Here is a 72,089-nt window from a genome sequence, read left to right as displayed (position 1 = left end):
TTCAATCAGTGTTTTAGGACAATTTCAACAGTTATAATATGAAACAGTTTTAAAATAACTGACACTCTTCATCCTCTACTACTCTACTCCAGCTCTCACACTCTTTCCCAGATCTTACACTAATTAAGTAGATATCATCATTCTTGTTCACTGCCCAGCAGCCAAAGGGTCCACAACTGTAGTACTTCATACTTCCTGGCACTCTTGTCCATGGAAGGGGTGTCTGGTCCCTTGTGCGTGTCCGACAGTATGGAGTATCGTCCAACAATAAACTGAACACCTCCAGCATCCACCTGCTTCAGAAGGCCTGAAGACAACAAAGACAGACGGACAGACAAGCAAACGGGAGCACGTATCTGTGAATTCTGCCAAATGACTTACATGTTAAAATTGTAAAACATTAATCATTTTTTCAACACCCTGATGGTATCAGGAAAGCTAAGAAGCAGGTGTCCTCTGGATAAATATTGAGCAGTGCTCTCCACTTACCTGCAGCTTGCACCCAGTTACTGGCCACACACTTGTGAATTGAGTCTGCCTTGTTGATACCCCAGATCCCTGCTGGTCCTACAGTGATATGATTCAGGGAACCAGACAGGCAGACCCAATTATCACCTACCGGGTAGTAGGAAATTTTACTTGTGTCCGTTGCAACCACTTGCCCAGTCCTACATCAATCTGCATCAGATTCTTGATGTCCACTAGCTCCTGATTGTCCCATGCTATAGAGTCAAAGACATATGAGTAGATTGCACCAATAAAATCTTGATCAATTCCAAGTTCATCAAGCATGTTTCAGATGATGGTAACTTACCGTGACTGATGGTCAGGAGACAGAGGACCAATAGGACGGCTGCAGCGGCTCTCATGGTCTCTGTAGATCTACAGTATAAATTGAGATTTTACACCAGACTTCAATCGTCCCATTGCAGGGCTTTGCGCTTTAATAGCCCGGCACATAGCTTTAAAAGCAATGATGGCTTCCTGTTCCACCTGTTTATCAAAGAGTTGATGGGAGGCTGGACCGAGACAGGCTTTTCTGGTTCTTCTTTAATGGTTAGGGTAAATACAGACAATTAATGGATAGGTGAAAGACCTCGTTACCTAACTTCTACTGCAGCCCCGCTACTTAACTGCAGCAGCCCGGCTACCAAACTGCTGCAGCACCGCTCCCTAACTAATACTGCCCCGCTACCTAACTGCTGCAGCCCCGCTACCTAACTGCTGCAGCCCTGCTACCTAACTGCTGCAGCCCCGCTACCTAACTGCTACTGCCCTGCTACCTAACTTCTACTGCAGCCCCGCTACCTAACTAATACGGCCCCGCTACCTAACTGCTGCAGCCCCGCTACCTAACTGCTGCAGCCCTGCTACCTAACTGCTGCAGCCCCGCTACCTAACTGTTGGAGCGCCGCTACCTAACTGCTGCAGCTTCGCTACCTAACTAATACGGCCCCGCTACCTAACTGCTACTGCCCTGCTACCTAACTGATACTGCTGCAACTTAAAGGGAAACGCAACGCTGTTTTGTCAATCTCTCATATCAGTATCATGTTGAAATGGAATGTTATAACTATTTCTCCAGGCACGACAAGACTCTGGCTTCTATGAAACCTGGCCTGAGTAACCACAGACCAGATAAACAGATACAACAATCTCACTAGTGTAGACAGGGCAAACCCGTTTTCACAATTTCTGTTAGTTCCATTGATAGTACAATTATTTATTTTTTTATCAATATGCAGAAACAGTTTGTGATCCATTGAAAAGCTAATGTACTCAGATTACTTGTATTCTTTTTTAACTAACACATTATCAACTGCATATGCGCCAAGAACCCTGTTGTTTTGACAAGTGGCATTTGATCAGATCAAACACAACTGACAAATCTGGTGAATTATTTGTTTATCACTGGTAAGAAGAGAATTTGCTAAAGGCAGTCATCTACATTTTAGAGTGTCGGATGGAGATTCAGGGAGGCTGCCGAAACAGGGAAGGAAACCAAATCTGTTGCTTTTTATTTAACCACAAGTCACAATCGCTATCTTCGAACTCAAGATCATAAATAAACCAAGGCACAGCGTGCATGGAATTCCACATCTTTTTAATGAAAATGAAATTCACCAAAACAACAAACAGGAGCAAACCGAAAACGTGACGTTCTGGGGCTGCTCAAAGGCAGCTACACAAAAACAAGATCCCACAACTAAAGGTGGGGGGAAAAAGGGCTGCCTAAGTATGATTCCTAATCAGAGACAACGATAGACAGCTGCCTCTGATTAGGAACCATACTCAGCTCAACACAAAGAAATAGACAAACTAGATTGCCCACCCCACATCACACCCTGACCTAACCAAACTAGAGGAAAATAAACGTCTCTCTAAGGTCAGGGCGTGACATCACAACCATACAGGGTATATCAACATTGACAAGACTTGGCTGTTATTTCAGTGGTAGCAGACTGGGAAATATTTTAATGAGACATGTATTTTCAGCCAACAGAGTATTCTAAAGTTGTCAGTCTCAGCAAATTATACTCTCTTGTTTGATCCACTCAGCTATCTGTGTTGCAAAGGCAAACTTCAATATTTAAGTTCAAAAATGTTTTACACTGAGCAGAAATCATTGGGTTGATGGAGTATTCCATGTCTGCTGAACAATTACCCAATTTTAACTACAGCCATATCGAAGCTCACTGGACTTTTTTCAAGTGAAATGTTTTAAAGTGTACATTTATGTAAGGTGTTTATGTCGTGTCTGCGACCTAACTATTTGAACATTGATTGATGAGTAGTTATGGGATGCCTATTATGCTGCCTAGTTATGGGATGCTGATTGCTCATCTAAGATTGAACTATGAACATTTGAACCTTGACTGAGTGCCTAGTTATTGCACACTGATGGTAGATCGGGCTATGATCATGATGTAATATGAGAGATGATGAGCTATGACAAGGATTGCATTCTCAAGTGCCTTGCTCATACAGAATGATGGATGTTTTTGCCCACTACTAATTATTCTCAATGTGTGCACTGCATTGTGAAGCCAGACGTGGAGACGACCCAAAGACGACACAGGTCGTAGGTCACGTGCTTCATGCACATCAAGGATTTACATTAAAGTCTGAAAGGCACCTGCCCATAGAGCAAGTCAGGAGTATTTTTTTGGTTACCTGAAGATTGGATCACTTGCCTGAAAATGTAAATGAGCTGTTTATACTCAGAAGTGCCTTTTAACTACACATAGGGGTGGACTCATGTATTTTGGTTGTTATGTAAAAGAAATCTCAGAACAGGCTCAACTAGCCTGACTGCCATACATTGTCTGTCTTTCACTACACTTAAATGTAGAGGAACCAGAAAGATTTGTTTTAGGTTAGGACTACTGGAGTTAGTTTCAGTTGGCTTGAATTCACTTTTTTATATCACCGGCCCAATGATGCTACCTCAGAGCAGTGGGGCTAACTCAGAGCAGTGGGGCTACCTCAGAGCAGTGGGGCTACCTCAGAGCAGTGGGGCTACCTCAGAGCAGGCTTAACTTGCTTGACTGGTCAGTTCACTTTCCCCAGGAGGCAATAGGACAATCCTTACCGTCAATCCCTGCACATTTAGACATTGCTCCATCCAGTGCCCTCTGGTTTACTGGCTGTGATGCTGACTCTGTGTTGAAGAAAGAGGTGGGGTTCATGTGTTCAAAATGCCTTGAATCCCACAATATAATTTCCGTGATTTAGTGCTTCCAACCCCTTTGAAAAATTGAGTGTTTGAGCTGCATTGCATGAGTCTATTTATTCTGCATCTATTGAGACCAACCATATGTCTGTGTGACTAACGGGGGCTGAGCTAGAGCAGTGCTTGTGAGACCAGGGCAGACCCTGAAAACGGTTCTTCTCACAAAAACGTCTATAAAGTCTGAAGGGTTTGAGCTACAAATGATTACTGCTTTATTTTTATGAAATAGACTCCATTCTGAGTTGTGTGCTTGTCTTAATTATGAATATCTTTCTTTTACCGCAGTACCTACCCTCTAAGCAGGGCCGGCCCGCTCATTAGGCAGGAATATTTTTATATCTTTATTTGACCTTTATTTAACCAGGTAGGCAAGTTGAGAACAAGTTCTCATTTGCAACTGCGATCTGGCCAAGATAAAGCATAGCAATTCGACACATACAACAACACAGAGTTACACATGGAATAAACAAAACATACAGTTAATAATACAGTACAAAAAAAGAAAACAAAAAGTCTATATACAGTGAGTGCAAATGAGGTAAGATAAGGGAGATAAGGCAATAAATAGGCCATGGTGGCGAAGTAATTACAATATAGCAATTAAACACTGGAATGGTAGATGTGCAGAAGATGAATGTGCAAGTAGAGATACTGGGGTGCAAAGGAGCAAGATAAATAAAATAAATACAGTAAGGGGATGAGGTAGATAGATGGGCTGTTTACAGATGGGCTATGTACAGGTGCAGTGATCTGTGAGCTGCTCTGACAGCTGGTGCATAAAGCTAGTGAGGGAGATATGAGTCTCCAGCTTCAGTAATTTTTGCAGTTCGTTCCAGTCACTGGCAGCAGAGAACTGGAAGGAAAGGCGACCAAAGGAGGAATTGGCTTTGGGGGTGACCAGTGAAATATACCTGCTGGAGCCCGTGCTACGAGTGGGTTGCTGCTATGGTGACCAGTGAGCTGAGATAAGGCGGGGCTTAACCTAGCAGAGACTAGATAACCTGTAGCCAGTGGGTTTGGCGACATGTATGAAGCGAGGGCCAACCAACGAGAGCGTACAGGTCGCAGTGGTGGGTAGTGTATGGGGCTTTGGTGACAAAACGGATGGCACTGTGATAGACTGCATCCAATTTGTTGAGTAGAGTGTTGGAGGCTATTTTATAGATGACATCGCCGAAGTCGAGGATCGGTAGGATGGTCAGTTTTACGAGGGTATGTTTGGCAGCATGAGTGAAGGATGCTTTGTTGCGATATAGGAAGCCAATTCTAGATTTCATTTTGGATTGGAGATGCTTAATGTGAGTCTGGAAGGAGAGTTTACAGTCTAACCAGACACCCAGGTATTTGTAGTTGTCCACGTATTCTAAGTCAGAGCCGTCCAGAGTAGTGATGCTGGACGGGTGGTTGGTGCGGGCAGTGATCGATTGAATAGCATGCATTTAGTTTTTCTTGCATTTAAGAGCAGTTGGAGGCCACGGAAGGAGAGTTGCATGGCATTGAAGCTCGTCTGGAGGTTAATTAACACAGTGTCCAAAGAGGGGCCAGAAGTATACAGATTAGTGTCTTATTCGTAGAGATGGATCAGAGAATCACCAGCAGCAAGAGCGAAATCATTGATGTATACAGAGAAGAGAGTCAGCCCGAGAATTGAACCCTATGGCACCCCCATAGAGACTGCCAGAGGTCCGGACAACAGGTCCTCCAATTTGACACACTGAACTCTATCAGAGAAGTAGTTGGTAAACCAGACGAGGCAATCATTTGAGAAACCAAGGCTGTCGAGTCTGCCAATAAGAATGTGGTGATTGACAGAGTCGAATGCCTTGGCCAGGTCGATGTATACGGCTGCACAGTAATGTCTCTTATCGATGGCTGAGGTGCACCCATGACCAGCTCTGAAACCAGATTGCATAGCGGAGAAGGTACGGTGGGATTCAAAATGGTCGGTAATCTGTTTGTTAACTTCGCTTTCGAAGACCTTAGAAAGACAGGGTAGGATAGATATAGGTCTGTAGCAGTTTGGGTCTAGAGTGTCACCCCCTTTGAAGAGGGGGATGACCGTGGCAGCTTTCCAATCTTTGGGAATCTCAGACGATACGAAAGAGAGGTTGAACAGGCTAGTAATAGGGGTTGCAACAATTTCAGCAGATAATTTTACAAAGATAGTGTCCAGATTGTCAAGCCCGGCTGATTTGTAGGGGTCCAGATTTTGCAGCTCTTTCAGAGCATCAGCTATCTGGATTTGGGTGAAGGAGAAATGGTGGGGGCTTTGGCGGGTTGCTGTGGAGGGTGCCGGGCAGTTGACCGGGGTAGCGATAGCCAGGTGGAAAGCATGGCCAGCCGTAGAGAAATGCTTGTTGAAATTCTCAATTATAGTGGATTTATCGGTGGTAACAGTGTTTCCTAGCCTCAGAGCAGTGGGCAGCTGGGAGGAGGTGCTCTTATTCTCCATGGACTTTACAGTGTCCCAGAACTTTTTTGAGTTTGTACTACAGGATGCAAATTTCTGTTTGAAAAAGCTAGTCTTAGCATTCCTAACTGCCTGTGTATATTTGTTCCTAACTTCCCTGAAAAGTTACATATCACAGGGGCTGTTCGATGCTAATGCAGAACGCCACAGGATGCTTTTGTGCTGGTCAAGGGCAGACAGGTCTGAAGTGAACCAAGGACTATATCTATTCCTAGTTCTACATTTTTTGAATGGGGCATGCTTATTTAAGATGGTGAGGAAGGCACTTTTAAAGAATAACCAGGCATCCTCTACTGACGGGATGAGGTCAATGTCATTCCAGGATACCCCGGTCAGGCCGATTGGAAAGGCCTGCTCGCAGAAGTGTTTTAGGGAGCGTTTGACAGTGATGAGGGGTGGTCGTTTGGTCGCAGACCCATTACGGATGCAGTCAATGAGGCAGTGATCGCTGAGATAGAAAACAGCAGAGGTGTATTTGGACGACGAGTTAGTTAGGATGATGTCTATGAGGGTGCCCGTGTTTACGGATTTGAGGTTGTACCTGGTAGGTTCATTGATAATTTGTGTGAGATTGAGAGCATCAAGCTTAGGTTGTAGAATGGCCGGGGTGTTAAGCATGTCCCAGTTTAGGTCACCTAGTAGCACGAGCTCAGAAGATAGATGGGGGGCAATGAATTCACATATGGTGTCGAGGGCACAGCTGGGGGCAGAGGGTGGTCTATAGCAAGCGGCAACAGTGAGAGACTTGTTTCTGGAAAGGTGCATTTTTAGAAGTAGAAGCTCGAATTGTTTGGGTACAGACTTGGATAGAAATACAGAACTCTTATGCTGCCGTCTATGGAAGCACATGAAACCGCATTCATAAAATGCGGTTTCAGGCGACACTGTAGGCTACGTTATACCGTAAATTTGATTGGACTGATCATGTCAACATCATACTTTCCAAATCTTAGCTAGCATGCTAGCTAGCAAGACAAGCATTCATCATCATGAATCACATTGACAATCTACTGGGAAATACTTTCCAATCCTTGTCATATGAAGATAAATTATAAATAAAACATCTCTTTGCTCATCGGCCACTGGACATAAACATTACACGACAAGTTGAAAATCACAAATTCAACAATGAGTGGTTTGGAAGGAATCAGTGGCTAATTGCAAGTGCCGCAAAGCAATCACTATTTTGCTTTCCCTGCCTGCTATTCGGTGGAGATGGTGTGTGGTCCAAGTCTAGGTTTAAGGTTTGAAAACATCTTTCTGAAAGGGTCTCATTATCAAGCTTAAAAGGATAAACATTCACACGCAACACTATGGGCCAGAAAAGGTTGAAATCATTGGCCATGCACCAATCCAGCATGACTTCATCCAGAGAATGCCAGACTTTGATGACAAAGTTTCATGATGACAAAGTTTGCCCACAAGAGGGACTGCCATGCCACCTTCCTGTTCAAGTGAGCACAGCACAACAATGGTGAGTCCAAAAATATTTATTGTAAACTGCTGCATAAATTATGTAGTATGCCAGGGAGATATGTAAACTGTAGCTGAGAAAGTAACACTTACTGTATGTTGTGTAGTATGCCGGTAGCCCATGTGTCACCATAAGAACTTGTTCCCTCTCCCCCTCAAAACTTAGCTGAATGTTCTGACGGGTGGTGCACCTGTAGCCAATAGCCAGTTTTAGAGAACTGTCATCATTGAATATTGTAGGAGCTTTTATTGTCTGCTTATATGCCCCTGTTATTTATCCTACGGTTCTGACTTGGTGTATAGGGAGAATACTGTAAGAACGGCCCATTCTGTTGCTGTCCATTTCAAAAGTGCTGAAACAAATAGGCATATCAACTACGTCCATTTAAACTCGCTCATTAATGTCTTAATCAAAATGATGGCTTCCCTCTTATCCGCTCATTGTTCCCTTATGCTGTATTTTGTACATCTCAATTGTTATGTTGCTTATATAGGTCTATCTCATTAGTATATTGTTCATAATTTTAGGTAATTTTTGACTTATGCATTTAATTGTTTTGCTTACTTTGTGTATTATAATTAGCTCAGGTGTTTTTCTCCATGAGGAGGGGACACTATACAATGTTGTTGGGTCTGTAACCATGTTTGCCAGTGACAGTCTCTTTCCATTCAAATATTTATTTTCAACAAAAAGTTTGTTTATAGACCCATGTAATTCCAGTTGATTTTGCAAGTGTTGTTTTGTTTGCTCAATGCGCTGTCTGAGAGTCGGTATATTGCCTATAAAAGTGCATCCTCGTGATTGTATTTTCCTTCCTTTTTAGACCACAAAGGCCTAATAAAATACTTCAAATGGTAGGCTAACCGTCTCTCTCTCTCTCTCTCTCTCTCTCTCTCTCTCTGTGTGTGTGTGTGGTGATTTAAAGAAGAGTAAAGGTATTAACCTCTCTAGGGCCAGTGGGACGATTTCGTCCCACCTACGTAACAGCCAGTGGAATCCCGGGGCGCGTTATTCAAATACCTTAGAAATGCTATTACTTCAATTTCTCAAACAAATGACTATTTTACACCATTTTAAGGCCTCAGCACATTGCTGAATTTATCTGAACTAACATCTGAATTTCAGTCAGTGTCCATTTTGAAAGTACTGAAGGAATAGGCCTACCTCGTCGCAGCTCGTTTGCTAATGATCAGAACAAACATGATTCATTTACTGAACATGAATGTAATAATGTTTGTGTATGGTTCAAAGTCTAAACTCATGTCGGCATTCACTATTATTGAAGCAGATAGTGATTCTTATCAAGTTACACAAATCCACAAGGAATCAATGTAAACCATATTTATTTAAGCAAATCAGCCATATCAGCTATGTTTTTAAAAATGCAGTAAATTAGGCCGAATGAACTGTATTGCTGCCAGACGAGGCTCAGCCTGGTCTCATAAACGTAAGTCTGGGACACTCAAATGAGTATGATATGTTAGGTTTGGTATGACATATGATTACTTAAGTCTGGGTGGATGGGTGGGCGTATAACGCGTTTGAATCTCATCACGGCTAGCTTTAGCAATTTAGCTAATTAGCAACTTCAACTACTTACTATTTATTAGGTACTTTAAAACTACTGAACATGTTAGCTAACCCTTCGCCTAACCTTAAACCTTTTAGCTAACCGTTCCCCTAATCTTAACCCTTTAACCTAACTCCTAAACTTAATCCCTAACCTAGCCTAGCTAACATTAGTCTGCTAGCTAACGTTAGCCACCTAACCAGAATATGTAACACATTGTACGCTTTGCACATTTTTAACATATACTACCAATTGTAATTCGTAACATATCATACTAAATGGTAATGGACATCCACAAATGAATACATCCCATACAAAATGTAACATATCATACTAAATTGAGTGGATCGGATTTACGTACAGAATAATACTAAATACTCTGAGACCAGGTTGCCAGGCTCCGCTGAGAGCTAGGTGTAGTGGTGGTAAGGATTCTCTCCATGGTGCTGAAAGGAAGCTCTGCTGTTGGGATAGCTTTATGTAGGGCCTAACAGTTTGTGGGCAGTTTGTGTTGTGCAGTGGCTTTGCTGGCATGTATCTAAAAAAAAATTGGTTGAGTTTGCCCCACCAAGATTTCGATGCTAAAATCACCACTGGCAGAGCAACCTAAAATCCCTCTGTTCAATATCATAAAAAAAAACAATAACACAGAAATTACAATAGTTTCAAAATGAATGCTTTATTTTTGCAGGAAATGATTATATAATGAGATAATAAACAATGACAAGGATTCCATCCAATCCTATTGATGACCTCTGAAGCACAGCAAAACCCATGTGGATTGTGAGCAACATGACCATGCCCTAGTTTACACTACACTTAAATAGCCTCCATGGCAAAGATCTATTGAAGTGTTAATCAAGGAGTGGTCAAGAAAATATAACATCTTCATTGATATTTTTTTAAATGGCAATAAGATAATTGAAGAACTGAAAATAATAGGTAGAGCAATAGGTTTTAAAATGAAGGATTTTTATGAACTAATGAACTAAAGGCTTTTCCAGAAAGAGAGATCAATGAGTTCGCAAGTGAACTTTAGACAGATCCCGAACGGCCTTCAGCTACAGAGAAGAGGCTAATGTGTGCACACCATGGTGCCGCCAGACTTGGAGACGACCCAAAGACGGCCCAGGTCGTAGGTCACGTGGCCCATGAGCATGCCCATTGGGATATTGCTCCATCCGGTGCCCTCTGGTTTACTGGCTGTGATGCCGTCTCTGTGTTGAAGAAAGGGTTGGGGTTCATGTTTTAAAGCTTATCCATTTTTTTTAAGTACATCCATTTTTGGACTTTAATAATTAAATATAGCCATAGATTTTTGAAGAATATAACTTCTGCATCTTGAGCTTTATTCAACCACATTAGAAGCCAAAATGTAAGCTTTTACTCAATTGTTTGTAAACAATGTTATTGTAAACAAACAATGTTTAGCTTTAAAAGAAAATATAAACATTTTTTTTTTTTAAATAAAAAAATTGTTGTGTCTTTGCATCCGTAGCTCCATGTATGAATGTGAGAGTGGTTACATTTCTCTAACTACATTCCTCAGCTGTTTACCAGAACAAGTGGTGGGGTGTCTGGGAAGTTGTTGTTTTTTATCCCAAACTGTAGCTTTACAGGACATCCAACTTTTACATATTTTATCATACACTGTCTACACATTTCTTAATAAGTCCTATAAGTTTAGATCTGATTATATTTAACTGATTTTATTTATGTACCTACAATATTTTAGTTTTTGTGTAAGGAGATTCACATAGCATGTACTGTAAGGATCAGAGTTATAATTAAAGGTATACCATTATTATTCTAAGTTATTATTACAAGTCATTTTCAAGTTAATACTGTTGGGGGGGGGGGGTGGTGGACCATACACATAGTTCAGTAGCAACCTTACCTGGTATAAACACTACCCGCAGAGTTGACCCCAAAGACACTACCATCAGTTGCCACCTCAATCATGGAAAGCTTGCCATCAATGTGACTCCACCCGTTGTTTTGGCAGTCTTGATTCAGCTGGAAACAAACAGATTCAATCAGGGTTTTAGGACAATTTCAACAGTTATAATATGAAACAGTTTTAAAATAACTGACACTCTCCATCCTCTACTACTCTACTCCAGCTCTCACACTCTTTCCCAGATCTTACACTCATTAAGAAAATATCATCATTCTTGTTGACTGCCCAGCACCCAAAGGGTCCGCAGCTGTAGTACTTCACAGCTCCTGGCAATCCTGTCCATGGAAGGGGTGAGCCTGGACCCTTGTAGCCAACTGTGGCACTACTTGTCAGACAAAATGGAGTATCGTCCATGTTAGCCCCCACAACAAACTGGTTACCTCCAGCATCCAACTGTTTCAGAAGGCCTGAAGACCACAAAGACAGACAGACGGACGGACAAGCAAACAAGGAGCACATATCTGTGAGTACTGCCAAATTACCTACAAGTTACAATTTAAAATATCAATCGTTTTTTCAACAGCCTGATGGTTTCAGGAAAGCTAATAAGCAGGTGTCCTCTGGATAAATATTGAGTAATGCTCTCCACTTACCTGCAGCTTGAACCCAGTTACCGGCCACATACTTGTAGATTGCATAGTCCTTGTTGACACCCCAGATCCCTGCTGGTCCTACAGTGATATGCTTCAGGGAACCAGGCAGACGGATCCATTTATCACCTACCAGGTAGTAGGGGATTTGACTTGTGTCCGTAGCAACCACTTGCCCCAGTCCTGCATCGATCTGCATCAGATTCTTGATGTTTACTACCTCCTGACAGTCCCATGCTATGGAGACAAAGACATATGAGTAGAGTATACCAAGAAAAACTTCAACTCCAAGTTGATCAAGCATGTTTCAGATGATGGTAACTTACCATGACTGATGGTCAGGAGACAGAGGACCAATAGGACGGCTGCAGTGGCTCTCATGATGTCTATGTAGATCTACAGTATACGTTTGGTTGTACACCAGACTTCAATTGTCCCATTGGAAGACTTTGCGCTTTTATAGCCCTGCACACAGCTGTCAGCAATGATGGCTTCCTGTTCCAGCTGTTTACCGAAGACTTGATGGTGTCCGGTGTCTGGGAGAGGGGAGAGGAGAGTTCCTTTGTTCTTCTCACGTTTTCTCTGTTTACATTTTGAAATACAGTGCCTATAGAAAGTCCACACCCACCTTGGATTTCTTCAGATTGTATTCACAAAGTAAGATTAAAACGGATATAATAGCAATATAATGACAATTTTATCGTCAACAACCTACACAAAATACTCTGTAGTGTCAAAGTGAAAGAAATCTAATATACTTTGAAATGAATGCAAAATAAAACACAAATGTACCTCGATTATATAAGTTTTCACCCCCCTGAGAGGGAAGTGTTATTTTTACTGTACTTTTTGGTACCTTTTTGAATAATGTATTGTATGGTTGTATTTTACATGTCTGCTGGACTCGTAAGCTTTTCAAATAAACTTTTGTCCAGGTTCTAAACGTGTCCAGGTTCTAAAACACTGGACCAGTGGGTATCTGGATGTCGTGGCGGTCCACAGTGGTTCTTCCTGTTCACCTTACAGTGAAATGCTTAATTACAAGCCCTTAACCAACAAACTAGTTGAAATAAATAAGTATTAAGTAAAAAATGGATAAGTAAAAAATAAAAATAATAAATAATTAAAGAGCAGCAGTAAAATAACAGTAGTGAGGCTATATAGAGGGGGTACCGGTACATAGTCAATGTGTAGCACAGGTTAGTCGAGGTAATTGAGGTGGCAGTCTGAAGGATGAATCTGGGTTTGGCGGATGCCAGGAGAGAGTTACCTGCCCGAATGCATATTGCCAACTGTAAAGTTTGGTGGAGGAGAAATAATGGTCTGGGGGTGGTTTTCGTGGTTTGGGTTAGGCCCCACTATGTTATATAGTTTATGTAAAGGTGTTGTGGATCATGGCTAGACGGCAATTTGCAAGTGTTGCCACAGATTTCCAAGCAGACTTAACTCAAAACTGTAACTTGGCCACTCAGGAACATTCACTGTCTTCTTGGTAACCAACCAATGTAGATGTGTCTTAGTGTTGTCTTAGTGCCGCCCCCGGCAAGATGCCTCCCTGGGCGGCTGCCCATGTCGCCTATACCTAAATCCGCCACTGTATGTATGGGGGACAGAGGAAGGGTCAGCCCCCTATTATTTCACACAGAGTGAGTCCATATAACTTATGTGATTTGTTAAGCCACATTTTACTTTTGAACTACTTACGCAACAACTATATTTTAGTTCATTAATGGTTATTAATTTGTAAAACATTTCAGATTAGTTTTTTTTACTTTGACATTATGGAGTATTCATGGAGTATTTTGTGTAGATAAATGACAAAAACTATACAATTACATATTTTTCAATCCCACTTTGTAACACAACAAAATGGAGGTGTAGACTTTCTTTAGGCCTGTACGTTTGCTGTGTCAACCTACAGTAAATCACAAGCGCTGTGTGATCAACAATTGAAGTGTAGAGTATTCACATGCATAAAGATGGCAGCCTCCTCTGCTGAGAAAAACAGCCTAGACCAGGACGAGACTGTTGACGATGCTGGTGACCAGCCTTCGCTGTGTTTCCGTGGTCTCTTTGTTGTGTTTTTGTGATGACCAGACTTCACTGTGTTTTTGATGGTGACCAAAATAAGCCAGTCACCAGAATCAAGTCACGTCATGCTAGCTTGAAAAGGGATGTTTAATTCCTATCAGAATCCAGCCAGAGTGGGGATATCAACAATTTTGAACTTTTCTTCTCACACAATATGCATCCAGAATGACTACCCAAACTGTTGGACGTGGTCAGACCAGCTTGACCAGCTTCGTCACCAGTATAACAGCATCACCATTATAAGCTTGTATGTGTCCAAAATTCAGTGAAGGTTTGTCACCTGTGTCAAAAACACAGTGAATGAAGGCTTGTCACTATTGTCCAAAATACACTGAAGGCTTGTCACTAGCAAAACCAGCTAGACCATGCTAGTCAGACCAGCTAGAACATGATGTCTACCACCTGCTGTCTACCACCTGGCTGTGGATGATAGTGTTCTGAGGGGTATGGGGTTAATGCCTGAAATCAATACACATATCTTTAGTGTTTGTCACATTCAGTTGTAAGAATAAACTGTCGCATCAATGTACAAAATCATCAGCAGTTTTAACTGCATGAAGGACTATTACTGAGTCGTCCACAAACAACAGGTTGAGTTGGTTCTCGTACACTCTTAGAAAAAAAGGTGAGATCTAGAACCGAAAAGGGTTCTTCAGCTGTCCCCATGGGAAAATCCTTTGAAGAACCCTTTTTGGTTCCAGGTAGAACCCTTTTGGGAGGTCCTACATGGAGCCCAAAAGAGTTCTATCTGGAACCAAAAAGGGTTCTACTTTGAATCAAAAATAGTTATTCTATGGGGACAGCCAAACAACCCTTTTGGAACCCTTTTTTCTAAGAGTGTAGTGGCTACGACAGAATATACAGTATATATCAGAGTGGTGAGAGGAAGTCCCAGAGGTGAGCCTGTTGATGATGCCAGCTCCCCTGACAGGCACCCATTTACCCTCAACCTCTGGCTTCTGATGGTAAAAACGTCAAGTGTCCAGCCCACTAGATGAGTCCACACCTACAAGTGAAAGTCACCCAGTAAAATAGTCCTTGAGTAATAGTCTAAATATACTATCAAAATTAAAAGTACAAATAATTTTGCATTCCTTATATTATGCAAAGCAGACGGCACAAAACGACATCTGCACACACAATACCCCATAACGACAAAGCAAGATTTTTTTCTTCACATTTGTTGAATATAAAAAATATTAATACCTTATTTACACAAGTATTCAGACCCTTTGATACGAGACTCATTTTGAGCTCAGGTGCATCCTGTTTTCATTGATCATCCACCTGTTGTAAATTCAATTGATTGGACATGATTTGGAAAGGTACAAACCTGTCTATATCAGGTCCCACAGTTGACAGTGCATGTCAGAGCAAAAACCAATTCATGATATCAAAGGAATTGTCTGTAGAGCTCTGAGACAGGATTGTGTCGAGGCACAGATATAGGGAAGGATACCAACACATTTCTGCACCATTGAAGGTCCCAAAGAACACAGTGAGATTACATTTATTGGACATTGATTGGACTAAATCGTTTTTGGTATATTTTAGTATATTAGTTGTCACTGTATTAGACTAAGCATAGGGGATTTGATGTTAAAATGTTGAAGATTAAATGGTGCTGGAATAGTGAAGGCAGCTCCTGTTTATTTTTTTATACTTGCGGGTAACGTGGTTCTAAATCAATAGTTGTTTAGTGGTCTGAAAATGATGAAACAAAGGTGTGGTTGAATTTATTCTGTCACGGTGTATTCTTATTGCCTCGGCCTTAGGCATACATGTCAAGGCATATGAACTAACATGTTATAGAGCAAACAACTCAACTATCACAAAACATAGGTTGTAATATGGCTAAATAAACTTCAGTTAGTGATAAATACGGCTGGTAGAATCCTGACTAGAACCAAAAAAAATTGATCATATTACTCCAGTGCTAGCCTCCCTACACTGGCTTCCTGTTAAGGCAAGGTCTGATTAAGGTTTTACTGCTAACCTACAAAGCATTACATGGGCTTGCTCCTACCTATTTTTCCGATTTGGTCCTGCAGTACATACCTACACGTACGCTACGGTCACAAGACACAGGCCTCCTAATTGTCCCTAGAATTTCTAAGCAAACAGCTGGAGGCAGAGCTTTCTCCTATAGAGCTCCATTTTTATGGAATGGTCTGCCTACCCATGTGAGAGACGCAGACTCGGTCTCAACCTTTAAGTCTTTACTGAAGACTCATCTCTTCAGTAGGTCCTATGATTGAGTGTAGTATGGCCCAGGAGTGTGAAGGTGAACGGAAAAGCTCTGGAGCAACGAACCGCCCTTGCTGTCTCTGCCTGGCCAGTTCCCCTCTCTCCACTGGGATTCTCTGCCTCTAACCCTAGTACAGGGGCTGAGTCACTGGCTTATTGGTGTTCTTCCATGCCGTCCCTAGGAGGGGTGCGTCACTTAAGTGGGTTGAGTCACTGACGTGGTCTTCCTGTCTGGGTTGGCGGCCCCCCTTGGGTTGTGCCGTGCCAGAGATCTTTGTGGGCTATACTCGGCCTTGTCTCAGGATGGTAAGTTGGTGGTTGAAGTTATCCCTCTAGTGGTGTGGGGGCTGTGCTTTGGCAAAGTGGGTGGGGTTATATCCTGCCTGTTTGGCCCTGTCCGGGGGTATCATTGGATGGGGCCACAGTGTCTCCTGACCCCTCCTGTCTCAGCCTCCAGTATTTATGCTGCAGTAGTTTGTGTGTCGGGGGGCTAGGGCCAGTCTGTTATATCTGCAGTATTTCTCTTATCCGGTGTCCTGTGTGAATTTAAGTATGCTCTCTCTAATTCTCTCTCTCGGAGGACCTGAGCCCTAGGACCATGCCTCAGGACTACCTGGCATGATGACTCCTTGCTGTCCCCAGTCCACCTGGCCGTGCTGCTGCTCCAGTTTCAACTGTTCTGCCTGGGGCTATGGAACCCTGACCTGTTCACTGGACGTGCTACCTGTCCCAGACCTGCTGTTCTCAACTCGCTACAGACAGCAGGAGCGGTAGAGATACTCTCAATGATCGGCTATGAAAAGCCAACTGACATTTAGTCTTGAGGTGCTGACTTGTTGCACCCTCGACAACTACTGTGATTATTATTATTTGACCGTGCTGGTCATTTATGAACATTTGAACATCTTGGCCTTGTTCTGTTATAATCTCCACCCGGCACAGCCAGAAGAGGACTGGCCACCCCTCATAGCCTGGTTCCTCTAGGTTTCTTCCTAGGTTTTGGCCTTTCTAGGGAGTTTTTCCTAGCCACCGTGCTTCTACACCTGCTTTGCTTGCTATTTGGGGTTTTAGGCTGGGTTTCTGTTCAGCACTTTGAGATATCAGCTGATGTAAGAAGGGCTATATAAAAACATTTGATATGATTTACAGCTAAAGGCTATCAAATCTGGTCGTCTAGTGCATTGGGGACAGAGAATAAAAGGAGCAGATTTCTGGGTGTGGTAGAAAAGATTCAGGGCATAATGTACAGACAGGGGTTTGGTAGGGTGCGGGTACAGTGGAGGTAAACCTAGGCATTGAGTGACAATAAGAGGTTGCATCTCTGGAGGCGCTAGTTATGCTAGTTGAGGTCACCCTATTTGTGGGAGGTGGGGCAAAAGCGGTATCTGAGTCATGTTGAGTGGGGATAGGGGCTCCGCAGTAAAATAAAACAATGATAACTACCCTAAACAACAGTATACAAGGCATATTGACATTAGAGAGAGACATAAAGCGAGGCATAAAGCAATCACAGGTGTTGATTGGGTGAGCTAGCTAAGACAACAATGAGTAAGACAGCAACAGCTAATCAGCTAAGACAACAACAACAGGTAAAATGGCGATGAATGGGCAGAGAGGGTCAGTTAACTACACACAGGGCCTGAGTTCGAAGTCTGGGGCCGACAGATAAACAAAATGGAGTACCGTAATTAATGAACAGTCCAGCAGGCATCAGCTATGAAGCCAGATATCATAGGGTCCAGTGAACAGAAATAAATGAAACAGGGAAGTCGTTACTACGCTAACAAGCAGGAGACACAGCGTTCATAAAGGTTAGCAGGCCGGTGCTAGCAGAACCGACATCCGACAAAGGGCGGTTGAGGGAACATCGGACTGAATTACGTCGGCAGACCAGACGTGATGGATCGGCGGGGCTCCGTGTCGACAAAGGGTCCAGGTGAATTGGTTAAAGAGGTATTGTAGCTGGAGTAATTTTGTTTGCTAGCCGGGAGATGCGCCTGGCTCGGGGCTAACTTGTACTAGCTTCGGGACAAAGGCGTTAGCCACTCGGTAGCAGCTAGCTAGTTGCGATGATCCGATGCAAAGGTCCAGAGCTTACGGCAGGAATCCGGCGATGTAGTGGCTTCTAGTCGTGTTAGTGAAGAGTCCGGGGGGCATCAGCTGTGTAGCCGAGTGATCATAGGGTCCACTGAGCAGGCCGGGAGATGGGCCTGGCTCAAAGGCTAGCTTCGGGGCTGGGCCACTCGGTAGCAGCTAGCTAGCTGTGGTGATCTGGAGTAATGGTCCAGTAATGGAGTAATGGTGGAGAAAAGCAGTCCAATAATTCTCAGGGTTGATATTGCACTGAGCAGACTGGCGGGTTTTATCCAGGGTAAAAGCGGCTGGTGTCTGAGCTAGAGGTAAAGGCCGCTAGCAGTGGCTAACAATGACTAAATAGCTGGTAGCTAATTAGCTGGCTAGCATCTGATGGCTATCTTCTGATGGAGGTTCTAGCTGTAAGGTCTAAAAAAAATAGCGGATCGGTATCACATTGGGTGAGGCGGGTTGCCGGAAGGTATATTTAATTTAAAAATGGAAAAAGAGATTGAAATATATACAAAAGACGAAAAAAGACAATTTACACAGGACAACGACAAACACGTCTGCACTGCTACGCCATCTTGGATCACTATGTGATACTACGTTGAAGAATCTAAAATATATTTTGATTTGTTTAACATTTTTTGGTAACTACACGATTCCATATGTGTTATTTCACAGTTTTGATGTCTTCACTATTATTCTACAATGTAGAAAATAGTAAAACTAAAGAAAAAACCCTTGAATGAGTAGTTGTGTCCTAACTTTTGACTGGTACTGTAGGTGTATGGAAAATTGTTGACTGAGACATGGAAATGAAGAAAGTTTACATTCTGTCAAACATGTTATTGTTGAATCTCATGTATCCTAAGGGGGGAAGCACAGGGCAAATGTCTGGTTTCAGTCACAGATAAGGGAGGACAGGTGTGGATTAAGGAGGAGAGAGGAATTCGGCCCAGGTCACAGGTCAGATGGAGTGAGAAGGAACAGACCACAAAGGTTTTAGCGTCAGGCGGGGCCATGACTACACCAGTGAGAGGAACCAAACAAGTTCTTGACTAGCAACAGAGATGTATTGGCTGTCTAGATGTGCAAGGAGTTGATTCCGGCTAGTAGGAGGACAAAAATATATGTGTATGTGCAATCATGTTTTTGTATTTTGCAGTTGTTTAACCCAGTGGGTGAATGAACTTAGTTTGAGCTTTTCGTGAGTTTTTACTCTGTTTGTTCAGAACCTAACACAACCTTACCTAGTATAAATATCACCCAAAAAATTGACCCCACTACCATCAGTTGCCACCTCAATCATAAAAAGCTTGCCGTCAATGGGACTCCACCCGTTGTTTAGGCAGTCTTGATTCAGCTGGAAACAAACAGATTCAATCAGTGTTTTAGGACAATTTCAACAGTTATAATATGAAACAGTTTTAAAATAACTGACACTCTTCATCCTCTACTACTCTACTCCAGCTCTCACACTCTTTCCCAGATCTTACACTAATTAAGTAGATATCATCATTCTTGTTCACTGCCCAGCAGCCAAAGGGTCCACAACTGTAGTACTTCATACTTCCTGGCACTCTTGTCCATGGAAGGGGTGTCTGGTCCCTTGTGCGTGTCCGACAGTATGGAGTATCGTCCAACAATAAACTGAACACCTCCAGCATCCACCTGCTTCAGAAGGCCTGAAGACAACAAAGACAGACGGACAGACAAGCAAACGGGAGCACGTATCTGTGAATTCTGCCAAATGACTTACATGTTAAAATTGTAAAACATTAATCATTTTTTCAACACCCTGATGGTATCAGGAAAGCTAAGAAGCAGGTGTCCTCTGGATAAATATTGAGCAGTGCTCTCCACTTACCTGCAGCTTGCACCCAGTTACTGGCCACACACTTGTGAATTGAGTCTGCCTTGTTGATACCCCAGATCCCTGCTGGTCCTACAGTGATATGATTCAGGGAACCAGACAGGCAGACCCAATTATCACCTACCGGGTAGTAGGAAATTTTACTTGTGTCCGTTGCAACCACTTGCCCAGTCCTACATCAATCTGCATCAGATTCTTGATGTCCACTAGCTCCTGATTGTCCCATGCTATAGAGTCAAAGACATATGAGTAGATTGCACCAATAAAATCTTGATCAATTCCAAGTTCATCAAGCATGTTTCAGATGATGGTAACTTACCGTGACTGATGGTCAGGAGACAGAGGACCAATAGGACGGCTGCAGCGGCTCTCATGGTCTCTGTAGATCTACAGTATAAATTGAGATTTTACACCAGACTTCAATCGTCCCATTGCAGGGCTTTGCGCTTTAATAGCCCGGCACATAGCTTTAAAAGCAATGATGGCTTCCTGTTCCACCTGTTTATCAAAGAGTTGATGGGAGGCTGGACCGAGACAGGCTTTTCTGGTTCTTCTTTAATGGTTAGGGTAAATACAGACAATTAATGGATAGGTGAAAGACCTCGTTACCTAACTTCTACTGCAGCCCCGCTACTTAACTGCAGCAGCCCGGCTACCAAACTGCTGCAGCACCGCTCCCTAACTAATACTGCCCCGCTACCTAACTGCTGCAGCCCCGCTACCTAACTGCTGCAGCCCTGCTACCTAACTGCTGCAGCCCCGCTACCTAACTGCTACTGCCCTGCTACCTAACTTCTACTGCAGCCCCGCTACCTAACTAATACGGCCCCGCTACCTAACTGCTGCAGCCCCGCTACCTAACTGCTGCAGCCCTGCTACCTAACTGCTGCAGCCCCGCTACCTAACTGTTGGAGCGCCGCTACCTAACTGCTGCAGCTTCGCTACCTAACTAATACGGCCCCGCTACCTAACTGCTACTGCCCTGCTACCTAACTGATACTGCTGCAACTTAAAGGGAAACGCAACGCTGTTTTGTCAATCTCTCATATCAGTATCATGTTGAAATGGAATGTTATAACTATTTCTCCAGGCACGACAAGACTCTGGCTTCTATGAAACCTGGCCTGAGTAACCACAGACCAGATAAACAGATACAACAATCTCACTAGTGTAGACAGGGCAAACCCGTTTTCACAATTTCTGTTAGTTCCATTGATAGTACAATTATTTATTTTTTTATCAATATGCAGAAACAGTTTGTGATCCATTGAAAAGCTAATGTACTCAGATTACTTGTATTCTTTTTTAACTAACACATTATCAACTGCATATGCGCCAAGAACCCTGTTGTTTTGACAAGTGGCATTTGATCAGATCAAACACAACTGACAAATCTGGTGAATTATTTGTTTATCACTGGTAAGAAGAGAATTTGCTAAAGGCAGTCATCTACATTTTAGAGTGTCGGATGGAGATTCAGGGAGGCTGCCGAAACAGGGAAGGAAACCAAATCTGTTGCTTTTTATTTAACCACAAGTCACAATCGCTATCTTCGAACTCAAGATCATAAATAAACCAAGGCACAGCGTGCATGGAATTCCACATCTTTTTAATGAAAATGAAATTCACCAAAACAACAAACAGGAGCAAACCGAAAACGTGACGTTCTGGGGCTGCTCAAAGGCAGCTACACAAAAACAAGATCCCACAACTAAAGGTGGGGGGAAAAAGGGCTGCCTAAGTATGATTCCTAATCAGAGACAACGATAGACAGCTGCCTCTGATTAGGAACCATACTCAGCTCAACACAAAGAAATAGACAAACTAGATTGCCCACCCCACATCACACCCTGACCTAACCAAACTAGAGGAAAATAAACGTCTCTCTAAGGTCAGGGCGTGACATCACAACCATACAGGGTATATCAACATTGACAAGACTTGGCTGTTATTTCAGTGGTAGCAGACTGGGAAATATTTTAATGAGACATGTATTTTCAGCCAACAGAGTATTCTAAAGTTGTCAGTCTCAGCAAATTATACTCTCTTGTTTGATCCACTCAGCTATCTGTGTTGCAAAGGCAAACTTCAATATTTAAGTTCAAAAATGTTTTACACTGAGCAGAAATCATTGGGTTGATGGAGTATTCCATGTCTGCTGAACAATTACCCAATTTTAACTACAGCCATATCGAAGCTCACTGGACTTTTTTCAAGTGAAATGTTTTAAAGTGTACATTTATGTAAGGTGTTTATGTCGTGTCTGCGACCTAACTATTTGAACATTGATTGATGAGTAGTTATGGGATGCCTATTATGCTGCCTAGTTATGGGATGCTGATTGCTCATCTAAGATTGAACTATGAACATTTGAACCTTGACTGAGTGCCTAGTTATTGCACACTGATGGTAGATCGGGCTATGATCATGATGTAATATGAGAGATGATGAGCTATGACAAGGATTGCATTCTCAAGTGCCTTGCTCATACAGAATGATGGATGTTTTTGCCCACTACTAATTATTCTCAATGTGTGCACTGCATTGTGAAGCCAGACGTGGAGACGACCCAAAGACGACACAGGTCGTAGGTCACGTGCTTCATGCACATCAAGGATTTACATTAAAGTCTGAAAGGCACCTGCCCATAGAGCAAGTCAGGAGTATTTTTTTGGTTACCTGAAGATTGGATCACTTGCCTGAAAATGTAAATGAGCTGTTTATACTCAGAAGTGCCTTTTAACTACACATAGGGGTGGACTCATGTATTTTGGTTGTTATGTAAAAGAAATCTCAGAACAGGCTCAACTAGCCTGACTGCCATACATTGTCTGTCTTTCACTACACTTAAATGTAGAGGAACCAGAAAGATTTGTTTTAGGTTAGGACTACTGGAGTTAGTTTCAGTTGGCTTGAATTCACTTTTTTATATCACCGGCCCAATGATGCTACCTCAGAGCAGTGGGGCTAACTCAGAGCAGTGGGGCTACCTCAGAGCAGTGGGGCTACCTCAGAGCAGTGGGGCTACCTCAGAGCAGGCTTAACTTGCTTGACTGGTCAGTTCACTTTCCCCAGGAGGCAATAGGACAATCCTTACCGTCAATCCCTGCACATTTAGACATTGCTCCATCCAGTGCCCTCTGGTTTACTGGCTGTGATGCTGACTCTGTGTTGAAGAAAGAGGTGGGGTTCATGTGTTCAAAATGCCTTGAATCCCACAATATAATTTCCGTGATTTAGTGCTTCCAACCCCTTTGAAAAATTGAGTGTTTGAGCTGCATTGCATGAGTCTATTTATTCTGCATCTATTGAGACCAACCATATGTCTGTGTGACTAACGGGGGCTGAGCTAGAGCAGTGCTTGTGAGACCAGGGCAGACCCTGAAAACGGTTCTTCTCACAAAAACGTCTATAAAGTCTGAAGGGTTTGAGCTACAAATGATTACTGCTTTATTTTTATGAAATAGACTCCATTCTGAGTTGTGTGCTTGTCTTAATTATGAATATCTTTCTTTTACCGCAGTACCTACCCTCTAAGCAGGGCCGGCCCGCTCATTAGGCAGGAATATTTTTATATCTTTATTTGACCTTTATTTAACCAGGTAGGCAAGTTGAGAACAAGTTCTCATTTGCAACTGCGATCTGGCCAAGATAAAGCATAGCAATTCGACACATACAACAACACAGAGTTACACATGGAATAAACAAAACATACAGTTAATAATACAGTACAAAAAAAGAAAACAAAAAGTCTATATACAGTGAGTGCAAATGAGGTAAGATAAGGGAGATAAGGCAATAAATAGGCCATGGTGGCGAAGTAATTACAATATAGCAATTAAACACTGGAATGGTAGATGTGCAGAAGATGAATGTGCAAGTAGAGATACTGGGGTGCAAAGGAGCAAGATAAATAAAATAAATACAGTAAGGGGATGAGGTAGATAGATGGGCTGTTTACAGATGGGCTATGTACAGGTGCAGTGATCTGTGAGCTGCTCTGACAGCTGGTGCATAAAGCTAGTGAGGGAGATATGAGTCTCCAGCTTCAGTAATTTTTGCAGTTCGTTCCAGTCACTGGCAGCAGAGAACTGGAAGGAAAGGCGACCAAAGGAGGAATTGGCTTTGGGGGTGACCAGTGAAATATACCTGCTGGAGCCCGTGCTACGAGTGGGTTGCTGCTATGGTGACCAGTGAGCTGAGATAAGGCGGGGCTTAACCTAGCAGAGACTAGATAACCTGTAGCCAGTGGGTTTGGCGACATGTATGAAGCGAGGGCCAACCAACGAGAGCGTACAGGTCGCAGTGGTGGGTAGTGTATGGGGCTTTGGTGACAAAACGGATGGCACTGTGATAGACTGCATCCAATTTGTTGAGTAGAGTGTTGGAGGCTATTTTATAGATGACATCGCCGAAGTCGAGGATCGGTAGGATGGTCAGTTTTACGAGGGTATGTTTGGCAGCATGAGTGAAGGATGCTTTGTTGCGATATAGGAAGCCAATTCTAGATTTCATTTTGGATTGGAGATGCTTAATGTGAGTCTGGAAGGAGAGTTTACAGTCTAACCAGACACCCAGGTATTTGTAGTTGTCCACGTATTCTAAGTCAGAGCCGTCCAGAGTAGTGATGCTGGACGGGTGGTTGGTGCGGGCAGTGATCGATTGAATAGCATGCATTTAGTTTTTCTTGCATTTAAGAGCAGTTGGAGGCCACGGAAGGAGAGTTGCATGGCATTGAAGCTCGTCTGGAGGTTAATTAACACAGTGTCCAAAGAGGGGCCAGAAGTATACAGATTAGTGTCTTATTCGTAGAGATGGATCAGAGAATCACCAGCAGCAAGAGCGAAATCATTGATGTATACAGAGAAGAGAGTCAGCCCGAGAATTGAACCCTATGGCACCCCCATAGAGACTGCCAGAGGTCCGGACAACAGGTCCTCCAATTTGACACACTGAACTCTATCAGAGAAGTAGTTGGTAAACCAGACGAGGCAATCATTTGAGAAACCAAGGCTGTCGAGTCTGCCAATAAGAATGTGGTGATTGACAGAGTCGAATGCCTTGGCCAGGTCGATGTATACGGCTGCACAGTAATGTCTCTTATCGATGGCTGAGGTGCACCCATGACCAGCTCTGAAACCAGATTGCATAGCGGAGAAGGTACGGTGGGATTCAAAATGGTCGGTAATCTGTTTGTTAACTTCGCTTTCGAAGACCTTAGAAAGACAGGGTAGGATAGATATAGGTCTGTAGCAGTTTGGGTCTAGAGTGTCACCCCCTTTGAAGAGGGGGATGACCGTGGCAGCTTTCCAATCTTTGGGAATCTCAGACGATACGAAAGAGAGGTTGAACAGGCTAGTAATAGGGGTTGCAACAATTTCAGCAGATAATTTTACAAAGATAGTGTCCAGATTGTCAAGCCCGGCTGATTTGTAGGGGTCCAGATTTTGCAGCTCTTTCAGAGCATCAGCTATCTGGATTTGGGTGAAGGAGAAATGGTGGGGGCTTTGGCGGGTTGCTGTGGAGGGTGCCGGGCAGTTGACCGGGGTAGCGATAGCCAGGTGGAAAGCATGGCCAGCCGTAGAGAAATGCTTGTTGAAATTCTCAATTATAGTGGATTTATCGGTGGTAACAGTGTTTCCTAGCCTCAGAGCAGTGGGCAGCTGGGAGGAGGTGCTCTTATTCTCCATGGACTTTACAGTGTCCCAGAACTTTTTTGAGTTTGTACTACAGGATGCAAATTTCTGTTTGAAAAAGCTAGTCTTAGCATTCCTAACTGCCTGTGTATATTTGTTCCTAACTTCCCTGAAAAGTTACATATCACAGGGGCTGTTCGATGCTAATGCAGAACGCCACAGGATGCTTTTGTGCTGGTCAAGGGCAGACAGGTCTGAAGTGAACCAAGGACTATATCTATTCCTAGTTCTACATTTTTTGAATGGGGCATGCTTATTTAAGATGGTGAGGAAGGCACTTTTAAAGAATAACCAGGCATCCTCTACTGACGGGATGAGGTCAATGTCATTCCAGGATACCCCGGTCAGGCCGATTGGAAAGGCCTGCTCGCAGAAGTGTTTTAGGGAGCGTTTGACAGTGATGAGGGGTGGTCGTTTGGTCGCAGACCCATTACGGATGCAGTCAATGAGGCAGTGATCGCTGAGATAGAAAACAGCAGAGGTGTATTTGGACGACGAGTTAGTTAGGATGATGTCTATGAGGGTGCCCGTGTTTACGGATTTGAGGTTGTACCTGGTAGGTTCATTGATAATTTGTGTGAGATTGAGAGCATCAAGCTTAGGTTGTAGAATGGCCGGGGTGTTAAGCATGTCCCAGTTTAGGTCACCTAGTAGCACGAGCTCAGAAGATAGATGGGGGGCAATGAATTCACATATGGTGTCGAGGGCACAGCTGGGGGCAGAGTGTGGTCTATAGCAAGCGGCAACAGTGAGAGACTTGTTTCTGGAAAGGTGCATTTTTAGAAGTAGAAGCTCGAATTGTTTGGGTACAGACTTGGATAGAAATACAGAACTCTTATGCTGCCGTCTATGGAAGCACATGAAACCGCATTCATAAAATGCGGTTTCAGGCGACACTGTAGGCTACGTTATACCGTAAATTTGATTGGACTGATCATGTCAACATCATACTTTCCAAATCTTAGCTAGCATGCTAGCTAGCAAGACAAGCATTCATCATCATGAATCACATTGACAATCTACTGGGAAATACTTTCCAATCCTTGTCATATGAAGATAAATTATAAATAAAACATCTCTTTGCTCATCGGCCACTGGACATAAACATTACACGACAAGTTGAAAATCACAAATTCAACAATGAGTGGTTTGGAAGGAATCAGTGGCTAATTGCAAGTGCCGCAAAGCAATCACTATTTTGCTTTCCCTGCCTGCTATTCGGTGGAGATGGTGTGTGGTCCAAGTCTAGGTTTAAGGTTTGAAAACATCTTTCTGAAAGGGTCTCATTATCAAGCTTAAAAGGATAAACATTCACACGCAACACTATGGGCCAGAAAAGGTTGAAATCATTGGCCATGCACCAATCCAGCATGACTTCATCCAGAGAATGCCAGACTTTGATGACAAAGTTTCATGATGACAAAGTTTGCCCACAAGAGGGACTGCCATGCCACCTTCCTGTTCAAGTGAGCACAGCACAACAATGGTGAGTCCAAAAATATTTATTGTAAACTGCTGCATAAATTATGTAGTATGCCAGGGAGATATGTAAACTGTAGCTGAGAAAGTAACACTTACTGTATGTTGTGTAGTATGCCGGTAGCCCATGTGTCACCATAAGAACTTGTTCCCTCTCCCCCTCAAAACTTAGCTGAATGTTCTGACGGGTGGTGCACCTGTAGCCAATAGCCAGTTTTAGAGAACTGTCATCATTGAATATTGTAGGAGCTTTTATTGTCTGCTTATATGCCCCTGTTATTTATCCTACGGTTCTGACTTGGTGTATAGGGAGAATACTGTAAGAACGGCCCATTCTGTTGCTGTCCATTTCAAAAGTGCTGAAACAAATAGGCATATCAACTACGTCCATTTAAACTCGCTCATTAATGTCTTAATCAAAATGATGGCTTCCCTCTTATCCGCTCATTGTTCCCTTATGCTGTATTTTGTACATCTCAATTGTTATGTTGCTTATATAGGTCTATCTCATTAGTATATTGTTCATAATTTTAGGTAATTTTTGACTTATGCATTTAATTGTTTTGCTTACTTTGTGTATTATAATTAGCTCAGGTGTTTTTCTCCATGAGGAGGGGACACTATACAATGTTGTTGGGTCTGTAACCATGTTTGCCAGTGACAGTCTCTTTCCATTCAAATATTTATTTTCAACAAAAAGTTTGTTTATAGACCCATGTAATTCCAGTTGATTTTGCAAGTGTTGTTTTGTTTGCTCAATGCGCTGTCTGAGAGTCGGTATATTGCCTATAAAAGTGCATCCTCGTGATTGTATTTTCCTTCCTTTTTAGACCACAAAGGCCTAATAAAATACTTCAAATGGTAGGCTAACCGTCTCTCTCTCTCTCTCTCTCTCTCTCTCTCTCTCTGTGTGTGTGTGTGGTGATTTAAAGAAGAGTAAAGGTATTAACCTCTCTAGGGCCAGTGGGACGATTTCGTCCCACCTACGTAACAGCCAGTGGAATCCCGGGGCGCGTTATTCAAATACCTTAGAAATGCTATTACTTCAATTTCTCAAACAAATGACTATTTTACACCATTTTAAGGCCTCAGCACATTGCTGAATTTATCTGAACTAACATCTGAATTTCAGTCAGTGTCCATTTTGAAAGTACTGAAGGAATAGGCCTACCTCGTCGCAGCTCGTTTGCTAATGATCAGAACAAACATGATTCATTTACTGAACATGAATGTAATAATGTTTGTGTATGGTTCAAAGTCTAAACTCATGTCGGCATTCACTATTATTGAAGCAGATAGTGATTCTTATCAAGTTACACAAATCCACAAGGAATCAATGTAAACCATATTTATTTAAGCAAATCAGCCATATCAGCTATGTTTTTAAAAATGCAGTAAATTAGGCCGAATGAACTGTATTGCTGCCAGACGAGGCTCAGCCTGGTCTCATAAACGTAAGTCTGGGACACTCAAATGAGTATGATATGTTAGGTTTGGTATGACATATGATTACTTAAGTCTGGGTGGATGGGTGGGCGTATAACGCGTTTGAATCTCATCACGGCTAGCTTTAGCAATTTAGCTAATTAGCAACTTCAACTACTTACTATTTATTAGGTACTTTAAAACTACTGAACATGTTAGCTAACCCTTCGCCTAACCTTAAACCTTTTAGCTAACCGTTCCCCTAATCTTAACCCTTTAACCTAACTCCTAAACTTAATCCCTAACCTAGCCTAGCTAACATTAGTCTGCTAGCTAACGTTAGCCACCTAACCAGAATATGTAACACATTGTACGCTTTGCACATTTTTAACATATACTACCAATTGTAATTCGTAACATATCATACTAAATGGTAATGGACATCCACAAATGAATACATCCCATACAAAATGTAACATATCATACTAAATTGAGTGGATCGGATTTACGTACAGAATAATACTAAATACTCTGAGACCAGGTTGCCAGGCTCCGCTGAGAGCTAGGTGTAGTGGTGGTAAGGATTCTCTCCATGGTGCTGAAAGGAAGCTCTGCTGTTGGGATAGCTTTATGTAGGGCCTAACAGTTTGTGGGCAGTTTGTGTTGTGCAGTGGCTTTGCTGGCATGTATCTAAAAAAAAATTGGTTGAGTTTGCCCCACCAAGATTTCGATGCTAAAATCACCACTGGCAGAGCAACCTAAAATCCCTCTGTTCAATATCATAAAAAAAAACAATAACACAGAAATTACAATAGTTTCAAAATGAATGCTTTATTTTTGCAGGAAATGATTATATAATGAGATAATAAACAATGACAAGGATTCCATCCAATCCTATTGATGACCTCTGAAGCACAGCAAAACCCATGTGGATTGTGAGCAACATGACCATGCCCTAGTTTACACTACACTTAAATAGCCTCCATGGCAAAGATCTATTGAAGTGTTAATCAAGGAGTGGTCAAGAAAATATAACATCTTCATTGATATTTTTTTAAATGGCAATAAGATAATTGAAGAACTGAAAATAATAGGTAGAGCAATAGGTTTTAAAATGAAGGATTTTTATGAACTAATGAACTAAAGGCTTTTCCAGAAAGAGAGATCAATGAGTTCGCAAGTGAACTTTAGACAGATCCCGAACGGCCTTCAGCTACAGAGAAGAGGCTAATGTGTGCACACCATGGTGCCGCCAGACTTGGAGACGACCCAAAGACGGCCCAGGTCGTAGGTCACGTGGCCCATGAGCATGCCCATTGGGATATTGCTCCATCCGGTGCCCTCTGGTTTACTGGCTGTGATGCCGTCTCTGTGTTGAAGAAAGGGTTGGGGTTCATGTTTTAAAGCTTATCCATTTTTTTTAAGTACATCCATTTTTGGACTTTAATAATTAAATATAGCCATAGATTTTTGAAGAATATAACTTCTGCATCTTGAGCTTTATTCAACCACATTAGAAGCCAAAATGTAAGCTTTTACTCAATTGTTTGTAAACAATGTTATTGTAAACAAACAATGTTTAGCTTTAAAAGAAAATATAAACATTTTTTTTTTTTAAATAAAAAAATTGTTGTGTCTTTGCATCCGTAGCTCCATGTATGAATGTGAGAGTGGTTACATTTCTCTAACTACATTCCTCAGCTGTTTACCAGAACAAGTGGTGGGGTGTCTGGGAAGTTGTTGTTTTTTATCCCAAACTGTAGCTTTACAGGACATCCAACTTTTACATATTTTATCATACACTGTCTACACATTTCTTAATAAGTCCTATAAGTTTAGATCTGATTATATTTAACTGATTTTATTTATGTACCTACAATATTTTAGTTTTTGTGTAAGGAGATTCACATAGCATGTACTGTAAGGATCAGAGTTATAATTAAAGGTATACCATTATTATTCTAAGTTATTATTACAAGTCATTTTCAAGTTAATACTGTTGGGGGGGGGGGGTGGTGGACCATACACATAGTTCAGTAGCAACCTTACCTGGTATAAACACTACCCGCAGAGTTGACCCCAAAGACACTACCATCAGTTGCCACCTCAATCATGGAAAGCTTGCCATCAATGTGACTCCACCCGTTGTTTTGGCAGTCTTGATTCAGCTGGAAACAAACAGATTCAATCAGGGTTTTAGGACAATTTCAACAGTTATAATATGAAACAGTTTTAAAATAACTGACACTCTCCATCCTCTACTACTCTACTCCAGCTCTCACACTCTTTCCCAGATCTTACACTCATTAAGAAAATATCATCATTCTTGTTGACTGCCCAGCACCCAAAGGGTCCGCAGCTGTAGTACTTCACAGCTCCTGGCAATCCTGTCCATGGAAGGGGTGAGCCTGGACCCTTGTAGCCAACTGTGGCACTACTTGTCAGACAAAATGGAGTATCGTCCATGTTAGCCCCCACAACAAACTGGTTACCTCCAGCATCCAACTGTTTCAGAAGGCCTGAAGACCACAAAGACAGACAGACGGACGGACAAGCAAACAAGGAGCACATATCTGTGAGTACTGCCAAATTACCTACAAGTTACAATTTAAAATATCAATCGTTTTTTCAACAGCCTGATGGTTTCAGGAAAGCTAATAAGCAGGTGTCCTCTGGATAAATATTGAGTAATGCTCTCCACTTACCTGCAGCTTGAACCCAGTTACCGGCCACATACTTGTAGATTGCATAGTCCTTGTTGACACCCCAGATCCCTGCTGGTCCTACAGTGATATGCTTCAGGGAACCAGGCAGACGGATCCATTTATCACCTACCAGGTAGTAGGGGATTTGACTTGTGTCCGTAGCAACCACTTGCCCCAGTCCTGCATCGATCTGCATCAGATTCTTGATGTTTACTACCTCCTGACAGTCCCATGCTATGGAGACAAAGACATATGAGTAGAGTATACCAAGAAAAACTTCAACTCCAAGTTGATCAAGCATGTTTCAGATGATGGTAACTTACCATGACTGATGGTCAGGAGACAGAGGACCAATAGGACGGCTGCAGTGGCTCTCATGATGTCTATGTAGATCTACAGTATACGTTTGGTTGTACACCAGACTTCAATTGTCCCATTGGAAGACTTTGCGCTTTTATAGCCCTGCACACAGCTGTCAGCAATGATGGCTTCCTGTTCCAGCTGTTTACCGAAGACTTGATGGTGTCCGGTGTCTGGGAGAGGGGAGAGGAGAGTTCCTTTGTTCTTCTCACGTTTTCTCTGTTTACATTTTGAAATACAGTGCCTATAGAAAGTCCACACCCACCTTGGATTTCTTCAGATTGTATTCACAAAGTAAGATTAAAACGGATATAATAGCAATATAATGACAATTTTATCGTCAACAACCTACACAAAATACTCTGTAGTGTCAAAGTGAAAGAAATCTAATATACTTTGAAATGAATGCAAAATAAAACACAAATGTACCTCGATTATATAAGTTTTCACCCCCCTGAGAGGGAAGTGTTATTTTTACTGTACTTTTTGGTACCTTTTTGAATAATGTATTGTATGGTTGTATTTTACATGTCTGCTGGACTCGTAAGCTTTTCAAATAAACTTTTGTCCAGGTTCTAAACGTGTCCAGGTTCTAAAACACTGGACCAGTGGGTATCTGGATGTCGTGGCGGTCCACAGTGGTTCTTCCTGTTCACCTTACAGTGAAATGCTTAATTACAAGCCCTTAACCAACAAACTAGTTGAAATAAATAAGTATTAAGTAAAAAATGGATAAGTAAAAAATAAAAATAATAAATAATTAAAGAGCAGCAGTAAAATAACAGTAGTGAGGCTATATAGAGGGGGTACCGGTACATAGTCAATGTGTAGCACAGGTTAGTCGAGGTAATTGAGGTGGCAGTCTGAAGGATGAATCTGGGTTTGGCGGATGCCAGGAGAGAGTTACCTGCCCGAATGCATATTGCCAACTGTAAAGTTTGGTGGAGGAGAAATAATGGTCTGGGGGTGGTTTTCGTGGTTTGGGTTAGGCCCCACTATGTTATATAGTTTATGTAAAGGTGTTGTGGATCATGGCTAGACGGCAATTTGCAAGTGTTGCCACAGATTTCCAAGCAGACTTAACTCAAAACTGTAACTTGGCCACTCAGGAACATTCACTGTCTTCTTGGTAACCAACCAATGTAGATGTGTCTTAGTGTTGTCTTAGTGCCGCCCCCGGCAAGATGCCTCCCTGGGCGGCTGCCCATGTCGCCTATACCTAAATCCGCCACTGTATGTATGGGGGACAGAGGAAGGGTCAGCCCCCTATTATTTCACACAGAGTGAGTCCATATAACTTATGTGATTTGTTAAGCCACATTTTACTTTTGAACTACTTACGCAACAACTATATTTTAGTTCATTAATGGTTATTAATTTGTAAAACATTTCAGATTAGTTTTTTTTACTTTGACATTATGGAGTATTCATGGAGTATTTTGTGTAGATAAATGACAAAAACTATACAATTACATATTTTTCAATCCCACTTTGTAACACAACAAAATGGAGGTGTAGACTTTCTTTAGGCCTGTACGTTTGCTGTGTCAACCTACAGTAAATCACAAGCGCTGTGTGATCAACAATTGAAGTGTAGAGTATTCACATGCATAAAGATGGCAGCCTCCTCTGCTGAGAAAAACAGCCTAGACCAGGACGAGACTGTTGACGATGCTGGTGACCAGCCTTCGCTGTGTTTCCGTGGTCTCTTTGTTGTGTTTTTGTGATGACCAGACTTCACTGTGTTTTTGATGGTGACCAAAATAAGCCAGTCACCAGAATCAAGTCACGTCATGCTAGCTTGAAAAGGGATGTTTAATTCCTATCAGAATCCAGCCAGAGTGGGGATATCAACAATTTTGAACTTTTCTTCTCACACAATATGCATCCAGAATGACTGCCGGGGTTAGAAATAATACTAAATACGACTACCCAAACTGTTGGACGTGGTCAGACCAGCTTGACCAGCTTCGTCACCAGTATAACAGCATCACCATTGTAAGCTTGTATGTGTCCAAAATCCAGTGAAGGTTTGTCACCTGTGTCGAAAACACAGTGAATGAAGGCTTGTCACCATTGTCCAAAATACACTGAAGGCCTGTCACTAGCAAAACCAGCTACACCATGCTAGTCAGACCAGCTAGAACAAGAATAAACTGTCGCATGAATGTACAAAATCATCATCAGTTTTAACTGCATGAAGGACTATTACTGAGTCGTCCACAAACAACAGGTTGAGTTGGTTCTCGTACACTCTTAGGGAAAAAAAGGTGAGATCTAGATCCAAAAAGGGTTCTTCAGCTGTCCCCATAGGAACATTTTTTGAAGAACCCTTTTGGTTCCAGGTAGAACCCTTTTGGGAGGTCCTACATGGAGCCCAAAAGAGTTCTATCTGGAACCAAAAAGGGTTCTACTTTGAATCAAAAATAGTTATTCTATGGGGACAGCCAAACAACCCTTTTGGAACCCTTTTTTCTAAGAGTGTAGTGGCTACGACAGAATATACAGTATATATCGGAGTGGCGAGAGGAAGTCCCAGAGGTGAGCCTGTTGATGACGCCAGCTCCCCTGACAGGCACCCATTTACCCTCAACCTCTGGCTTCTGATGGTAAAAACGTCAAGTGTCCAGCCCACTAGATGAGTCCACACCTACAAGTGAAAGTCACCCAGTAAAATAGTCCATGAGTAATGGTCTAAATATACTATCAAAATTAAAAGTACAAATAATTTTGCATTCCTTATATTATGCAAAGCAGACGGCACAAAACGACATCTGCACACACAATACCCCATAACGACAAAGCAAGATTTTTTTCTTCACATTTGTTGAATATAAAAAATATTAATACCTTATTTACACAAGTATTCAGACCCTTTGATACGAGACTCATTTTGAGCTCAGGTGCATCCTGTTTTCATTGATCATCCACCTGTTGTAAATTCAATTGATTGGACATGATTTGGAAAGGTACAAACCTGTCTATATCAGGTCCCACAGTTGACAGTGCATGTCAGAGCAAAAACCAATTCATGATATCAAAGGAATTGTCTGTAGAGCTCTGAGACAGGATTGTGTCGAGGCACAGATATAGGGAAGGATACCAACACATTTCTGCACCATTGAAGGTCCCAAAGAACACAGTGAGATTATATTTATTGGACATTGATTGGACTAAATCGTTTTTGGTATATTTTGGTATATTAGTTGTCACTGTATTAGACTAAGCATAGGGGATTTGATGTTAAAATGTTGAAGATTAAATGGTGCTGGAATAGTGAAGGCAGCTCCTGTTTATTTTTTTATACTTGCGGGTAACGTGGTTCTAAATCAATAGTTGTTTAGTGGTCTGAAAATGATGAAACAAAGGTGTGGTTGAATTTATTCTGTCACGGTGTATTCTTATTGCCTCGGCCTTAGGCATACATGTCAAGGCATATGAACTAACATCTTATAGAGCAAACAACTCAACTATCACAACACATAGGTTGTAATATGGCTAAATAATAAACTTCAGATAGTGCTAAATACGGCTGCTAGAATCCTGACTAGAACAAAAAAATGTGATCATATTACTCCAGTGCTAGCCTCCCTACACTGGCTTCCTGTTAAGGCAAGGTCTGATTAAGGTTTTACTGCTAACCTACAAAGCATTACATGGGCTTGCTCCTACCTATTTTTCCGATTTGGTCCTGCCGTACATACCTACACGTACGCTACGGTCACAAGACACAGGCCTCCTAATTGTCCCTAGAATTTCTAAGCAAACAGCTGGAGGCAGGGCTTTCTCCTATAGAGCTCCATTTTTATGGAATGGTCTGCCTACCCATGTGAGAGACGCAGACTCGGTCTCAACCTTTAAGTCTTTACTGAAGACTCATCTCTTCAGTAGGTCCTATGATTGAGTGTAGTCTGGCCCAGAAGTGTGAAGGTGAACGGAAAAGCTCTGGAGCAACGAACCGCCCTTGCTGTCTCTGCCTGGCCAGTTCCCCTCTCTCCACTGGGATTCTCTGCCTCTAACCCTATTACAGGGGCTGAGTCACTGGCTTATTGGTGTTCTTCCATGCCGTCCCTAGGAGGGCTGCATCACTTAAGTGGGTTGACTCACTGACGTGGTCTTCCTGTCTGGGTTGGCGCCCCCCCTTGGGTTGTGCCGTGCCAGAGATCTTTGTGGGCTATACTCGGCCTTGTCTCAGGATGGTAAGTTGGTGGTTGAAGTTATCCCTCTAGTGGTGTGGGAGGCTGTGCTTTGGCAAAGTGGGTGGGGTTATATCCTGCCTGTTTGGCCCTGTCCGGGGGTATCATTGGATGGGGCCACAGTGTCTCCTGACCCCTCCTGTCTCAGCCTCCAGTATTTATGCTGCAGTAGTTTGTGTGTCGGGGGGCTAGGGCCAGTCTGTTATATCTGGAGTATTTCTCTTATCCGGTGTCCTGTGTGAATTTAAGTATGCTCTCTCTAATTCTCTCTCTCGGAGGACCTGAGCCCTAGGACCATGCCTCATTACTACCTGGCATGATGACTCCTTGCTGTCCCCAGTCCACCTGGCCGTGCTGCTGCTCCAGCTTCAACTGTTCTGCCTGCGTCTATGGAACCCTGACCTGTTCACCGGACGTGCTACCTGTCCCAGACCTGCTGTTTTCAACTCTCTAGAGACAGCAGGAGCGGTAGAGATACTCTCAATGATCGGCTATCAAAAGCCAACTGACATTTACTCTTGAGGTGCTGACTTGTTGCACCCTCGACAACTACTGTGATTATTATTATTTGACCATGCTGGTCAATTATGAACATTTGAACATCTTGGCCTTGTTCTGTTATAATCTCCATCCCGCACAGCCAGAAGAGGACTGGCCACCCCTCATAGCCTGGTTCCTCTCTAGAAATCGTCCTAGGTTTTGGCCTTTCTAGGGAGTTTTTCCTAGCCACCGTCCTTCTACACCTGCATTGCTTGCTGTTTGGGGTTTTAGGCTGGGTTTCTGTACAGCACTTTGAGATATCAGCTAATGTAAGAAGGGCTATATAAATACATTTGATTTTGATTTGATTTACAGCTAAAGGCTATCAAATCTGGTGGCCTTCCCTGTAGCTCAGTTGGTAGAGCATGGTGTTTGCAACACCAGGGTTGTGGGTTCGATTCCCACGGGGGGCCAGCACAGAAAAAAAAAATGTATGAAATGTATGCATTCACTACTGTAAGTCGCTCTGGATAAGAGCGTCTGGTAAATGACTAAAATGTAAAATGTAAAAATGTCTAGTGCATTGGGGACAGAGAATAAAAGGAGCAGATTTCTGGGTGTGGTAGAAAAGATTCAGGGCATAATGTACAGACAGGGGTTTGGTAGGGTGCAGGTAGAGTGGAGGTAAACCTAGGCATTGAGTGACGATAAGAAAGGTTGCATCTCTGGAGGCGCTAGTTATGCTAGTTGTGGGAGGTGGGGCAAAAGCGGTATCTGAGTCATGTTGAGTGGGGCTAGGGGCTCCGCAGTGAAATAAAATAATGATAACTACCCTAAACAGTATACAAGGCATATTGACATTAGAGAGAGACATAAAGCAATCACAGGTGTAGATTGGGAGAGGTAGCTAAGACAATGAGTAAGACAGCAACAGCTAAGACAACAACAATAGGTAAAATGGCGATGAATGGGCAGAGAGGGTCAGTTAACTACACACAGGGCCTGAGTTCGAAGTCTGGGGCCAAAAGATAAACAAAATGGAGTACCGTAATTAATGAACAGTCCAGCAGGCATCAGCTATGAAGCCAGATATCATAGGGTCCAGTGAACAGCAATAAATGAAACAGGGAAGTCGTTACTACGCTAACAAGCGGGAGACACAGCGTTCATAAAGGTTAGCAGGCCGGTGCTAGCAGAAGCGTCTTCACCGACATCCGACAAAGGGCGGTTGAGGGAACATCGGACTGAATTACGTCGACAGACCAGACGTGATGGATCGGCGGGGCTCCGTGTCGACAAAGGGTCCAGGTCAATTGGTTAAAGAGGTATTGTAGCTGGAGTAATTTTGTTTGCTAGCCGGGAGATGCGCCTGGCTCGTGGCTAACTTGTACTAGCTTCGGGACAAGGGCGTTAGCCACTCGGTAGCAGCTAGCTAGTTGCGATGATCCGATGCAAAGGTCCAGAGCTTACGGCAGGAATCCGGCGATGTAGTGGCTTCTAGTCGTGTTAGTGAAGAGTCCGGGGGGCATCAGCTGTGTAGCCGAGTGATCATAGGGTCCACTGAGCAGGCCGGGAGATGGGCCTGGCTCAAAGGCTAGCTTCGGGGCTGGGCCACTCGGTAGCAGCTAGCTAGCTGTGGTGATCTGGAGTAATGGTCCAGTAATGGAGTAATGGTGGAGAAAAGCAGTCCAATAATTCTCAGGGTTGATATTGCACTGAGCAGACTGGCGGGTTTTATCCAGGGTAAAAGCGGCTGGTGTCTGAGCTAGAGGTAGCAGTGGCTAACAATGACTAAATAGCTGGTAGCTAATTAGCTGGCTAGCATCTGATGGCTATCTTCTGATGGAGGTTCTAGCTGTAAGGTCTAAAAGAATAGCGGATCCGTATCACATTGGGTGAGGCGGGTTGCCGGAAGGTATATTTAATAAAAAAATGGAAAAAGAGATAGAAATATATACAAAAGACGAAAAAAGACAATTTACACAGGACAACGACAAACACGTCTGCACTGCTACGCCATCTTGGATCACTATGTGATACTACGTTGAAGAATCTAAAATATATTTTGATTTGTTTAACACTTTTTTGGTAACTACACGATTCCATATGTGTTATTTCACAGTTTTGATGTCTTCACTATTATTCTACAATGTAGAAAATAGTAAAACTAAAGAAAAACCCTTGAATGAGTAGTTGTGTCCTAACTTTTGACTGGTACTGTAAGGTGTATGGAAAATTGTTGACTGAGACATGGGAATGAAGAAAGTTTACGTTCTGTCAAACATGTTATTGTTGAATCTCATGTATCCTAAGGGGGGAAGCACAGGGCAAATGTCTGGTTTCAGTCACAGATAAGGGAGGACAGGTGTGGATTAAGGAGGAGAGAGGAATTCGGCCCAGGTCACAGGTCAGATGGAGTGAGAAGGAACAGACCACAAAGGTTTTAGCGTCAGGTGGGGCCATGACTACACCAGTGAGAGGAACCAAACAAGTTCTTGACTAGCAACAGAGATGTATTGGCTGTCTAGATGTGCAAGGAGTTGATTCCGGCTAGTGGGAGGACAAAAATATATGTGTATGTGCAATCATGTTTTTGTATTTTGCAGTTGTTTAACCCAGTGGGTGAATTAACTTAGTTTGAGCTTTTCGTGAGTTTTTACTCTGTTTGTTCAGAACCTAACACAACCTTACCTAGTATAAATATCACCCAAAAAGTTGACCCCACTACCATCAGTTGCCACCTCAGTCATAAAAAGCTTGCCGTCAATGGGACTCCACCCGTTGTTTAGGCAGTCTTGATTCAGCTGGAAACAAACAGATTCAATCAGTGTTTTAGGACAATTTCAACAGTTATAATATGAAACAGTTTTAAAATAACTGACAGTCTTCATCTTCTACTACTCTACTCCAGCTCTCACACTCTTTCCCAGATCTTACACTCATTAAGTAGATATCGTCATTCTTGACGCCAAAGGGTCCACAACTGTAGTACTTCATACTTCCTGGCGCTCTTGTCCATGGAAGGGGTGTCTGGTCCCTTGTGTGTGTCCGACAGTATGGAGTATCGTCCAACAATAAATGGAACACCTCCAGCATCCACCTGCTTCAGAAGGCCTGAAGACAACAAAGACAGACGGACAGACAAGCAAACGGGAGCACGTATCTGTGAATTCTGCCAAATGACTTACATGTTAAAATTGTAAAACATTCATCATTTTTTCAACACCCTGATGGTATCAGGAAAGCTAAGAAGCAGGTGTCGTCTGGATAAATATTGAGCAGTGCTCTCCACTTACCTGCAGCTTGCACCCAGTTACTGGCCACACACTTGTGAATTGAGTCTGCCTTGTTGATACCCCAGATCCCTGCTGGTCCTACAGTGATATGATTCAGGGAACCAGACAGGCAGACCCAATTATCACCTACCGGGTAGTAGGACATTTTACTTGTGTCCGTTGCAACCACTTGCCCAGTCCTACATCAATCTGCATCAGATTCTTGATGTCCACTAGCTCCTGACTGTCCCATGCTATAGAGTCAAAGACATATGAGTAGATTGCACCAATAAAATCTTGATCAATTCCAAGTTCATCAAGCATGTTTCAGATGATGGTAACTTATCGTGACTGATGGTCAGGAGACAGAGGACCAATAGGACGGCTGCAGCGGCTCTCATGGTCTCTGTAGATCTACAGTATAAATTGAGATTTTACACCAGACTTCAATCGTCCCATTGCAGGGCTTTGCGCTTTAATAGCCCGGCACATAGCTTTAAAAGCAATGATGGCTTCCTGTTCCACCTGTATATCAAAGAGTTGATGGGAGGCTGGACCGAGATGATCGTGGACTTCAGGAAATAGCAGAGGGAGCAACCCCCTATCCACATCGACGGGACCACAGTGAAGAAGGTGGAAAGATTCAAGTTCCTCGGCGTACACATCACTGACAAACTGAAATGCTCCACCCACACAGACAGTGTGCTGAAGAAGGCGTAAATGCGCCTCTTCAACCTCAGGAGGCTGAAGAAATTTGTCTTGACACCTAAAACACTCACACACTTTTACAGATGCACAATTGAGAGCATCCTGTCGGGCGGCAACTGCACCAACCGCAACTGCAGGGCTTGCTGCACTGTCGGAACTAGAAGCACAAGCATTTTGCTACACTTGCATTAACATCATGTGTACGTGACCAATAACATTTGATTTGAAGAACACTTTTAAGGCGTTACATACTGTAGCACCTTTGTTTTCTAAGAGTGAAGGCTTTTTAACTCTGGTATATTGAAATGACCATCGAACAGCAGGACATCTCCCAGATTCATCCTTTAGTGTTTGTGAAGTTCTATGCAGGTGTCCCCATCTGCTGCATGTTAATACATGTTCAGTATTGGGGGGGGGATTAGTCCGTCTATTTACAGAGCAATATGGTCTACAAAGAGTGTTCACAATGTACTGTTGGCAACTAGTCATTTGTTAATAATAAACTACACATGTCCGTCAAAGAGTAGTGTAGTGATTAGTGGGTAGTTACACATCTTTAATAGAGCACACTATAAAAGGTGTTGTCAAATATGTACCTGACACTACATAAATAAGGCACCTGTCAATCAAACTATGCATCAGGGACCTAAAGGTTCACCAGTTCCTGCACACTGTAGCACTGTAGTACTCTAGTCATATTTAACCTTCTGAGTAAGAAGATTCACAAAACAGATCTTTAACTGGATCTTTGCAGAGCTACCTTAAATCCCCCTGTTCAATATGATTTAAAACACACTGAAATGAGTTTCAAAATGAATGCTTTATTTGCGGGAAAATATGATATAATGAGATAATGACAAGGACTCCATTCAATCCTATTGATGACCTCTGAAGCACAGCAAAACCCATGTGGATCGTGACCGTGCCCAAGTTTACACTACGATCAAATAGCAGCCATGGCAAAGCTCAATTGAAGTGTTAATCAAGAATAAACTTTTATAACGTTATTGCTTGCCAAATTGTGTAAGAAAACATCATTGATAAATTCTTTATATCATTAAGATCAGTGTTTACTATTGATAGAGATAAAGTACTGAAAAATATAGTTAGAGCAATGGGTTTTAGAATGAAGGATTCTTGTGAATTAATGTTGAGAATTGAGATTGTTCCAGACAGAGAGATCAATGAGTTAGCAAGTGAACTTGTCAGATCCCGAACGGCCTTCAGATGCAGAGGAGAGGCTAATGTTTGCACACCATGGTGAAGCCAGACTTGGAGACGACCCAAAGACGGCCCAGGTCGTAGGTCACGTGCTTCATTGGCATGTACATTGGGATATTGCTCCATCCGGTGCCCTCTGGTTTACTGGCTCTGATGCCGTCTCTGTGTTGAAGAAAGGGGTGGGGTTTGCGTTCAAAGTTTATAAAACATTTGTGGACTTTAATAATTCTATATAGCTATTGATTTTTATAAGAATATCACCAATAACTCTAGAGCTTAACACAACTGCATCAGAAGCCAAAATGTAAGCTTTTATTCAATTGTTTCTAAACAATGTTATTTCAAAAAAAATGTGTAGCCCTTTGTATGAATTTGAGAGTGGTTATCTGTTTACCAAAACAAGCATGTACTGTAAGAACCAGAGTTATTCATAAAGGTATATCATTATTATTCTTAGTTATCATTACAAGTCATTTTCAAGTTAATACTGTTGGGGGGGGGGTGGTGGACCATACACATAGTTCAGTAGCAACCTTACCTGGTATAAACACTACCCGCAGAGTTGACCCCAAAGACACTACCATCAGTTGCCACCTCAATCATGGAAAGCTTGCCTTCAATGTGACTCCACCCCTTGTTTTGGCAGTCTTGATTCAGCTGGAAACAAACAGATTCAATCAGGGTTTTAGGACAATTTCAACAGTTATAATATGAAACAGTTTTAAAATAACTGACACTCTCCGTACTGGGCTCTCGAGTGGCGCAGTGGTCTAAGGCATCGCTTCTCAATGCAGGAGGCATCACTACAGTCCCTGGTTCAAATCCATGATTGGGAGTCCCATAGGGTGGCACACAATTAAGCCGGGGTAGGCCGTCATTGTAACTAAGAATTTGTTCTTACCTGACTTGTCTAGTTAAATAAACTTCAGTGATATGCTTCAGGGAACCTGACAGGTAGTAGGACGTTTTACTTTTGTCAGTTGCAACCACTTGTCCCAGTCCTGCATCAATCTGTATAATATTCTTGATGTCCACTGCCTCATGACAGCACCATGCTGTGGCGACAAAGACATATGAGTAGATTGCACTAATAAAATGGAGGATGAAATTATGGAGCAAACTTCATCAACTCCAAGTTGATCAAGCATGCTTCAAATGATGGTAACTTACCATGACTGATGGCCAGGAGACAGAGGACCAATAGGATGGCTGCAGTGGTTCTCATGATGTCTCTGTAGATCTACAGTATAAGTTTGGTTTTACACCAGACTTCAATTGTCTCCATGCAGGGCTTTGCGCTTTAATAGCCCTGCAGCTTCCCATCATTGCTTTTAAAGCAATGATGGCTTCCTGTTCCACCTGTCTAACAAAGTGTTGATGGGAGGCTGGACCCGGACCTGCTTTTCTGGTTCCTCACTAACGGTAAAGTAAAAGACAGACAATTTATGGTAAGGTGAAAGACCACCCTTCTTAACTGCTGCTACCCAGATACCTAACTGCTGCAGCGCTGCTACCTAACTGCTGCTGCCATGCTACCTAACTGCTGCTGCCATGCTACCTAACTGCTGCAGCGCCGCTACCTAACTGCTGCTGCCATGATACCTAACTGCTGCTACCCCGCTACCTAACTGCTGCAGCGCTGCTACCTAACTGCTGCTGCCATGCTACCTAACTGCTGCTGCCATGCTACCTAACTGCTGCTGCCCTGCTACCTATCTGCTGCTGCCCTGCTACCTAACTGCTGCTACCCCGCTACCTAACTGCTGCAGCGCTGCTACCTAACTGCTGCTGCCATGATACCTAACAGCTGCTGGCCCACTACCTAACTGCTGCTGCCCCGCTACCTAACTGCTGCAGCGCCGCTACCTAACTGCTTCTGCCATGCTACCTAACTGCTGCAGCGCCGCTACCTAACAGCTGCTGGCCCGCTACCTAACTGCTGCAGCACCGCTACCTAACTGCTGCAGCGCCGCTACCTAACAGCTGCTGGCCCGCTACCTAACTGCTGCTGGCCCGCTACCTAACTGCTGCAGCCCCGCTACCTAACTGCTGCTGCCCCGCTACCTAACTGCTGCAGCACCGCTACCTAACTGCTGCTGCCATGCTACCTAACTGCTGCAGCGCCGCTACCTAACAGCTGCTGGCCCGCTACCTAACTGCTGCAGCCCCGCTACCTAACAGCTGCTGGTCCGCTACCTAACTGCTGCAGCCCCGCTACCTAACAGCTGCTGCCATGCTACCTAACCGCTGCAGCGCCGCTACCTAACAGCTGCTGGCCCGCTACCTAACTGCTGCAGCCCCGCTACCTAACAGCTGCTGGCCCGCTACCTAACTGCTGCAGCCCCGCTACCTAACTGCTGCTGCCATGCTACCTAACTGCTGCAGCGCCGCTACCTAACAGCTGCTGGCCCGCTACCTAACTGCTGCTGCCCCACTACCTAACTGCTGCAGCCCGCTACCTAACTGCTACTGACCTGCTACCTAACTGCTGCTGCCATGCTACCTAACTGCTGCTGCCATGCTACCTAACTGCTACTGCCATGCTACCTAACTGCTGCAGCCCCGCTACCTAACTGCTGCAGCCCCGCTACCTAACTGCTGCTGCCCCGCTACCTAACTGCTGCTGCCCCGCTACCTAACTGCTGCTGCCATGCTACCTAACTGCTGCAGCCCCGCTACCTAACTGCTGCTGGCCCGCTACCTAACTGCTGCTGCCATGCTACCTAACTGCTGCAGCGCCGCTACCTAACAGCTGCTGGCCCGCTACCTAACTGCTGCAGCCCCGCTACCTAACAGCTGCTGGCCCGCTACCTAACTGCTGCAGCCCCGCTACCTAACAGCTGCTGCCATGCTTCCTAACCGCTGCAGCGCCGCTACCTAACAGCTGCTGGCCCGCTACCTAACTGCTGCAGCCCCGCTACCTAACAGCTGCTGGCCCGCTACCTAACTGCTGCAGCCCCGCTACCTAACTGCTGCTGCCATGCTACCTAACTGCTGCAGCGCCGCTACCTAACAGCTGCTGGCCCGCTACCTAACTGCTGCTGCCCCGCTACCTAACTGCTGCAGCCCGCTACCTAACTGCTACTGCCCTGCTACCTAACTGCTGCTGCCATGCTACCTAACTGCTGCTGCCACGCTACCTAACTGCTACTGCCATGCTACCTAACTGCTGCAGCCCCGCTACCTAACTGCTGCAGCCCCGCTACCTAACTGCCGCTGCCCCGCTACCTAACTGCTGCTGCCCCGCTACCTAACTGCTGCTGCCATGCTACCTAACTGCTGCAGCCCCGCTACCTAACTGCTGCTGGCCCGCTACCTAACTGCTGCTGGCCTGCTACCTAACTGCTGCTGCCCCCCTAGCTAACTGCTACTGCTGCAATGGATTATCTGGATTATCTCTTCTATTATGTCAATCTCTCATATCAGTATCATGTTGAAATGGAGTGGAATGTTAAAACTATTTCTCCAGGCACGATGTCACATTCTGACCTGTAAAGGTGTTATTTGTTAGTGTTTAGTTTGGTCAGGACGTGGCAGGGGGGATTTGTTTTATGTGGTTCAGGGTGGTTGTGTGTATGTGTCCATGTAGAGAGGGGTATTTGATTTATTAGTCAAGGGTTTTTGTTATTGTTCTATGTTAGTTTATTTCTATGTTCTGTCTAGTCATTTGTATTTCTATGTTTAGTTAATTGGTGTTGGGGCCTTCAGTTGGAGGCAGCTGTCTATCGTTGCCTCTGATTGAAGGTCCTATAATTAGGGGTGTGTTTGTATTGTGGGTAGTTGTAGTCTGTTTTGTGCTTGTCACCTGACAGAACTGTTAGTGTTGTTTCTGTTAATTGTATACGTGTTTATTTTTGTTTCTCCTTCTTATATTAAAAAGAGAAGATGAGTATACACTTCCCTGTTGCGTCTTGGTCCTCCACACACGACACTCGTTACACACGACAAGACAGTGAGTTCTATCAAATCTTTAACCACAGATCAGATAAAGAGATACAACATTCTCATTAGTGTAGCCAGGGCAAACCCATTTTCACGATTTCTGTTAGTTCCATTTATAGTCCAAAAAAATATGTTAAAAAAAAGAAACAATCTATTATCAACTTCAACGAATCACAACCTTACATAGAATATCAACATTGACAATTGTTGGCTGTTATTTCAGTGATAGCACACTGGGAAATGTGTTAATGAGACATGCATTTTAAACCAACAGAGTTTTCTAAAGTTTTGGGTCTGAATACTTTCCGAATGCACTTCTATTCTCATAGATTATATATATTTTAAATTAAAAATGATGAAAAATAATCATTTTTGCTAAGAGTATTATTACATTACTGACTATGACTTTTTAAACCACCAAGCTGTAACACGGGTCGTATAAAGGGGACCAAGGCGCAGCGTGTAGAGTGCTCATATTTACTTTTAATGAATATACTTGTCACGTCCTGACCATATACTTAGGTTTTTTTGTATTATATTTGGTCAGGACGTGGCAGTTATGTTTGGTTATGGTATAGTGGGGTTGTGAGTGTTGGGGTAGGTTCTAGGTTAGGTATTTCTATGTGGAGTTTGGTGAGTGTATGTCTGTTGGGTTAATTGGGGTTGGGACTCTCAGTTGAAGGCAGGTGTTGTCTATCTGCCTTTGATTGAGAGTCCCATATAGTGGGGTGTGTTTGTGTTTGATTTTTGTGGGTAATTGTAATTTTGCACTGTGTTTCGTTTCACCTGTGAAACTGTCACCTTTCTCCTCTGCGTGTTTATTTTGTTTTGTCGTTTCCATCTAAAATAAAGATGATGTGGAACAGTCAACCTGCTGCGTATTGGTCATCGAGTGATTTCGACATATCTTCCGATGAGGGAGAATACGAGGAACGTGACAATACTTAAACAAAACGACCGACAACAGTTCCGTCAGGTGACATACACTAAACAGAAAACCACTACCCACAAAACCCAGGAAGAAAAACCCCTACTTAAATACGATCTCCAATCAGAGGCAACGAGGATCAGCTGCCTCCAATTGGAGATCAACCCAAACAACCCCAACATAGAAATAGAAAAACTAGAACTAAAACATAGACATAGATAAACCCAAAACACCCTCTGTCACGCCCTGACCTACTCTACTATAGAAAATGACATCTTACTATGGTCAGGACGTGACACAAGCAGTCTCTGCAAAATATACTCTCGTGTGATCAACTCAGCTATTTGTGTTTCAAAGTTCAATATTTAAGTTTACAAATTATTTTTAAAAATTCCACATTGATTAGAATGGGTTGATGGAGTATTCCATGCCAGCTCAACAATTTCCCAATTTTAGGTACAGCCATATCTAAGCTCACTGGACTTTTTCTAAGTTACATTTTTTTAATTTTACATTTATGTCGTGGCTGCGACCTAACTATTTCAACATTGATTGATGCCTAGTTATGGGATGCTGAATCCTCATGTAAGATTGAACTATGAACATTGACTGAGTGCCTAGTTATTGGACACTGATGGTAGATCGGGCTATGATCATGATGAAATAATGAGAGATGATGAGCTATGACAAGGATTGGATTCACAAATGCCTTGCTCATATCGAATTATGGATGTTTTTGCCCACTACTAATTATTATGAATGTGTGCACTACATGGTGAAGCCAGACTTGGAGATGACCCAAAACTATCGATGACATGGTGTGAATCAAGGAATGACAATATTAACATAGAGTGCTGAAATAAAGTATTACCATGAATGGACTAAATACAGAAATACATTTTAGAATAAAATAGTCTTACAAACAAAATGTCTGGTTACTGTAACAACATGTGAGAGCTTTGTCTAAATTTTCCAGTGACAAACAGCTGTGAGACTCAAAAGATAAACTTGACTGTAAAATATGATCTTAGATCAGCTTTAAAACTAGCGTTACAACTCCACAGACAGCTGTACAGGAGAGGGTCAACTAGCAATACAACCCCTCAGACAGCTGTATAGGAGAGGGTCAACTAGCATTACAACCCCTCAGACAGCTGTACAGGAGAGGGTCAACTAGCATTACAACCCCTCAGACAGCTGTATAGGAGAGGGTCAACTAGCATTACAACCCCCCAGACAGCTGTATAGGAGAGGGTCAACTAGCATTACAACCCCCCAGACAGCTGTACAAGAGAGGGTCAACTAGCATTACAACCCCTCAGACAGCTGTATAGGAGAGGGTCAACTAGCATTACAACCCCCCAGACAGCTGTACAAGAGAGGGTCAACGAGCATTACAACCCCTCAGACAGCTGTACAGGAGAGGGTCAACTAGCAATACAACCCCTCAGACAGCTGTATAGGAGAGGGTCAACTAGCATTACAACCCCCCAGACAGCTGTACAAGAGAGGGTCAACTAGCATTACAACTCCTCAGACAGCTGTACAAGAGAGGGTCAACTAGCATTACAACTCCTCAGACAGCTGTATAGGAGAGGGTCAACTAGCATTACAACCCCTCAGACAGCTGTACAGGAGAGGGTCAACTAGCATTACAACCCCCCAGACAGCTGTACAAGAGAGGGTCAACTAGCATTACAACCCCTCAGACAGCTGTACAGGAGAGGGTCAACTAGCATTACAACCCCTCAGACAGCTGTACAGGAGAGGGTCAACTAGCATTACAACCCCCCAGACAGCTGTACATGAGAGGGTCAACTAGCATTACAACCCCCCAGACAGCTGTACATGAGAGGGTCAACTAGCATTACAACCCCCCAGACAGCTGTACATGATAGGGTCAACTAGCATTACAACCCCGCCAGACAGCTGTACAGGAGAGGGTCAACTAGCATTACAACCCGTCAGACAGCTGTACAGGAGAGGGTCAACTAGCATTACAACCCCTCAGACAGCTGTATATGAGAGGGTCAACTAGCAATACAACCCCTTAGACAGCTGTATAGGAAAGGGTCAACTAGCATTACAACCCCTCAGACAGCTGTATAGGAGAGGGTCAACTAGCATTACAACCCCCCAGACAGCTGTACAGGAGAGGTTCAACTAGCATTACAACCCCTCAGACAGCTGTACAAGAGAGGGTCAACTAGCATTACAACCCCCCAGACAGCTGTACAAGAGAGGGTCAACTAGCATTACAACCCCCCAGACAGCTGTACAGGAGAGGGTCAACTAGCAATACAACCCCTCAGAGAGCTGTACAGGAGAGGGTCAACTAGCATTACAACCCATCAGACAAGTACATACTGTAGAAACAACATGTGAGAATACCAAAGTCAGGATGATTGATTTGAAGTTATTCATGTAGTAAGTACATGGTAATAGATAAATAAAAGTATCTTGTACTTATAAGGTCCTCAATACTAACCTTTAGGACTAAAGATGACTACTATATAATTACATTGTATTACTTTGTATTTACTGAGTCAGTATGTACAGTTGGATGTTTACCTGTGAATTCACTGTATCACAATTCCAGTGGGTCAGAAGTTTACATACACTAAGTTGACTGTGCCTTTAAACAGCTTGGAAAATTCCAGAAAATGATATCATGGCTTCCTGACAGACGAATTGACATAATTTGGGTCAATTGAAGGTGTACCTGTGGATGTATTTCAAGGCCTACCTTCAAACTCAATGCCTCTTTGCTTGCCATCATGGGAAAATCAAAAGAAATCAGCCAAGACCTCAGAATTTCTTTGTTGTTTACCTCCACAAGTCTGGTTCATCCTTCAGAACAATTCCCAAACGCCTGAAGGTACCACGTTCATCTGAACAAACAACAGTATGCAAGTATAAACACCTTGGGACCACGCAGCCGTCATACCGCTCAGGAAGGAGATGCGTTCTGTCTCCTAGAGATGAATGTACTTTGGTGCGAAAAGTGCAAATCAATCCCAGAACAACAGCAAAGGACCTTGTGAAGATGCTGGAGGAAACAGGTACAAAAGTATCTATATCCACAGTAAAACGAGTCCTATATCGACATAACCTGAAAGGCCGCTCAGCAAGGAAGAAGCCACTGCTCCAAAACCGTCAGAAAAAAGCCAGACTATGGTTTGCAACTGCACATAGGGACAAAGATCGTACTTTTTGGAGAGTCAACTGGAGGTGGGGAGAGCTGCCACTTTCAAGGTGTGGGACTCTAACCCAGAAGTTTATAAGAAATCCTGCTATGCCCTGCGACGAACCATCAAACAGGCAAAGCATCAATAAAGGGCTAAGATGGAATCATACTCCACCTGCTTCGACGCTCGTCCTAAGTGGCAGGGCTTGCAAACTATTACAGACTACAAAGGGAAGCACAGCCGCAAGCTGCCCAGTGACACGAGCCTACTAGACGAGCTAAATTACTTCTATGCTCGCTTCAAGGCAAGCAACACTGAGGCATGCGTGAGAGCATCAGCTGTTCTGGACGACTGTGTGATCACACTCTCCATAGCCGAAGTAAGACCTTTAACCTCCCTGGGCAAGGTGGGACGCTTGCAAAAACCAAAACCACAGCTAAATGCAGCACTAACCTTTGATGATCTTCATCAGATGACACTCCTAGGACATTATGTTATACAATACATGCATGTTTTGTTCAATCAAGTTCGTATTTATATCAAAAACCAGCTTTTTACATTAGCATGTGATGTTCAGAACTAGCATACCCACCGCAAACTTCCGGTGAATTTACTAAATTACTCACGATTAACATTCACAGAATACATAACAATTATTTAAAGAAGTATAGATACAGAACTCCTTTATGCAATCGCGGTGTCAGATTTTAAAATAGCTTTCGGCAAAAGCACATTTTGCAATATTCTGAGTAGATAGCCCAGCCATCACGGCTAGCTAATTTGACACCCACCAAGTTTGGCCCTCACCAAACTCAGATTTACTATAAGAAAAATTGGATTACCTTTGCTGTTCTTCGTCAGAATGCACTCCCAGAACTTCTACTTCAACAACAAATGTTGTTTTGGTTCCAAATAATCCATAGTTAAATTGAAATAGCTCCGTTTTGTTCGTGCGCCGGCATTTCGTGACAATTGTTTTCAAAATATTTCATTACCGTACTTCGAAGCATGTCAAACGCTGTTTAAAATATATTGTTATGCGATTTTTCTCGTAAAATAGCGATAATATTCCAACCGGGCGACATTGTATTCATTCAAAGACTGAAAGAAAAACATGGAGTCCTCTCGTGGACGCTCATCTCCAGTGTCATTGTTCCCTACCTGACCACTCACAAAAACTCCTGCTGTTTTTCGCCCAGAGACTGCAGAGACATCATTCCACTTTCTGGCGCCTTCTGAGAGCCAATGGAAGCCTTAGAAAATGTCACGTTACAGCAGACATGCTGTATTTTTGATAGAGATGCCACAGAAGGAGAACAAATTGTCAGACAGGGCACTTCCTGTATGGAATCTTCTCAGGTTTTGGCCGGCCATATGAGTTCTGTTATACTCACAGACACCATTCAAACAGTTTTAGAAACTTTAGAGTGTTTTCTATCCAAATCTACTAATTATATGCATATTCTCATTACTGGGCAAGAGTAGTAACCAGTTTAAATCGGGTACGTTTTTTATCCGGCCGTGCAAATACTGCCCCCTAGCCCCAACAGGTTTTAAACAGGTCAACATTCACAAGGCTGTGGGGCCAGACGGATTACCAGGACGGGTGCTCCGGGCATGTGCTGACCAACTGGCAGGTGTCTTCACTGACATTTTCAACATGTCCCTGATTGAGTCTGTAATACCAACATGTTTCAAGCAGACCGCCATTGTCCCTGTGCCCAAGAACACGAAGGCAGCCTGCCTAAATTACTACAGACCCGTAGCACTCACGTCCGTAGCCAGGAAGTGCTTTGAAAGGCTGGTCATGGCTCACATCAACACCATTATCCCAGAAACCCTATACCCATTCCAATTTGCATACCGCCCAAACAGATCCGCAGATGATGCAATCTCTATTGCACTCCACAGTGCCCTTTCCCACCTGGACAAAAGGAACACCTATGTGAGAATGCTATTCATTGACTACCGCTCAGCATTCAACACCATAGTACCATCATAGCTCATCGCAAAGCTAAGGATCCTGGGACTAAACACATCCCTCTGCAACTGGAACCTGGACTTCTAGACGGGCTGTCCCAAGGTGGTGAGGGTAGGTAGCAACACATCTGCCACGCTGATCCTCAACACTGGAGCCCCCCAGGGGTGCATGTTCAGTCCCCTCCTGTACTCCCTGTTCACCCATGACTGCATGGCGAGGCACGACTCCAACACCATCATTAAGTTTGCAGATGTCACATCAGTGGTAGGCCTGATCACTGACAACGACGAGACATCCTATAGGGAGGAGGTCAGAGACCTGGCCGGGTGGTGCCAGAATAACAACCTATCCCTCAAAGTAACCAAGACTTCCGACCACCCCCCCATTCTCATCGATGGGGGTGTTGTGGAGCAGGTTGAGAGCTTCAAGTTCCTTGGTGTCCACATCACCAACAAACTTGAATGGTTCAAACACATCAAGACAGTCGTGAAGAGGGCACGGCAAAGCCTATTCCCCCTCAGGAAACTAAAAAGATTTAGCATGGGTCCTGAGATCCTCAAAAGGTTCTACAGCTGCAACGTCGAGAGCATCCTGACTGGTTGCATCACTGCCTGGTACGGCAATTGCTCGGCCTCCGACCGCAAGGCACTACAGAGGGTAGTGCGTACGGCCTGTACATCACTGGGGCTAAGCTGCCTGCCATCCAGGACCTCTACACCAGGCGGTGTCAGAGGAAGGCCCTAAAAATTGTCAAAGACCACAGCCACCCCAGTCATAGACTGTTCTCTCTACTACCACATGGCAAGCGGTACCAGAGTGCCAAGTCTAGGCCAAAAAGGCTTCTCAACAGTTTTTACCCCCAAGCCATAAGACTCCTGAACAGGTAATCAAATGGCCACCCGGACTATTTGCATTGTGACCCCACCCCAACCCCTCTTTTACGCTGCTGGTACTCTCTGTTCATCATATATGCACAGTCACTTTAACCATATCTACATGTACATACTACCTCAATCAGCCTGACTAACCGGTGTCTGTATGTAGCCTCGCTACTTTTATAGCCTCGCTACTGTATATAGCCTCGCTACTGTTATTTTCCCTGTCTTTTTACTGTTGTTTTTATTTCTTTACTTACTTATTGTTCACCTACTACCTTTTTTGCACTATTGGTTAGAGCCTGTAAGTAAGCATTTCACTGTAAGGTCTACCTGTTGTATTTGGCGCACGTGACAAATACACTTTGATTTGATTTGAAATGACCTCTGGTCTGATGAAACTAAAATAGAACTGTTTGGCCATAATGACCACCGTTATGTTTGAAGGAAAAAGGGGGAGGTGTCAGGTGTGTGCGTACTGGTAGCGAAGTCAGGTGCAGGAGAGCAGAGATTTGTGAACAGGTGCACACTTTATTGAGGCAAAGGTGCAAAACGCGCAAAACAGTCACAAGAATTATGTTTAACAATAAACATCTTCGTGAAAATACCATGGAAGAAACAAACCAGTCTGGTGCGTCAACAATAAACAGGTAACACAAACAATCTTTCACAAAGACATGGGGAACAGAGGAATAAATACATGTAGATTGATTGGGGAATGAAAACCAGGTGTGCAGGGAACAAGACAAAACAAATGGATACATGAAAAATGGAGCGGCGATGGCTAGAAAGCCGGTGATGTCGACCGCCAAACACCGTCCGAACAAGGAGAGGAGCCGACTTCGGCGGAAGTCGTGACAGGAGGCTTGCAAGTCGAAGAACACCATCCCAACCGTGAAGCACGGGGGTGGCAGCATCATGTTGTGGGGGTGCTTTGCTGCAGGAGGGACTGGTGCACTTCACAATATAGATGGCATCATGAGGAGGAAAATTACATGGATATATTGAAGCAACATCTCAAGACATCAGTCAGGAAGTTAAAGCTTGGTCGCAAATTGGTCTTCCAAATGGACAATGACCCCAAGAATACTTCCAAAGTTGTGGCAAAATGACTTAAGGACAACAAAGTCAAGGTATTAGAGTGGCCACCATAAAGCACTGACCTCAATCCCATAGAAAATGTGTGGGCAGAACTGAAAAAGTGTGTGCGAGCAAGGAGGCCTACAAACCTGACTCAGTTACTTCAGCTCTGTCAGGAGGAATGGGCCAAAATTCACCCAACTTTTTGTGGGAAGCTTGTGGAAGGCTACCCAAAACTTTTGACCCAAGATAAACAATTTAAAGGCAATGCTACCAAATACTAATTGAGTGTATGTAAACTTATGACCCACTGGGAATGTGATGAAAGAAATAAAGTTGAAATAAATCATTCTCTCTACTGAAATTCTGACATTTCACATTCTTAAAATAAAGTGGTGATCCTAACTGACCTAGGACAGGACATTTTTACAAGGATTAAATGTCAGGAATTGTGAAAAACTGAGTTTAAATGTATTTGGCTAAGGTGTATGTAAACTTCCGACTTCAACTGTAGTCCTTACTTGTTTGCTACCAAGTAAATACGTGGGGACTAAATAGTTAGCAACAATTCTTTTTTGTTACTAAGTATTTACCTAGTTATTGCCTAGTAATAACCGGGCTGTAAAATGAAGGCTTACGTAAATTAGCAATTTGCCTATTTGCCTAGCAATATGTTGTGGAAACCATTTGTAGACCATGTTTGTATTGTTGGCAACTAGTCGTCTGTTAATATACTGAACAAAAATATTAATGCAACACGCAACCATTTCAAATATTCTGTAACTGAATCTATAACTGAGTAAAATATTTGAAATGGTTGCGTGTTGCATTAATATTTTCGTAAGGAAATCAGTCCCAAATCTATATATTTTTCACATGACTGGGAATACAGATATGCATCTGTTGGTCACAGATACCTTTAAAAAAGATAGCTGCGGGATCAGAAAGCCAGTCAGTATCTGGTGTGACCACCATTTGCATCAAGCAGCGTGACACATCTCCTTCGCATTGTGTTGATCAGGCTGTTGATTGTGGCCTGTGGAATGTTGTCCCACTCCTCTTCAATGGCTGTGCAAAGGTGCTGGATATTGTTGGGAACTGGAACACACTGTCATGCACATTGCTCGAGAGCATTCCAAACATGCTCAACTGGTGACATGTCTGGTGAGTATGCAGGCCATGGAAGAACTGGGACATTTTTAGCTTCCAGGAATTGTGTACAGATCCTTGCGACATTATCATGCTGAAACATGAGGTGATGAATCACACGGCAATGGGCCTCAGGAGCTTGTCACGATATCTCTGTTAGTTGTCCGTACTTTATGCCTGCCCATACTATAAGCCCATGCCACCATGAGGCACTATGTTCACAACGTTGACATCAGCAAACCGCTCGCCCTACACAACACCATATACGTGGTCCTGCCAAAACGACGTTGGAGGAGGCTTATGGTAGGGAAATTAACATTACATTATCTGGCAACAGCTCTGGTGGACATTCCTGCAGTCAGCATGCCAATTGCATGCTCCCATAAAACTTGAGACATCTGTGGCATTGTGTTTGTGAGAAAACTGCACATTTCAGAGTGGCCTTTTATTGTCCCTAGCACAAGGTGCACCTGTGTAATGATCATGCTGTTTAATCAGCTTCTTGATATGCCACACCTGTCAAGTGGATGGATTATCTTGGCAAAGTAGAAATGCTCACTAACAGGGATGCAAACAAATTTGTGCACAGAAATTGAGAGAAATTAACTTTTTGTGCTTATGGAACATTTCTGGGATCTTTTATTTCAGCTCATGAAACATAGGACCAACACTTTACATGTTGCAGTCATATTTTTGTTCAGTATAATAAATTACACATTTACCCAACTTTAATAGAGCAGACTGTGTGAAAGGTGTTGTCAAATGCTTTATTTAAATCAACATAACAAATATGTACACTACTGTTCAAAAGTTTGGGGTCACTTAGAAATGTCCTTGTTTTTGAAAGAAAAGGAATTTTTTTTGTCCATTAAAATAACACCAAATTGATCAGAAATACAGTGTAGACATTGTTAATGTTGTAAATGACTATTGTAGCTGGAAACAGCAGATTACTTTTGGAATATCTACGTAGGTGTACAGAGGCCCATTATCAGAAACCATTTATTAGACCCCTTCCCTTTATCCACATTTTTTTACGTTACAGCCTTATTCTAAAATAGATGTATGTAAAAATCATCAATCTATAAACAATACCCCATAATGACGAAGCGATAACAGGTTTTTAGAAATGTTTGCAAATGTATTAAAAATAAAAAAACAGAAATACCTTATATACACTGCTCTAAAAAATAAAGGGAACACTAAAATAACACGTCCTAGATCTGAATGAATGAAATAATCTTATTAAATACTTTTTTCTTTACATAGTTGAATGTGCTGACAACAAAATCACACAAAAATAATCAATGAAAATTCAATTTATCAACCCATGGAGGTCTGGATTTGCAGTCACACTCAAAATTAAAGTGGAAAACCACACTACAGGCTGATCCAACTTTGATGTAATGTCCTTAAAACAAGTCAAAATGAGGCTCAGTAGCGTGTGTGGCCTCCACGTGCCTGTATGACCTCCCTACAACGCCTGGGCATGCTCCTGATGAGGTGGCGGATGGTCTCCTGAGGGATCTCCTCCCAGACCTGGACTAAAGCATCCGCCAACTCCTGGACAGTCTGTGGTGCAACGTGGCGTTGGTGGATGGAGCGAGACATGATGTCCCAGATGTGCTCAATTGGATTCAGGTCTGGGGAACGGGCGGGCCAGTCCATAGCATCAATGCCTTCCTCTTGCAGGAACTGCTGACACACTCCAGCCACATGAGGTCTAGCATTGTCTTGCATTAGGAGGAACCCAGGGCCAACCGCACCAGCATATGGTCTCACAAGGGGTCTGAGGATCTCATCTCGGTACCTAATGGCAGTCAGGCTACCTCTGGCGAGCACAGGGAGGGCTGTGCGGCCCCCCAAAGAAATGCCACCCCACACCATGACTGACCCACCGCCAAACCGGTCATGCTGGAGGATGTTGCAGGCAGCAGAATGTTCTCCACGGCGTCTCCAGACACTGTCACGTTTGTCACATGTGCTCAGTGTGAACCTGCTTTCATCTGTGAAGAGCACAGGGCGCCAGTGGCGAATTTGCCAATCTTGGTGTTCTCTGGCAAATGCCAAACGTCCTGCACGGTGTTGGGCTGTAAGCACAACCCCCACCTGTGGACGTCGGACCCTCATTCCACCCTCATGGAGTCTGTTTCTGACCGTTTGAACAGACACATGCACATTTGTGGCCTGCTAGAGGTCATTTTGCAGGGCTCTGGTAGTGCTCCTCCTGCTCCTCTTTGCACAAAGGCGGAGGTAGCGGTCCTGCTGCTGGGTTGTTGCCCTCCTACGGCCTCCTCCACGTCTCCTGATGTACTGGCCTGTCTCCTGGTAGCGCCTCCATGCTCTGGACACTACGCTGACAGACACAGCAAACCTTCTTGCCACAGCTCGCATTGATCTGCCATCCTGGATGAGCTGCACTACCTGAGCCACTTGTGTGGGTTGTAGACTCCGTCTCATGCTACCACTAGAGTGAAAGCACCGCCAGCATTCAAAAGTGACCAAAACATCAGCCAGGAAGCATAGGAACTGAGAAGTGGTCTGTGGTCACAACCTGCAGAACCACTCCTTTATTGGGGGTGTCTTGCTAATTGCCTATAATTTCCACCTGTTGTCTATTCCATTTGCACAACAGCATGTGAAATTTATTGTCAATCAGTGTTGCTTCCTAAGTGGACAGTTTGATTTCACAGAAGTGTGATTGACTTGGAGTTACATTGTGTTGTTTAAGTGTTCCCTTTATTTTTTTGAGCAGTGTACATAAGTATTCAGACCCTTTTTCTTTGAGACTCAAAATTGAGCTCAGGTGAATCCTGTTTCCATTGATCATCCTTGAGATGTTTCTACAACTTGATTGGAGTCCACCTGTGGTACTTTCAATTCATTGGACATGATTTCGAAAGGCACACACATGTCTATATAAGGTTGACAGTGCATGTCAGAGCAAAAACCAAGCCATGAGGTTGAAGGAATTGTCCGTAGAGCTCCGAGACAGGATTGTGTCGAGGCACAGATCTGGGGAAGGGTATCAAAAAATGTCTGCAGCTTTGATGGTCCCCAAGAACACAATAGCCTCCATCATTCTTAAATGGAAGAAGTTTGGAACCACCAAGACTATTCCTAGAGCTTGCCACCCAGCCAAACTGAGCAATCGGAGAAGGGCCTTGGTCAGGGAGGTGACCAAGAACCCGAGTTCCTCTGTGGAGATGGGAGAACAGCATTCCACCAATCAGGTCTTTGTGGTAGAGTGGCCAGACGGAAGCCACTCCTCAGTAAAAGGCACATGACAGCCCGCTTGGAGTTTGCCAAAAGGCCCCTAAAGGAATCTCAAAACATGAGAAACAAGATTCTCTGGTCTGATGAAACCAAGATTGAATGCCAAGGGTCACATCTGGAGGAAACCTAGGCACCATCCATATGGTGAAGCATGGTGGTGGCAGCATCATGCTGTGAGGATGATTTTCAGCGGCAGGGACTTGGAGACTAGTCAGGATCAAAGGAAAGATGAACAAAGGAAAGTACAGAGAGATCCTTGATGAAAACCTGCTCCAGAGCGCTCAGGACCTCCGACTGGGGCCCAGCTTCACCTTCCAACAGGACAACGACCCTAAGCACACAGCCAAGATAGCGCTGGAGTGGCTTTGGGACAAGCCTCTGAATGTCCTTGAGTGGCCCAGCCAGTTCCTGGACTTGAACCCGATCGAACATCTCTGGAGACACATGAAAATAGCTGTGCAGTGACGCTCCCCATCCAACCTGACAGGGCTTGAGAGGCTCTAAAGAGAAGTATGGGAGAAACTCCCCAAAAAAAGGTGAGCCAAGCTTGTCGAGTCATACCCAAAAAGACTCGAGGCTGTATTCGCTGCCTAAGGTGCATCAACAAAGTACTGAGTAAAGGGTCTGAATACTATGTAATTGTGATATTTCCGTTTGCAAATAATTCTAAAAACCTGTTTTTGCTTTGTCATTATGGGGTATTGTGTGTAGATAGATAAGGATAAAAAAAACAATTTAATCCATTTTAAAATAAGGCTGTAACATAACAAAATGTGGAAAAAGTCAAGGGGTCTGAATACTCATTAGTATCTTATTCATAATTTTAGGTAATGTTGGAATGATGCTTTTCATTGTTTTGCATACTTTGTGTCTTATAATAAGTTAATGTGCTTTTCTCCACGAGGAGGGGATACTATATAATGTTGTTGGGTCTTTAACCATGTTTGCCAGTGACAGTCTCTTCCCATTCAAATATTGTTTTCAACAAAAAGTTCAGTAATAGACCTATGTAATTCCAGTTGATATTGCAAGGGTTGTTTTGTTTGTGCAATGTGTCTGTATATTGTCTATAAAGGTGGATCCTCATTATTGTATTTTCCTTTCTTTTTAGACCTTATAGGCCTATTAAAATACTTAAAATGGTAGGCTAACCGCATCTCTCTCTCTCTCGCTCTCTCTCTCTGTGGTGACTTAAATTAAATGTTGAGGCCTCTTCTTTAAGGCCTCAACATCTTGCTGAATTTATCTGAACTAACATCTATCTGAATTTCTGTCTGTGTCCGTTTTGAAAGTGCTTAAGGAATAGGCCTACCTCATCGCAGCTCGTTTGCTTGCACTTGCTTATACTTAAAGATAAGTGTTAATGACCAGAACAAACATGAATTTACTGAACAGAAATGTAATAATGTTTGTGTATGATTCAAAAGTCTAGATTAATGTCAGCATTTGTTATTATTGAAGGAGAATGTGGTTCTTATCGAGTTACACAAATCTACAAGGAGTCACTAGAAACCATATTTATTTAAGTCAGCCATATCAGCTACGTTTTTTTTAAATGCAGTAAAAGAAGTTGAATAAACTGTTTCGCTGCCAGACGATGCTTAGCCTGGTCTCATAAACATATGTCCAGGACTCAACAATTTGTATGATATGTTAGGTTTGGTATTGTTAGACAAGACAGATGGTTACTTAAGTCGGGGTGGATGTGTGGGCGTATAAAGGGAGCATCTAGAAAACCAAAGGTTGCTAGTTCAAATCTCATCACGGATTACTTTAGCATTTTAGCGAATTGGCAAATTGAACTACTTACTACTGTTTAGCTACTTTGCAACTACTTAGCATAACCCTTCTCCTAACCTTTAACCTAACTCCTAAACTTAACCCCTAACCTAGCCTCGCTAACATTAGCCATCTATCTAACGTTAGCCACCTAGCCAGAATTCGTAACATATTGTACGCGTTGCAAATTCATAACATAATACCAATTGTAATCTGTAATATATCATACGAGATGGCTGATGGACATCCACAAATGAATACATACCATACGAAATGCAACATGTCATACTAAATGGACTGTTTAGATTCATGGTGCCGTGTGGCTCAGTTGGTAGAGCATAGTGTTTGCAACGCCAGGGTTGTGGGTTCGATTCCCACGGGGGACCAGTACGGGAAGAAAAAAAAAATGTATGAAGTGTATGCATTCACTACTGTAAGTGGCTCTGGATAAGAGCGTCTGCTAAATGACTAAAAAGTAAATTTACATACTGAATAATACGGAATGCTCTGAGACCAGGTTGCCAGGCTCTGCTGAGAGCCAACTCTAGTGGTGGTAAGGAAATACTCCATGGTGCTGAAAGGAAAGCTCCGCTGTTGGGACAGCTTTATGTAGGCCCTAACAGTTTGTGGGCACCGTTTCTCACCCTTATAGTGCAATTAATGTATTTTTTAATGTTGTGTTGTGTAGGGGCTTTGCTGGCATGTATAAAAAGAAATTGGTTGAGTTTGCCCCCTCAAGATTTACATGCTAAAATTAACACTGGCAGAGCAACCTAAACTTCCCCCTGTTCAATAAGATTATACAAAAATTACAAGTTTAAAACTGAATGATTTATTTTTGCGGGAAATTATTATATCATAAGATAATAAGCAATGAGAAGGATTACATTCAACCCTATTGATGACCTCTGAAGCACAGCAAAACATGTGGATTGTGACCAACATGACCTTGCCCAAGTTTACATTATGATCTAATAGCCTCCATGGCAAAGATCTATTGAAGTGTTAATCAAGAAGTGATCAAAAAATGTATGATTTAAAAAAAATGTCAGTAAGATCAGTGATTACTATTGATAGAGATAAAGTACTGTACAGACTTGGAGACGACCCAAAGACGGCCCAGGTCGTAGGTCACGTGGCCCATGAGCATGCCCATTGGGATATTGCTCCATCCGGTGCCCTCTGGTTTACTGGCTGTGATGCCGTCTCTGTGTTGAAGAAAGGGTTGGGGTTCACGGTTTAAAGCTTATCCTTTTTTTAAGTACATACATTTTCGGACTTTAATAATTGTATATAGCCATTGATTTTTGAAGAATATAACTTCTGCCTCTTGGGCTTAATACAACCGCATCAGAAGCTAAAATGTACATTTTTACTAAATTGTTTGTAAACAATGTTATTGTAAACAAACAATGTACAGCTTTAATAAACATGTTTCAAAGAAAAATAAAAAATACATTTGTCTGTCTGTGCATTCATAGCTCTATGTATAAATTTGAGAGAGGTTACATTTGTCTAGCTACATGTGACTGTTGTCTAGCTACATGTGACTGCTGTCTGTGACATTCAACTTTTACATATTTTACCTTACACTGTCTATACATTTCTTTATAAGTCTGTTATATGTTTAGATCTGATTTAATTTGACAGATTTTATTTATGTATCTATTTAAATGTTTCTTTAAAGAGCTTCACTGTCACGCCCTGACCTTAGAGAGCCTTTTTATTCTCTATTTTGGTTAGGTCAGGGTGTGACTAGGGTGGGTACTCTAGTTTTTTGTATTTCTATGTTGGCCTGGTATGGTTCCCAATCAGAGGCAGCTGTCTATCGTCGTCTCTGATTGGGGATCATATTTATGGTTACTCTTTATTGTTTTGTTGCCGGTTATCATAAATAAAATTATGATTAACCTATCCCACGCTGCATCTTGGTCCGACCATCATTACAACGACATTCGTGACACTCACAAAGCATGTACAGAGTCGTGTCTTTGGCATCATTAAAACTGAAGACTTATTTATCAAATAACTCTCTGTAATTATTATTACGCGATTAACCTGATTCATCATGTAACTGTAATTAACTAGGAAATCGGGGCACCAAGGAAAATATTCAGATTACAAAGTTATAATTTTCCTAATATAACTTTCAGATATTTTAATATGTGATCAATTAGCCTTCGAATTAATTAATTATTATTTACCTCGCGTTAGTCTCATTCCAAACGTCGTAAATTGTTGGTTATCTGCACGAACCCAGTCTTCACTATGAGTCATCCATACATCAATTGTCTTAAAATCATTTATTTACTAACTAAGTAATTCACAGAAATGCATAACAAACAGTAGATATGGTTACAAAGAAATGATAGAGGAATGTGCCCTAGTGGGCTAAACCGGCATGGCGGCTTGTTAGACAAACGGGGAGTGGGGGGTCAGCTGAGGAGACACTACAGAGTTGAATATTATAACAATTGAAATGCTAATCCTTTGCACATGAACGCTCACTCATTCGGGCACAATTGCAATCAATATATATATTTATGCTCAGTGTGTCGTCGGGATCTCTGTTGAAACGTTCGTTTCTGTTGAAGAGTCTGTCCGCCCTCTCTCGCTCTCTGTCGTGGTTAGAATGGATAGTTCAGAGTGACATTCATTCATGTCGTTATAGGATAGGTGTTTCGGCGGTTGTCGGTCTTCCCGTTCAATGATACCGAATTCCTAGCTGCAGACTAGTAATTAGTACCAAAGACTTGTTCTAATTCTGTCGGTATCAATAGTCTAAGAGTATAACCACATGGGATGGTTAAAAGATTCAGCAAGAGAAATGCAGGGTCTGCAACCTTTAGCCATCTCATTATCGAGGTAAGCTGGTCTCCTCTCAAACCTTGGCCCTCTCGTTATCGAGGTAAGCTGGTCTGAAGTGGGAAAACCCAGGTGGGGATTTTATTCGGAACATCGAAAAGGCTGTCTCATGACGCCAGGTCCTGTCTGTGCCCCTAGGGGCGTGCCAATGACTTAGTGAAACTTTAAACAGAAATACAATTCTCTCACATTAACATCATTACATAGCATCCCATCACCTCACAAATAGCTTCATCCTTATTCATTCATTTTATACAACCATTAGATGTAAGTCTCATACCTGAGACTCTTCTATAAACATGGTTATGGTAATGTGGCTGTATTGTTTCTCATGAATTTCACAAAATTGAACCAAACGGACCAGTTCGTAGCTGGATTCTTCACCGATCTTTTATACCTTCTCCAGAACCTGAATATTGTTCGGTTGTCAAGTTCTGTGAGGTGGAAGAAATTCCTTTGTTCTCTCTATGAAAACTCACTCTCTCTATACTGTCTGGCCATGAGGCAGGATCTTCTCTAGGAATTTACGACCTCTTCTGACCACAGCAGCCTGGGTGTGGGAGACAGAGGTAGGGGGATGGTGCATAGAAAAAGGCTGTTGCAGAGGGAGGGGGGGAATAGTGCTCGCTGTACCCAAAGAGGGCAACGTCATGACAACAGTAAGGATCAGAGTTATTCATAAAGGTATATCATTATTATTGTAAGTTCTTATTACAAGTCATATTCAAGTTAATAATGTTGAGGGGGAAAGGGTGGAACTATACACATAGTTCAGTAGCAACCTTACCTGGTATAAACACTACCCGCAGAGTTGACCCCAAAGACACTACCATCAGTTGCCACCTCAATCATGGAAAGCTTGCCATCAATGTGACTCCACCCCTTGTTTTGGCAGTCTTGATTCAGCTGGAAACAAAATGATACAATCAGGGTTTTAGGACAATTTCAACAGTTATAATATGAAACAGTTTTAAAATAACTGACACTCTTCATCCTCTACTACTCTACTCCAGCTCTCACACTCTTTCCCAGATCTTACACTCATTAAGAAGATATCATCATTCTTGTTGACTGCCCAGCACCCAAAGCGTCCGCAGCTGTAGTACTTCACAGCTCCTGGCAATCCTGTCCATGGAAGGGGTGAGCCTGGACCCTTGTAGCCAACTGTGGCACTACATGTCAGACAGAATGAAGTATCTTTCATGTGGACCCCCACAATAAACTGTTCACCTCCAGCATCCACCTGCTTCAGAAGGCCTGAAGACCATAAAGACAGACTGACACACAGACAATCAAACAAGTAGCACTTATATGTGAGTACTGCAAAATGACTTACAATAACAATATTAAACTTGTAAAACATGAATAATTTTTCAAGAACACCCTGATGGTATCAGGAAAGCTAAGAAGCATGTGTCCACCGGATAAATATTGAGTAATGCTCTCCACTTACCTGCAGCTTGCACTCAGTTACCGGTGACATACCTGTAGATTGAGTTGGCCTTGTTGATTAAACAGCATGATCATTACACAGGTGCTGGGGAGAATAAAAGGTCAGTTTTGTCACACAACACAATGTCAGAGATATCTCAAGTTTTGAGGGAGCGTGCACTTGGCAAGCTGACTGCAGTAATGTTCACCAGAGCTGCTGCAAGATCATTTTATGTTAATTTCTCTACAATAAGCCGCCTCCAAAGTCTTTTTAGAGAATTTGGCAGTATGTCCATCTGGCCTAATGCAGTCCATCTGTATGGCTTTGTGTGGGCGAGCGGTTTGCAGTGAAACGAGTGCGTGTAGGGTTATAGTATGCGCAGACATAAGCTACAGACAACGAACACAAGTGCATTTTATTGATGGCAATTTCAATGTAAAGAAATACCATGATGACATCCTGAGGCCCATTTTTTTTTTTATGGCATCTGTGACCAACAGATGCATATCTGTATTCCCAGTCATGTGAAATCCATAGATTAGGACCTAATGATTTCCTAAAATAAACTGTAACTCAGTAAAATCTTTGAAATTGTTGCATGTTTTTGTTCAGTATAGATAGCTACAATAGTTGTCTTGGTAACCAAACAGAGACTTACCAGTTTAGCTAACCAAACCATCAGTCGTGGTCTGCTATTATGATAATCAAATTCAACAATGACAATAATGTTTTGAATTGAACTTTTGTAGGTTCAATAGCAGCTCAAATGTAGAACATGTAAGAATGAACTTGCCATTGAATTCTAATGTTTTGATATACCATTCGTTAGAGAGAAATAATGCACGCTCTAGAATGCCCTTCAAGACAATTAAAAACGAGTATTCGAAGATGCCATGATATAAGTGATTTTAAAGCTTCTGTTGTTTTCCTTTGTGACCCACATACTGTACTTGGTAGGTGGTATATTTGTAGAGTTTTTTGATAAGGTTGCTAAGCACCAAAGCGTTATAGTCCGGCACATGAGGAATTGAAAAATTGTATGGTTGAGAGGGATGAGGCAAAAGTGATGGCAAATAGGTCTGGCTGTACAACCGATTGGCAAACATACTGTAAATTGAGAAATCATGTGTCTAAACTGAATGAAAAGAAGAAACTACACTATGAAACAAAGATAAATAGCATAAAGAATTATAGTAAAATGTTTTGGAGTACCTTCAATGAAAATTTGGGCAAAAAGGCAAACTTCTCTCCATCATTCATTTAATCCGATTGCTCATTCATCACAAAACCCATTGGTATTGCCAACTACTTTAATGATTTTTTCATTGGCAAGAATAGCAAACTTAGGCATGACATGCCAGAAACAATTTTTTGTTTGTTGTTAAATGTCTATCAACAATGACAAGTCACTGGGGTCTGACAACTTGGATGGAAAATTACTTAGGATAAATCCTCTTGACGTTACCCTAGGATAGGGGGCACCACAGCGCATTTTGGAAAAAATACGTGCCCATTTTCAACGGCCTACTAATCAAACTCAGAAGCTAGGATATGCATATAATTAATACCTGTGGATAGAAAACACCCTAAAGTTTCTAAAACTGTTTGAATGGTGTCTGTGAGTATAACAGAACTCATATGGCAGTCAAAACCCCGAGACCGATTGAAACAGGAAGTGGAATTCTGAATTGTGGACTCAACTTCACGTCGTTGCCTATTATTCACACCGTGAGCTATCGTTCATTAAGCACTTCCTATTGCTTCCACAAGATGTCCCCAGTCTTTACAAAGTGTTTTGAGCCTTCTACTGTCGAAACTCAGTGAATGAGACCCGTTGGAAATTGGTCACAGGGGGAGGGCCATCACCATTATGACGCCGGCGGCCCTGTCTACCCCCACCTTTCGAAACGTTTTGAAACACAATGCAATCGTCCCCCTCGAATCTTATTGGCTCTCTTGTTGAAACAGGCCCTGAAGATTTATGTTATACAACGTTTGACATGTTTGAACGAACCTAAATGGGAAAAAAAATATATATTTTGAAATGTAGCCCGGCAGAGCATTTGGATACAGCATTCAGAAGCGCTAACAACAGCAAGCTAATGGAACATAAAGGATGGACTTTTTCGACCGAAAATACATCTGTTGTGGACCTGGGATTCCTGGAAGTGCTTTCTGATGAAGACAACTAAAGGTACGCGATTATTGACAATATTATACAAGATTAGATGTGATATGCGATTGTTCCAAGATGGCGCCGAGCTCGGTTTACTAGCTCATTTTCTGAGTATCGCATCCCCTTTTATCGCTAAGTGTGATTACCCAGTAAAGTTATTTTTAAATCTGGTATGACAGGTGCTTTCAAGAGATATTCATCTATAAATCTTAGAATGACAATATTACATTTTAAAAATGTTTTCGAATAGTAATTCAGTAAATTGTAGCACTGTTTCCCTGGATGCATTTGACGGGAAAATAGTTAGTCAATGTCAGACGCCGATGTAAAATGCTGTTTTCATATATAAATATGAACTTTATTGAACAAAAGAATGCATGCATTGTGTAACATGATGTCCTAGGTGTGTCATCTGATGAAGTTTGTAAAAGGTTAGTGCTGCATTTAGCTGTTTTTTGGTTATTTGTGATGCATGTGGTTGGTCGGAAAATGGCTATGTTGCTGCTTTTACGATGGACTCCTCTAACATAATCTAATGATTTGCTTTTCCTGTAAAACCTTTTTGAAATCGGACGACGTGGGTCGATTCAGGAGAGGTGTATCTATAAAACGATATGAGACAGTCCTATATTTGAAAAAAGAAAAATATTACATTTCGTTATGCTAATGTCGCTAGGAGTTTTCCCTGGATTTTGATCCCGCGTACGGGACGGGACGCTGGAGAGGATAATAGCGGACGATATTGCCACTCCTATTTGCCGTATCTTCATTAGAAAGTGTGCGCCCTCAGGCTTGGAGGGAAGAAAAAGTTATTCCCCTAACTAAAAATAGTAAAGCCAACCAGCTAACGTTAGACATTTAGCCAGAATGTGTAACATATTGTACGCTTTGCAAATTTTTTACATATACTACCAATTGTAATTCGTAACATATCATACGAAATGGAAATGGACATCCACAAATGAATACATCCCATACGAAATGTAACATATCATACTAAATTGAGTGTCTCGGATTTACGTACAGAATAATACTAAATACTCTGAGACCAGGTTGCCAGGCTCCGCTGAGAGCTAGGTGTAGTGGTGGTAAGGATTCTCTCCATGGTGCTGAAAGGAAGCTCTGCTGTTGGGATAGCTTTATGTAGGGCTTAACAGTTTGTGGGCAGTTTGTGTTGTGCAGTGGTTTTGCTGGCATGTATCTAAAAAAAAATTGGTTGAGTTTGCCCCACCAAGATTTCGATGCTAAAATCACCACTGGCAGAGCAACCTAAAATCCCTCTGTTCAATATCATTAAAAAAAAAACAATAACACAGAAATTACAATAGTTTCAAAATGAATGCTTTATTTTTGCAGGAAATGATTATATAATGAGATAATAAACAATGACAAGGATTCCATCCAATCCTATTGATGACCTCTGAAGCACAGCAAAACCCATGTGGATTGTGAGCAACATGACCGTGCCCTAGTTTACACTACACTTAAATAGCCTCCATGGCAAAGATCTATTGAAGTGTTAATCAAGGAGTTGTCAAGAAAATATAAAATCTTCAATGATATTTTTTTTAAATGTCAATAAGATCATTGAAGAACTGAAAATAATAGGTAGAGCAATAGGTTTTAAAATGAAGGATTTTTATGAACTAAAGGCTTTTCCAGAAAGAGAGATCAATGAGTTCGCCAGTGAACTTTAGACAGATCCCGAACGGCCTTCAGCTACAGAGAAGAGGCTAATGTGTGCACACCATGGTGACGGCAGACTTGGAGACGACCCAAAGACGGCCCAGGTCGTAGGTCACGTGGCCCATGAGCATGCCCATTGGGATATTGCTCCATCCGGTGCCCTCTGGTTTACTGGCTGTGATGCCGTCTCTGTGTTGAAGAAAGGGTTGGGGTTCATGTTTTAAAGCTTATCCATTTTTTTAAGTACACCCATTTTGGGACTTTAATAATTAAATATAGCCATTGATTTTTGAAGAATATAACTTCTGCCTCTTGAGCTTTATTCAACCACATCAGAAGCCAAAATGTAAGCTTTTACTCAATTGTTTGTAAACAATGTTATTGTAAACAAACAATGTATTGCTTTAAAAAACATGTTAAAAAAAATGTAAACAAAAAATTGTTGTGTCTTTGCATCCGTAACTCCATGTATGAATGTGAGAGTGGTTACATTTCTCTAACTACATTCCTCAACTGTTTACCCAAACAAGTGGTGGGGTGTCTGGGAAGTTGTTGTTTTTTATCCCAAACTGTAGCTTTACAGGACATCCAACTTTTACATATTTTATCGTACACTGTCTACACATTTCTTAATAAGTCCTATAAGTTTAGATCTGATTATATTTAACTGATTTTATTCATGTACCTACAGTATTTTAGTTTTTGTGTAAAGAGATTCACATGGCATGTACTGTAAGGATCAGAGTTATAATTAAAGGTATACCATTATTATTTTAAGTTATTATTACAAGTCATTTTCAAGTTAATACTGTTGGGGGGGGGGGTGGACCATACACATAGTTCAGTAGCAACCTTACCTGGTATAAACACTACCCGCAGAGTTGACCCCAAAGACACTACCATCAGTTGCCACCTCAATCATGGAAAGCTTGCCTTCAATGTGACTCCACCCCTTGTTTTGGCAGTCTTGATTCAGCTGGAAACAAAATGATACAATCAGGGTTTTAGGACAATTTCAACAGTTATAATATGAAACAGTTTTAAAATAACTGACACTCTCCATCCTCTACTACTCTACTCCAGCTCTCACACTCTTTCCCAGATCTTACACTCATTAAGTAGATATCATCATTCTTGTTGACTGCCCAGCACCCAAAGGGTCCGCAGCTGTAGTACTTCACAGCTCCTGGCAATCCTGTCCATGGAAGGGGTGAGCCTGGACCCTTGTAGCCAACTGTGGCACTACTTGTCAGACAGTATGGAGTATCGTTCATGTTAGCCCCCACAATAAACTGTTCACCTCCAGCATCCAACTGTTTCAGAAGGCCTGAAGACCACAAAGACAGACAGACAAGCAAACAAGGAGTACTGCCAAATTACCTACAAGTTACAATTTAAAACATCAATCGTTTTTTTCAACAGCCTGATGGTATCAGGAAAGCTAATAAGCAGGTGTCCTCTGGATAAATATTGAGTAATGCTCTCCACTTACCTGCAGCTTGAACCCAGTTACCGGCCACATACTTGTAGATTGCATAGTCCTTGTTGACACCCCAGATCCCTGCTGGTCCTACAGTGATATGCTTCAGGGAACCAGGCAGACGGATCCATTTATCACCTACCAGGTAGTAGGGGATTTGACTTGTGTCCGTAGCAACCACTTGCCCCAGTCCTGCATCGATCTGCATCAGATTCTTGATGTTTACTACCTCCTGACAGTCCCATGCTATGGAGACAAAGACATATGAGTAGAGTATACCAAGAAAAACTTCAACTCCAAGTTGATCAAGCATGTTTCAGATGATGGTAACTTACCATGACTGATGGTCAGGAAACAGAGGACCAATAGGACGGCTGCAGTGGCTCTCATGATGTCTATGTAGATCTACAGTATACGTTTGGTTGTACACCAGACTTCAATTGTCCCATTGGAAGACTTTGCGCTTTTATAGCCCTGCACACAGCTGTCAGCAATGATGGCTTCCTGTTCCAGCTGTTTAGCGAAGACTTGATGGTGTCCGGTGTCTGGGAGAGGGGAGAGGAGAGTTCCTTTGTTCTTCTCACGTTTTCTCTGTTTACATTTTGAAATACAGTGCCTATAGAAAGTCCACACCCACCTTGGATTTCTTCAGATTGTATTCACAAAGTGGGATTAAAACGGATATAATAGCAAGATAATAGCAATTTTATTGTCAACCATCTACACAAAATACTCTGTAGTGTCAAAGTGAAAGAAAACTGATATACTTTTAAATGAATGCAAAATAAAACACAAATGTACCTCAATTATATAAGTTTTAACCCCCCTGAATCAATACATGGTAAAAACACCTTTGGCAGCGATTACAGTGGTGAGTCTTCTTGGGTTAGTCTCATAAGAGCCTTGCACACCTATATTGTGCAATATTTACCCATTTCTCTTTTAAAAACTTCTTAAAGCAACACTATATATACAAAGTATGTGGACACCGACAAATTTGTGGATTCAGCTATTTCAGCAACACCCATTGCTGACAGGTGTCTAAAATCGAGCAAACAGCCATGCAATCAACATAAACAAACATTGGCATTAGAAGGGCCTTACTGAAGAGCTCAATGACTTTCAACTTGGCACAGTCATAGGATGCCACCTTTCCAACAAGTCAGTTCGTCAAATTTCTGCCCTGCTAGAGCTGCCCCGGTCAACTGTAAGTGCTGTTATTGTAAAGTGGAAACATCTAGGAGCATCAACGGCTCAGCCATGATGTGGTAGGCCAAACAAGCTCACAGAACTGGACTGCCAAGGTGCTGAAGTGTGTAGCACGTAAAAATAGTCTGTTCTCGGTTGCAACACTCACTATCGAGTTCCAAACTACCTCTGAAAGCAATGTCATCGTTCTCTTGAGTGATGAATTCCGCCTCACCATCTCAAATAAAATAGAATTGTGTTTGTCACATGCGCCGAATACAACAGGGGTAGACCTTACAGTGAAATGCTTACTTACAAGCCCTTAACCAACAATGCAGTTGAAATAAATAAGTATTAAGTAAAAAATGGATAAGTAAAAAATAACAAATAATTAAAGAGTAGTAAAATAACAGTAGTGAGGCTATATAGAGGGGGTACCGGTACAGAGTCAATGTGTAGCACAGGTTAGTCAAGGTAATTGAGGTGGCAGTCTGACGGATGAATCTGGGTTTGGCGGATGCCAGGAGAACGCTACCTGCCCAAATGCATATTGCCAACTGTAAAGTTTGGTGGAGGAGAAATGATGGTCTGGGGACGGTTTTCATGGTTTGGGTTAGGCCCCACTATGTCATATAGTTTATGTAAAGGTGTTGTGGATCATGCCTAGACTGCAATTTGCAAGTGTTGCCATAGATTTTCAAGCAGACTTAACTCAAAACTGTAACTTGGCCACTCAGGAACATTCACTGTCTTCTTGGTAACCAACCAATGTAGATGTGTCTTAGTGTTGTATTAGTGCCGCCCCCGGCAAGATGCCTCCCTGGGCGGCTGCCCATGTCGCCTATATCTAAATCCGCCACTGTATGTATGGGGGACAGAGGAAGGGTCAGCCCCCTATTATTTCACACAGAGTAAGTCCATATAAGTTATATGATTTGTTAAGCCACATTTTACTTCTGAACTACTTACGCAACAACTATATTTTAGTTCATTAATTGTTATTAATTTGTAAAACATTTCAGATTAGTTTTTTTTACTTTGACATTATGGAGTATTCTTTGAGCAAATTTGAGCAGCAGCAGCTGAAAAATGAGCTCCTACAAATATTGAAATTTACATGGTTTTTAGAGTGAAGTACATCGGAAAAAAGCAAAAGAAAACTGCAAGACTGAATAGGAGAAAAAACAAGCAACAAACAAAGAAGATAGGCTTTTGAAAAATAACTATTTTTCATAAAATTGTAGTTATCTTAGCTAGCTGAATTGTTTACCAGTTGCTAAGCAGTTGCTAGGGACTCTTTTGGAAGAAGCTAGCTAGCTAACGAAGAACAACAAAGAATATCTAGTTAACAGAAGAAAAGAAAGAGAAAATCAGGACAGAAGAAAAAGGATATCAAAGTGAAACAGTTCTCTAAAGACACAAGAGACAATAA

At 42.5% G+C, this 72,089-nt stretch overlaps 1 protein-coding gene, 1 long non-coding RNA gene and 1 pseudogene across 3 annotated transcripts; all 3 read right to left on the bottom strand.

The window, feature by feature from the left end:
- LOC123728088 (fish-egg lectin-like) overlaps positions 1–869 on the bottom strand; it is a 15,291-nt pseudogene extending 14,422 nt beyond the window's left edge.
- A 9,032-nt stretch (positions 870–9,901) lies between these two features.
- Positions 9,902–12,362, bottom strand: LOC145861419 (uncharacterized). Its single transcript, XR_014381214.1, has 2 exons — positions 12,124–12,362; positions 9,902–12,034 (listed from the first exon to the last, which is right to left on the bottom strand). It is a non-coding gene; the product is annotated as an uncharacterized LOC145861419 (long non-coding RNA).
- A 17,131-nt stretch (positions 12,363–29,493) lies between these two features.
- On the bottom strand, positions 29,494–69,952 carry ll (leukolectin protein). Of its 2 annotated transcripts, none has more exon segments than NM_001159373.1 (5): positions 29,494–30,056; positions 68,847–68,965; positions 69,099–69,316; positions 69,482–69,715; positions 69,805–69,859. In NM_001159373.1, coding segments are annotated over 5 exon segments (768 nt in total). In that variant the 3' UTR covers positions 29,494–29,914.
- Between the last annotated feature and the right edge of the window lie 2,137 nt (positions 69,953–72,089).

This window comes from Salmo salar, chromosome 17, assembly GCF_965601325.2.
Source record: "Salmo salar chromosome 17, fSalSal1, whole genome shotgun sequence".
Classification (NCBI taxonomy): Eukaryota; Metazoa; Chordata; class Actinopteri; order Salmoniformes; family Salmonidae; genus Salmo; species Salmo salar.
Note: the sequence above shows the minus strand (reverse complement) of the source record. Positions and strands in the feature narration are given on the sequence as shown.

Coding starts and splice junctions, on each gene's coding strand:
- ll (XM_082963282.1), bottom strand. CDS start 69,859: ATGAGAGCCACTGCAGCCGTCCTATTGGTCCTCTGTTTCCTGACCATC. Junction 69,317..69,481: donor TAACTGGGTTCAAGCTGCAG/GTAAGTGGAGAG, acceptor TGTGGTCTTCAG/GCCTTCTGAAACAGTTGGAT. Junction 68,179..68,846: donor GCGGGTAGTGTTTATACCAG/GTAAGGTTGCTA, acceptor TCTTCAACACAG/AGACGGCATCACAGCCAGTA.